At 39.2% G+C, this 72,089-nt stretch overlaps 1 protein-coding gene across 1 annotated transcript; it reads right to left on the reverse strand.

The window, feature by feature from the left end:
• Window positions 1-36,544: 36,544 nt before the first annotated feature.
• On the reverse strand, window positions 36,545-54,938 carry ppfibp2a (PPFIA binding protein 2a). The gene is made up of 21 exons (XM_046032673.1): window positions 54,876-54,938; window positions 50,678-50,791; window positions 48,689-48,820; window positions 46,195-46,287; window positions 44,762-44,873; window positions 44,532-44,561; window positions 43,858-43,919; window positions 43,090-43,168; window positions 42,804-42,928; window positions 42,650-42,726; window positions 42,507-42,567; window positions 42,098-42,233; window positions 41,059-41,200; window positions 40,679-40,807; window positions 40,403-40,553; window positions 40,029-40,140; window positions 39,700-39,788; window positions 38,469-38,591; window positions 37,967-38,092; window positions 37,654-37,842; window positions 36,545-37,556 (listed from the first exon to the last, which is right to left on the reverse strand). The coding sequence occupies exons 1-21, from the start codon at window positions 54,921-54,923 to the stop codon at window positions 37,344-37,346; spliced, it is 2,343 nt and encodes a 780-aa protein (XP_045888629.1). The 5' UTR covers window positions 54,924-54,938; the 3' UTR covers window positions 36,545-37,343.
• Between the last annotated feature and the right edge of the window lie 17,151 nt (window positions 54,939-72,089).

The following is a 72,089-nucleotide window of genomic DNA, read 5'->3' on the forward strand; positions in this document are numbered from 1 at the left end:
AATGACAGATGCAGAACTGACAAATAAGCAAACTCACAGAGAAACTCAGGACAGAATCGTGACAGTGTTTTGTTTGTTTTTGCCTCTTAATGTCCTGAGAGAGACACCTGCTACCTTGACAATATAGTCCAGCTGTTTTTGTTGTTTCTATCATTTGTACGCCTTTACAGAAAGGCAACTCATTGACATCAATTTTGTGTATTATTGTGCTGTGTATGTGGATGCATTTTCTCTTTCCATTACACCTTATTAGATGTAACATCCCAACTCTGTTTAAAATGACTTTAAAGGGTCTTTCTCCTCACCTCTCAGTGATGTGGATGCCCACTGCTGGGTTTATGGCTTTACAAATAAGGCAATTACATGTGTTTCCGGGTATGCCTGCACACTGTGAGCCAGTGTGACACCGGCACAATGGGCCAATAATGGTTCTCTTGCTGGGCAATAAGCCCATAAGGATGATGACTAAATGGGCCAGGCTTTTCCTTATGCCTTGTCTCCACTTGCTTGCTCTCTCTGTCTCCTGTTTAGTGTTTCTATTCATCTGTACATCCAGCCTGGATATGTGTAGCCTACATGTGCATATAAATATGCACACATGTATGTAATTGTATGTAAATATTTTTAGAAAAAAGATTACCCTTGTATTACAGTCCTGTATGTCTGAGCAGCCCAGCTGACCTTTTTACTGGAATCCTGCAGATTCATATAAGTTTCAACTTGGCAATTTCCAGGTCAGCTGGAATGTAGTTCATCTGTCCCGCATTTCCTCCCAATTGGTTGTCCCCTTTGTATCACCACAGGGAGCCTCTTTGTCAATTGCCTGACCAACAGAAACACAACAGCAACCCTGCAGGGAAAAATCAGTTGGGCAGACTGTATCCACAAGCTTTAATTATTTTGGTCACAACATGGCAACACTGTAGCCACTGCACTTAATTGGCGATTCATGTCACAACATGAATGTCACTTGAATAAATAAGGTTATGCTTTAAAATAAGTAGTTTGTATAGATTGTTGTCCACCCTGTTGGATGGAAAAAGTGTTTACAGCTGTTTCAAAAGGCCACACACTGCAAGACAGATTGAAAAGCCGAGCCATCACAGAGAAGGGGGCAAACCCGGTAATCACTGAAATATGTGCAATAATAATAACAGCACACATTTCAGACAGTCTGCTGGAAGATATTCATAGTGATGCACTCTGTTGTTCACAGGAAAAGTGACAGAAGTAGTTGTGTAAATAAAAAAGGTTTAACGATAAAGTGGAAAAACCCTGTCAACTTTCTCAGCTCATTGAGTGTAATTGTTGGATTGTTGCATTTGGAATTTGTTGGAAAAGTGGGGGGTCCGAGTTGTTTTCCGAAGCTGTTCTACCTTCCAACAAGCACTTCAGTTGAAGCATGTTGGGCCCCAAAATGTTTCTAAGATCACAAAGTCCTCTACTCGGGATAGATATTCCCCTTCCCTGGGAGGAGAAAGCCCCTGCCTTCTCATGTCAGCTCTGGTCTTTATCTTAACTGTATCTTAGAGATCTAAAGCCACCCTTATGTCACCAAACTGAGTAGTCTGCAGACCTTAGCTGCCCCATATTATGACAATCAATGTCATAAATGAAAGAGAGGATTAGACTATTTAAAAATTCTGATTCAAGATTGACACCTTGAACGTGCTTGAGGTTGTGCACAAATTACCAGGCTAGAGTGTGCATTATTTATTTGAAATCTATTTCAAATCAGAATTTGACCAGATTAAGAATAAAATGTTTTTTTGCAACAGAGACATCAGGTTCTGTAAATGTTCAGTAGAGAGTAGTTGCATATGACTGATAAAAGATAAACGTGGTATATAGAATTATGTGTCTTCCTTCCAGAGTGTTACAAACTGGCTGTATGATGGAATTCAGTCCTCCGCACATATGCATTTCAAAGCTCTCATTTCAAAGTGTTGACCATCAAAGCTCTGCTTGCTTCTAAAGTGTTTGGTTTTCAAAAAAGCTGTTGTTGTCATAATGTATCATAACCAGTCCCATTCTAGCATTGCTTAAAATCTGATCCACTGTGGCAGCATTTCCCACTTTTGTCTTAAAATCAGCTAATTTAAAACATCCGTAGGCCAGTCATATACAGCAGTGTTATTGGTAGCTGTCCAGAATAGAAAGTGCTGCAGAAGCTTAACCACTACACTGTCCCTCAGGAATGGTTTCTATTTCAGTGTAAGAACACTGTCTGCCAATGTATATGGATGAGGTGATTGGAGGGGAGTTGTAGAGGAGAGAGACAGGAATATTTTATCCCAGGGCAAACCTGCTTGGCAAGTCCTTCTGGCTGTTAAGCTTTGATAGTCTTGTGTATCCTTGATAGGAATGCTTAGAGCTGAACAGAATATATGTATTATTTGGTACAGTACAGTAAGAGAGGTATAAAATATCAAAAAGCCCAAAAAGAAAAGTAGGCCTATAAGTATACTCTTATATGTTACAGTGTGAGGCAACCCCCATAAATTCCTGCTCCACTGTAGCCAGTGATGGAAATTGCCACATTTTATTTGGGGAACCATTCTCAGGTGGGATCCAGGAATGGGGAGGGGGTCACATCAAAATTAAGGTAATCGATAAATAAGTTTTTGGATTCATTATTATTACTTCAAAACAGTCAAATCATCTGGCTTTTCTCTGTGGAAGTTGCAGTCGGACCCCTATGTACTAGAATCTTTGCAAAAAGAAACTAGTTGATGCAAATAGATTTCCGTAGAAGGACTGTAGTGTCCCTCAAACTCTGTACTTGCAGAGGAATTAGTAATAGCTTTCTGGAGCTATTTGCTGTCATTGGTTTGTATTCCAGCATTCTGTATCTTATGTTTATAAAGGGATAAGCATGAGTATGAGCTTTGGTCTATGTGTGTGTGTTGGTGCATCTGTTTGTTTATGTTAGCAGTGTCAGTGAAGTAGAGTAATGAGTGGTAACGTGCTGTAAATGCCATAGTGCCATGTAGGGAGGGCTAGACATGTGTGAGAACCAGAGGATAACAGAAAAGTCAGTGAGGTAAGACAGATGAGGACAGGGAAGGTTCAGCATTGTAAAGACAGACATGGAGGCCTGGACTGCTGGTCTGAGCTGGCCAGAGTTCATTGAATGAAACTGAATTTACAACGCAATTAGTTCGGTGAAAGAGAGAACCTTAAAGGTTCAGTCTAGTGACATCTAGTGGTGAGGGTTGCGCATTGCACCCCTACCCCAGGGTTCTTGCACCATTTTAAAAGTGGAATTTAATACTTTTTAAGACCTTTTAAGACCTCAACACACATAAATTTAAGACCTCAAATCTTGGAACAATTTCTTTGATAAAAAAGAGACGCGCGTTTGATATCAATCTTTTTATATACAGTCTATGGACGCAATGCCATATTTGGTATTTTTATTTTCACCACAGGTGAATGACTTTGCATATTCCGAATCGGGTAACATAGAGGCTGTTTACAACTGGCATTAAAATGTATTTTGGGTGATCTGATTGTGATCGGGTAGCACTTGACCACATGAAAGTACATGTGTAAATGCACCCAATACGCATTGAGGACAGATGTGATCCAATCAGCAAAACGACCTCTGGAGGTGGTCAGGGACACCATGACCACATGGATGCAAATGCATTGTCTATCCACATACAACAGCGATGTACCAGTCGCAGTCTTCTGCAAGTAAAATACAACAGTCTGACAGTGCAGACAGGCGCCTAAACAGTGTGTCAGTGTTGTGTATAAACATGCTCAAACAGTGTCGATTATTGATCATGCTCACGTTTTTGGTGAACTGATCGTGTCTGTGAACGTGAACTAGGGCTGGCCAATAAAACAATAATGATAATTGTCGCGATACAATCTTCCTCAATAACAATATAACAAATGTTCAATAAATATTTGATTTAATTCATTTGCATCCCAAACGAATTAGCACTTTATTTTATATAAAGATATTTATTGTGTTGAGGAGAAGGGACTGAAAAAAGATTGTACTTTATTTTTCTCATGCATATTTGTTGTTTTGAATGTTCTACCTTTGATACCAGGCTGCTTTTTGGCATCAAGTATTTGTCATGTTCTGACCATAGAGAAAAGTTTAAAAGCACAATTAACCATCTGGCTTCTTTAACTTGCACTCAGGAGCAAAAATCACCCTCTAAAGTTATAATAACAACAAGATTAAATAATTATTTTACTATTTTTGAAAAGAAGAACCTTTAAAGAAAGGTAGCAAGAAAACGATGCCAGACCAAACTTAAGTTTCACTTTCACTTTCCGGCAGAGCTATTACACAGGTGCACTCGAGCGGGAAGCTTCCGGCCTACAATATGAAGCAAATGCGGAAGTCCCTTAAACCTGCATTCTATTGAAAATCAAGCAGGGGGCGACTCATCTGGTTGCAAAAAGAAGTCCGGCTCCATTAGAAATAATTGGAAAATGACCCTACTTCTCAGCTGAATAATTACCCCAGTAAACACTTTCCTGATGAGTTTATGGTCTCAGTCGCTAGTTTCAAGTCTTCTTCAATACAAAATGATGTTCATTTAGTAAATTATGGTCCCATTTATTTAAAAATAGACCACAAAGCATGTATGCTTCAGGGCGGGATTATCTATGATTGGCAGGTCGTTACCATAGCGACCTGTCAATCAGGCTAGGGCCGACTCGTACCCTCAGCACTGTGTAAATTTAACCAGCGCCACTGAAAAAGCTTATTAGGAGTTGGCTGTTCACTTTCTCTGGTGAGTACATTTAGTTTTAAGACTGTTGTTTGCTAGACAAAGTTATCAGCCGTGTTAAAATGACAGTTAACGTGAGTTACAGTTGCACCTAGCTAAGCAAGCTAGTTGGCTCTGCACATGGCCGTTAGCTCCGCCGTATCGTCACTTCCGGGACTTCCTGGTTGCAAAAACTCGACATGGCGGCGACCTATTGGCCAAACTCGAGGCTTCAAAATGGCAGTCTACAAACCAACGGGTGACATCACGATGACTACGTCCATTTCTTATATACAGTCTATGGGCGCACTGCTAAATAGAGGTGATCCATGGAGGAAAACAAATCACGGTGAAAGATATACTGTAGGCCTACTTTAGAAAGTTATTTTAACCTGTAGTTATAGATAATTTTTTGGACCTGTGCAAATGAGAAGAGGACGTGATGTAGGCTACAGTTGTTTGAGCTAGACAGAACGATTGGATCTTCCTCCAACCACTAACTTGTGTCTCCCAATCTTGCAGCCACAACTGCCGATAATATGACACGCAGCCAGACGTCAACGTCTGCAGCTAACATAAACGTAACATTGTCAATTACTAAAAAAAAATTATACAAATACACGCTAATTAGGTTTTTTAGACGACTGTGCGTGACAATTTTCTCACCAGCCTTAAACGCACCATCGGCATATTTAATACCTACAGCAAATTTACCGTAAATTTAAGACAATTTAAGACCTTAATTTCCCCGATTTCAATTTACGACCTTTTAAGACCTTTTAAGGAGCCACGGGAACCCTGTACCCAAGCGAGCAGTAGAGCTACGGTGCCTGAGATAGGACAAAGATGTCATCTATGAGATAAAAGATAGATAAGGTTTCTTTAGATAGATTTGTTAAGAAATTATATAAATTATGTAAAACCAAATGTTTTTTTGAATATTATTGTTACTTTTTCATTAAGCCACATGAAGAAATTAAGTGCTACATGATGTCTCATACTCCTGTAATACATTATTTTACATCTTGGGAGGGTAGCCTCATCTGGACTAACATGCCAAAGTAAATGAAGAAATTCTCAAACACTATCACATCTAGTGCATCAAGTATGACCACTGACAAATAACAGGACAATCTGCAAATATTACCAAAATGTCTTTTGAATTTTTTGAAATACAACAGAAACACAAAGTAGTACTGACAGCAATAATTTCAGCTTGTGGTAAAATGGTGCAATGTTTTAATGTGCATTTAGCATGTGAAAGTACACAGTGGGACGCTATATTCAATAACATCTTTAACAAGTTTAGCTGCTGATCTGAGCTTCCCTGCTGTTACCATTTCATTACAAATTATATTCATCAGCTGTTTGTCTCAGGAAGGTAATGGCGCATTTCTGTCCACATAACAAAGCCATAACAGAGCGCTGGAGAAGAACTACATGAAATTACAATCCAACTACATATTTTTTCTACCAGCGCAGTAAAAGTTTAGCTGGCTGATCTGAGCTTCGATGCTTGAAGCTGCTATTTTATTGCCAATTAGCGATCAGCTGATCCTCACAAACATACAAAGCCAAAAACAGAGCACTGGAGAATAAACCAATCCAACTAACAATAAATGTTTTTCTACCAGGACAGTAAAGGTTTAGCTGGCTGATGCTTCCATACTCTAAGCTAACGTTACGGTTTTATTGCCAATTAACGTTACTTATCAGCTGATTGTCTCGCTAAGTAACTGGCAAAGCCAAATCACAGGCTGGAGAATAAGTAGGCGCCATGAAATTAATCCATATTTCACACCAGTGACAGGGGAAACATGTCACAGCTCTCTGTGATTATGGCCAGCTTCTAGCTAAAGCTATCAAACAACAGTTTTCATTTCCATCGCTAAAGTCTGACAAACAAAGTTAATTACCTGTCCAGCAGAAAACAGACAACTTCAGCACCGCTTTGAAAACATCTGTCCCACAATAAGGTTATAGCCTTAAATCCACAAAATCCGTGATTTCTGCTGTCAGCTGTCTGTCCCGACTCCATCTGGCTGTCGGCTCTCGTACTAAATAACACGTGTGGTCCTTCAGTTGTCCATATGTCACTACTCTTCTTACTTCTAATAAACCAGAAGACTACTCGGAGACTGTATATTACTATTATTATTAGTCCCTCTTCTTCTTCTTTGTACGTATTCAATGTAGTGACGGGTGTCTACACTACCAGAATTACATAAGCAGAAGAAGAACGGCGTGATGACTACACGCACTCTGTAGCGCTGTTTGTTCTGTAGTGGACAACAGTGTGGATTTGTGCATTTTATATTAAATAAATTTGGAGCTACTCCAAATTCCTCTTTTCCTCTGCCAGAGAGGAGTAGGAAGGTTGAGATCAACTTTCAACAGACGGCGTAAGAGACCCCAACAAAAGAAAGGGGGTGGAGAGGTCACTTTCTCTATAAGTGCTATTCCTGAGTAGCCTGATCGTAAAACTGGCACCTTTTGATTCCGAAGCCTGATAACGCGGTGCCTGATTGTTAAACTGACAAAAGGGACATTAACCAGCGATTAGCATTTCCCTGAACAGTCCCGTTTAAAGGGGACAGGAAACCCTAAACTGCCCCCCCACACGTGTAACCGTGGCAACTGACCTTGCTCTGTGTTTCATTACCCCATCAAAGGGATACCCCTTCACACGCAGATGTGACAAAATCCAGAGCACCACGGACAGCCTGAACTTTATGTAAACAAAGACTGCAGTCTCCAAAGACTCAAAGCATTAACTGTTTAATTAAATAATCTTTTAGTTACTTGATTACGTTTGCCTCTATTTGAGTAGTTATGTTACCATGTTGTTGCTATCTGTTGTTGATATTATTGCTGAAAAGAATCTAAATAAGTTACTTTTGCAGTGTTTTTATTTTCAGCAAGATTAAGGACAATCCTTCATCTTATGTGTAACCAATGCTTTCTCACACAATTCCTTTAGAAATGATGATAAAGAAATGTCATACTATACTCTATTAATTGCCGGCTTGAATTTAAGGCTAAATAACTAAATTTCCCAGTTCCTAAGGAAAGATTGTTTGGATTAATCTAAGCTTTCCTCATGTAACCTGAGCTCCCTCAAATGGACGAAATAAGTATTACATACCATCGTCGGAAATACCGTTAATGTATAAATGTCACTCATTTATCCTGACCAATAATTTGACAATTGTTTTCCTGTTACCAAATGCTTAACTTAGAACAGCACAACAGACCTCTCTCTTCTCCTTGTTCTCTTGTCTTCCGCTCTGCTATCTGGACGCTTCGGCACGCTGCCGGCGTGCCTCTCCGGGCAACGCCCTAAGAATTCCGACCAGCGCAATGAAGTCTTTGTTTCGCTTGAAGCTACACACGCGAAGTGCCGCGACATAGATTTTTACCTCAGTTCCAGCAACTTTACTTGTTTTATTTTCTTTCTTTCTTTTGTTTTGTTAAAGTTATCAGTCCGTTAAGTTACACTGGTCTAATTCAGGAACGACCAAGTTCCCTTTTTAAGATTTTTCGTCGAGCCAACTTCACAGAGGTCAGACCAAGCCACGTGGTCTCGCCAGCGGCAACGAAGGAAACCTGAAAACAGCCGAATGGCCAGACGGAGGACGGCCAACCCTTGAGGTTTTTCTTCAGACACGGAGAACTCCGGAGAATCCCTAGCAAAAAGCCAGGATCGGGCAGCTAGCGTGGGACCCCTGCAACAGGCCAAAGCAGGCCGTTGACAAGCAGTAAGACCCAACATTCTGTTAATATTGTTAATATTGTCTTTTTAACTCCTAAACTCATAGCTTACTTTCATTAGTTCTCCTCTGCCGTATGAGTCAAATGCTTCCCACAATCGAACCTCCATTCTCATTGTTTAACCATTGCTTATTTTCCTCTGATGTATTTAACCACCTTTTTGTATCACCTTAGTTAGTTAATAAATTCACTGTAACCAAGGAATTGTGTGTGTTGACTATTTCTACATCCCTGCCAAGAGAATTGACCCTTTAGATATGAGACTGACTGATTGATTTAAGATAATTGAGCGATTATTAACTAACTGATCACTAGTGAATAATTGTATAATTATTAAAAGCTACCTAGAGGTCTGGAGACTCTAGGATAATAACAAATCCGGTGGTGCCCCGAAACGAGAGATTTTTATGATTAATATTTTCTGAATATTAAAATTCATAATTGGGTATTAATTCTCATAAATTTATTAAAATTCATAGCTAGTTTTAGACATGCTACAAATTTTTTCTCCTAAAAAGGTAACAAATACGACTGATAACAGATTTATTAAAGTACCAAATCAATAAACAGTATCATTAAGAGTAGTAGCGCTTTTTAAAATCTTAACAATACTCATCCCTAATAAACTGGAGAGGGTTGACTGTAACCAAAAAACCTTTTGAAATAATCAGAAACAGGGATGGTTCTTAATAATCTGCAATACAAAGTGCTACATTTTTTTCAAACAGTGTCTCCTTTCCCCTTTTGTGTAGAATAGTCCATGACTCCACTCCATGAATGCAAGATTTCCTTCATACCATTATAAATTGATCTACCACAGGTCTAAGAAATATCACCAAAATGACTGTCCTTCATACACTTTATCAACTTCATTTCTTATTCATTGTTTATCTTTCAGGGATCTGCTCTTCATTTTGCTGTGGAATAGTATTGTGAAAATGACAGACTGAACAGTGATGTAATCACTAAAATCCCAAGAAGCAAGGAACCACAGACTTTTTTTTTTCTCTCAGCAAATCGCCTTTGTTCAAACATGGAAAAGGTTGTGTGCTGTGTGCATGTGGATTTGTCTTTGGAGATATTGATGTTTTAAATTTACATAGGTGAAAAAGTAAAAAATAAATAAATAAATAATCTGCATCAGTCTAAATATGCAATCCTCTGTTTTAATCTATCCATTGTTTTATGGTTTGTTATATATTGAATATGTCATCAGAACTGCTTGTCACTTATGCACATTTTAGAAGACATGGACGATGATTGTAAATGTAATGGAAGATGGAATTCAGTGTATTTGCTGCACACTTTAAAGTACAAGAAGATTTTTTGGCTTATTACTCTTTAACAGTCAAGAATAAATCGTTAGATTTATTGTTTGATGACTCTCTGCAGTTATTTCTGAAGCTCATAAAATGTGTCAAGACTTTTAACATGCAGTAACTTTTGCCAGTTATTTACTGTGATCTTTTTTTTCACAGTAAGTTACTGGTCAATTGCTGCCAGTTATTTATTGTGATTTGTTTTACAGGAAGTTGCTTGTCAATTGCTGCCAGTTATTTACTGTGATTTGTTTTAGGTAAGTGGCTTGTCAATTTTTGTCAAAGTTTCTTACAGTGTAGTGTTGGGTACACTGTAAGAAACCTACTATAAAATTCACACACATACCGTCTTGTGTCATAAACATTTGTACAGAGGCTCCATTGCTGTACAGTGACAGTACATTTCCCTGCCACTAATGGTCCAAGTTTCCTAGGCTTGAAGAATTCACGGTGGTACCCATAGAGACACTGGCAGTGTAAACAGTGGATTGTACCAGGGAAAATGATGTTAAATCCTAAAACTCCACACTAATTGTAAATATAATGGAAGATGAAGGGACACTGCTGGACTAGGTGGGAGGCCTGATGAGTGTGTGTGGGCTGGGTACGTGGAGGAATCTCTCATGTGTTTTGGCAAGGAGTAGCAGCCTACTGCTCAGGCCTTGTGTGAAAAGTCACACTTTATACGTTAGAGTGATCAGGGCAGGACACGGTGCCGTAGGTCACAGTGGATTGTGGATCTGAGCAAGTAAACATAGAGGAATATCTTGGCAACAGAAATAACGTGATCACAGTCAAAGGACTTCCCATACCTTAATTTTAAGATGATCACTTATACATCTATTGTCTCTGAATGTCCAGTAGAGATGATTATGTATGTAATGTTGAATGTATTCCTAATCACATCTTTTTCTGTTTTGTGCATCGAAGCGTGACCTATACCAGGCCCAACATGCCCATTCTAGTACACCCCCTGCTTTTCATTTAATTTCATCCTGTGCTGCTGCCAGTTTTAGCTCACAGCCTCCACACACACACAAGATTAATGCTGCTTAATTAAGAGTACAAAGTGACTAATTGGGGGCTCATGTCAGAGGTATATGTGTAATTTGCACATCAGTAATGATAAGTTTAGAGAGATCCCTTGTGTCAAAACATATTTAATTGCAGCAGGGATTTATAACATTGGTTGTTAATGGCAGGGTAATCACAGATGTAGAGAGAAATGTGAAAACACACACACACATGCTTGTGCAGTAAGCATTTTTAAATCAGGTCTATGTCAGTGTCTGTGTATCCAACATGGCCTTACTAAAATTTCTTAAATGAGCACAAACTCAGACTAAATCAGACATTTTTGTGTGTTGTGGATCGTGTAAGTATTCTGCCGATATCACAGATTAGACACAGGAGTTTGTCTCATAAAAGCTCACAGTAAATTCTAGTTAAGTCTAGTTTGATGTGTCACATCATGAAACAAGAAGCTGTGTCTATACAATAGTTTAGGGTAAGTTTTAAACATTACTGAATAGAAAACAAAACAAGAAATGAAATTAACACAGTAGTAAACTTCTTTGCATTTGTGTAAAATGATGTTTTGAGGTAAATGCAAATGATGCCCATGATTTCCCCTTTACCTGAGTCCACATTTGAACGTGATGATACAAACCCTGCTTCACAAAAAAATGTTGAGGACAACAGTATTTATCTTTAACAGAAAATGGCTTGTGGTCTTCCAGTTTTAACTGTAATGGCAAACTGTATTTATTCAAACAAAATCTGCATGGATGGAGGAAGAATCAAGTCTTTTTTTTAGTCTTGTGTGTAATTGAGTCATTATGATACTGTCAGAAGCAATCCGCTGCAGTCTGTTGAAACAGAAGCATCATGCAGTCTAAATAAAACCTTGGTTTTATTCGTACACACATACATGCACTCAAGCAGTGTCTTTCTGTCCGGTGAGGTTATGCTGTGCTTGGAATATTGTGTGCTTATAAATGTGTGTTTTTGTTACAGAATGTGTGTGTTTGTGAATTGTGTATCCTGTAAAAATGGTTGCTACATTGGCCATGGCCAGACAGTCTGTGACCACACAGAGAGTAGCAGCAGGAGGTCGACACCTCCCTGGTTTACAGCCTTCTGAGGGAGGGAGCCTCATTTTCTCCCGGTGTTGGCTTCACTCTTTATTTTTCTGCTTATAGTACGAGCACCAATATTAGATCAGCCGGGGCTGCTGCTCGATAGAAAATGCTTTATGCTTGTTAAAATAATTGCTCTCAGTTTTCCAACTCATAAAATTGCCTTTGTAATTCGGTGGGGAATGTATCTTCTGAGACAATCACTCTCATGCCAGAGCGATGGCAACAGTTTTAATTAGTGGCATTGAATTTCCACAGAAATGAATCCTGGGTGCTGCACAGAGCTGTAATTGTTGAGGTAATGGTCTTATTAATTCTGCCACACTAAGGGGGCAAACAGCAGCTCCAAACCCCCTACACATACCTCTTCAGGGGCAGTTTTGGCATTCTGATTTGAAGAAATGAAAGTCACTGAAGATATAGATAATAATTTTTGAACTCTCTTTCTATAGTTCTCTTTATTGGGCCAGTATAGAAACATGCCGCCGGATGCCGGCAGAGACCTACTGTGCTGCTTACAAAGGCCACAGCTCCGTTATTCCTCCTGAAGAATTCCACCTAGAATTCCTTTGTGCCACGGGACTCCTAGCTGTACACTGGTTGCTACAGAGGGCTTTCATAGGCATGGACCCTACTGGTGTAATCCCATAATCCTACTGCACAGGGTTCTCAGAACCAGGGTGGAAAGTGGAGTGGGGTAGCGTGCTTTAATTAAGATCTGAAAAGGGAGCAATAATGTTGATGAACAGAGTACTGAAATTGAAGTAATGGATGAAACTTAAGAAAACGGGTACATGTAAGAGAAAACATGCCAGTGCAAGCACACTTTTACATAAGATCTCATCTACACAGTGTTGTTGTATAAAGATGTCAAAAACATAACTAAATACTTAATGGCTTCTTTTTTTTGTCGAGGACAATAGCAGTCATAAAATAGTGCTGATACAGAATATTTAATGTATTGTTGGGGATTAAAAAAAAACAGTTCCAAAATTTAATGTTGCAGCAACACTCACAATGTCTGTGTGTCTTAATGAAAAGCCTACTCTTCAATACAAATCACCTTATTTACTTCTTCTGTCCTCTCTTGTTGTGTCTGATTTTATTTCTTTCAGTTGGTCTGCATTATTGCCTCCTCTCTTGTGCTATTGATTTTGGTGAATATGGTTATTACAACATAAAAAGCTTTGAGTCTCCATCTATTCATTCTACTGTAGGAAGCAGCCTGAAAAAAGGAGTAGTAACCAATTTACCAACCTCCAATTTACATTCACTTTAGCTGGAAAACATTCATTTCTGTGTAGACAATCAATATCACTTACAGAATAATTGGAATGTTATTAATCTAGCAATATTCCTGTGTGGATGCATATTATCCGACTATGGACGTGTAGTGCTGGCAAACAGGAAATTTTTATATATTTATTTAAAAGTGCTTTCACATTATATTTTAGAGTTATATACGTAAAATTAATAAATTAATTTCTGGTAATTTATGTTTTTTTTCCAGTGTGTTTGCCCTTAAAAGTATATAGGATTTCATTCAAACCCATATCCAACTGAGAGTGTCTAGGGCAATTTTGAACTTGGGTAAACTGTCAAAGGCCTCTGAGGCCAGGCGACAGGAAGCACCTGGGGTTCTCTTGGAGCTGGCAGCAATGCCACAACTCTAATCCAATCACAGAATGACAGCAGGGCGGCTTCATCTCTGTCTGATGGATATTGCTCCTGTCAACACTAGACCACAGATCCATAGTTTTCCTGTTTTGGTTGTTGGCTGTCTCTCTTGTATTTTCCAATGAACAGTACATGTGTCTGTGAATCCATTCACATGTGTATGTGTACAAATGTGGACGCTGTCTTTAAAGGCTTTACTTAAGTCATGTCAAGCCCACAGTGTTGAGCTTGCTGATCATCAGGTCAGCCCTTCAGCTCTGCACACAGGTGACTAGCAAAAAAAGTTATCACCCCAAAGCAATCCTTTTTCAGTAGCAATTATGATGCAGTGAATAGTGATGATTCTCTCTGACCAATCAGTAGTCTGTTGTGTTTTCACGTTACATTTTAGTATTGCCTCAGCTCGCTTGGAACTTCGTACAACTTCTCCACATTGGAAAACTATGCAGTGGAAAAGGGGCTTAAGTTTGAATGAAAGCATATTTTAATCAAATGTAATTAAGTACAGTGATATACTGAAGAAAGATATCTAGCTACTGACAGAACCAAATGACAAATAGTGAAAAGATATTTCCCAATTAGATCATCCCTAGTGGTGCCCAACCATGTTTGTTTGATTTTCTTTTTTTTTTTTTTGAACCAGAGCAGTGGTCACATTGAAAGGAATGAAGGGGATGCAAACCTATTGGCTGTCTGATCATAGCCTATGCTAGCCCAAGCAACTGTGCAGATAGGGTAGCACAATGTTAGCTTACTTGCTGGTATCAACAAGTTGATTAAATTAAAGTTTGGGCAGAAAAAAGTTCCATATAAATGTGACTATACTGTCGCAATCTACAAAGTAAAATGTTAAAGTAAGAGTTTCATGTATCATCAGAAGTGAAGGAAAAAAGTAGGATGAGTAGGCTACAACTACCATATCTTAGTAGTTCTGAGATTATATTAAATTAGCATTATTATCCCCTATTATGCTGTTTGAGACTGCTTGTCTCTTAGACTACTCACAACAGAACCTAATGAAAGTATCATACAAGGCCAAAGGCCACATGTTCATTCATAATGAAATGCCTCTCTTATCAGAGTACAATGTTGTAATCACATGACATGCACAGATGACCTGGACAAGGTTTTTTTTACTGACTGATAAAATCTAATTACATTTCAAAGGTTCTCAAAGCAGCACCAGCAGAAGGAAACACCCCTGTTAGAATCATTATATGACAGTGTATTGCTGTCTTGTCTCCTGTGGGTGGTATGTAGCAGTTTATGCTTCTGTATAAAGGGACCATGGGAAAGGCTACTAAAGGACTGGTTTTTCATTCACTACATATACTGTAATCCTGTATTGATATTTACAATCTCTTTATTTTGAATTATGCCATGTCCAGGTATTTCCCACCCGCACTAGAACATGGGCCCAGCACTTAGGAAAGCATTTTTGTGGATTGAGGGCCAAAATGGACAAAACAATGTCATCTGCATAATGTGAACGTGTCTTCCAACCTGATATATGGAGGCCTTGTTGAAATAGTTTGGCTCAGGTCTTCCTGCCTGACGGGTCTATGTGGTAAAAATTCAGCCAGGAACCCTTGTAATTAGGTGTACTGCTGGATAGACTTATTGTAATACAAGACTACATGACTACTTATTCTAAAGTCTTGCAAACCCACAGCTAAAAGGATAATAGCTCGGCCTTAGAATGAAACATAGCTGAGCCATGGAATAAGAGATATTTAGTCCAATTGCTCTGCTGAATACTGAAACTAAATCAAATAGGTGTACATTAAAAGATTGGTTAATTACACCAACTGTGAGTGAGAACCAGTTAATAAGAGCAAGTTGAAGACTAGATGAATCCCTGGTGAGCAGGCGGGATTACCTCTGTAATCTCTTCTGTCACATATAGTGATGCCCCAAATCTCCCCTTGCTCTGAGGAGCATTCAACCCGTCAATTGAAATGAAAGAGGCCTTAATGAACATCTCTCTCCCACTCATGGAGCACTTGGCTGTGTAGCCCCTGCTGATGGTGTGTACGCTAAAGCTGGGAGATCAGAGTGACGTAGCTGATCAATCCTTGAGGTGCAGGGTGAGCTTGATTCTCATATTCCTTTAAAGAATAGAATAACTTGCTCTCTTTTAGTTATTGTGTGTGTGTGTGTGTGTGTGTGTGTGTCTGCATTTGTGTGTGAGAGAGAGACAGCAAGTGCACTCCCAGTGAATAAGTGAGTTCCTCTTCTTTACAACATCAGTCTCAGATGGCTGCGTATTCTGCCACGTTGTACGGAGGATGCAAAATAATTTAAATAATTTCACACAAAAAATAAGTAAAATTAAATATTACAGATATGTTAACTGCGAATTGAAGAAATGTAATAGTACTAGCAATATGCTAATATTCCAATCCCCAGTTGGAGTTAAGGGACTGAGTGTAGGAGCCCTGTTTCTCTTATGCATTATCATAAATCATAGTAGGTCTATTTAGTCATTCAATACCACACTGTCCCCTAGGACCATAATCTGTTTACAGGAGCTCTGCAGCTTTGCATAGTACTTTCAAATCCATACCAAATGCATTTTTAATTGGTAAATAAATGCAAAATGCATGCTAACCGGCAACTGTAGCAGTGCTCCTGAATGCTTAAATATGGTTCTAAGCATGATGTTCACATTATGGATTTTGCATCACCGTGTGTTTCCAAGGTGATTTATAATCAGCCAAGCATCCAGTCTCTGTAGTAGCATAATGGAAGGTCTTGAACCAAGCTATGACTTCATCACATTTCAACATGAATATTGAAGATTTCACACAGTCTCTGAGACCTCTCATAAATTGTGTGTAAGTAATAAGTATTTATACCCAACTCACAGTATTTCTTTTATTAAACCACTAAACAAGTCCAGACTTGTTCTCTACATTATCAGCACTCACCAGGAGTCAATGTCATCCTTGCTACAGCAGATGGATATATTAACATGTATACTACATAATGCTGTAGGTAGCCAGCTAAAATACGTGAAAGTAATTTTTTCTCTGGTGCAGTATGAGACGATAATATGATGCATGTGCAATCAGATTGATTTGAACTATTGAAAAATATGAGTTTCTGTTTCTGTTTCACAAAATGTTTTCAGATTTTAAATGAAAGGAATTGACTAAATCAGTTAGAACTGAGAAACCCCACACACCTATAGCTTTGTATGTTACCTTATCTGTTACAAAAAACAATATTTAGGGATAGTTCCGCCGTTGAGTCTTTTTTTTCTGCAGTGACTTGGTTAATTATTTTTTAGCAGGACCAAGAGCATGCTGTAAAATGTGACTGCTGTTCCAGAACTACCCAGAGATCAAAGGTCAAGGCACAGCACCATGTGCTCAAGCACATGTTTCTGTTTGCAGGTTAGGGCTGAAAGAGCATAAACATCTGTTTGATTGCACAACAGTTATCACAGATGATGGTTAAATATGTTTACCAAAAGTAAATCAAATTTCATTTACTGACTTATGCAATGTTATCCGTTAAATTTGTGATATTTGTACATCTACAGTACTCTGTTGTCCTGAACTACTCACATTTACTTACATTTAGTAAACAATGTGACAGTTTAACTGCAAATATTTTATTTTCTATTGTATTTGTTAAGAGTGAATGCAAACAATGGTTTAAGCTACAGAGATCTTTTGGCCAGTTTTAAAGTGACAGTTTAATTTATGAATATAATGACTATACAGCAATCCGTTTCTATTATTGCGCCATAATACTATCCTGTCAATAATCCTAGCAGTACTCCAAGAGGATAGTTTCTGTAAATTAGGTCCAAAGTTGCCTTTTTATTACTTTAATTGGGGGAAATGAAAACATTTATAACAATGCAGGAAACAGGCAGCAGTTACTCTAACTTTATAGTTTAATAGCTAGTTTTGTTTTATATTAAGTGATGCTTATCAGGTTTAATAATGTAAAACATGTTGTAAAAGTAAATCACTATGAAACTTTGAGGAATATTTGATATTCAACTTGCATGCATCACTGTGTGGCTTGAAACAATACATATTTGGCAAGAAACATTTGCATTCAACAATTGCAAAGGTTAACACCGAGTAGACACAATAAGCAGATATGCCAGTACATTTTTGACTACAAATATTTTAGATTATAATAGAATCTCCAAAAGGAAATAAAAAATGTAATTTTTTCTTTTAATAGGATTCTATCAGTATGAGTTAGGATTATAGATTTGGTGCAGATACATTTTCAGTTTACTTAGACATTGTGCACGCCATACCGTATACTGAACATATTTCATAGATAATTACATTGTACAGCACAAAAAATAATATTATCATCATATGAATAATGGGTGAGCCTCCTTTGAATCTATCCAAGAAATGGTTTAGGAAAGAAGGAAGGAGGCGGAGGTATGCCATTTGTAAGTAAATCAATACAGCCAAAGATTTAAGATAATGTCCTTATCATGCTTTTATCACAGCCTTATCAAAATATGAGCTCCTACAGCCTTATGGGTGATCAATGAACATTCCTACTGCTACTGAAACAAACACAAGGGCATACTGAGGTATACGAGTTCTTATCTAAACAAGTAATCACATGGTCATCAGCCATTATTTCATCAGTGCTCAAAATCAAGTACTTTCTTTAAATCTGTTTCACCTCAGCCATTGGATAGAAAAGCTTCTCCAAACTAATAATGGGCACTCTTATTTAAACAAGGAGTCATGTGATTAAATACAACTCAAAATATAATAACTAAATAACAGGACCACTTTAGAGCATGTTGCTATAGTATCCATGACTGTTCTATCTGTGTCTTATCTAAAGCTGTGTAAAGCTGGTGTCAAGCATGAGATGATGGTAAATGATCAACCACAGGGACATGGCAGTATGGTTAGTTTACCGGATCAACACCAGGGGTGGGGGTTTATCAGGTTTATCAGGTCCTGGTAAACACCTGCACAGGTATCTGTGGTTCAGCATTAGGTATCTGTGGTACAGCATTTGTTATGGTATATGATACTTGTTATTACAGATATAACTGCGAGAGCTCCAAAGTCACGTTAACCAACAAAGAGCAAGTGTGTGTGTTTTTTGCATAAAGGGTGGTAGACAGCTTACACAGACCCAACAGCATATCACCTCATCTGTCAATCAAGCCACAGGGGAGGTGAAGGGTAAGGAGGAGACAGGCACGCTGGCTAATCATTTTGTAATCAGGCGTCAAAACAAAACAAAAAAATGTTTATCTGATCAGTGCAGGCGGCTGCCAGAGTTGACATGGATGTGTTTTCCTCCTGTGTCATCATGTCAGGGCTAATGGACAGTGGTAAGGAGGGGGGTTAATTACTTTTGACAATGCTCCCCGCTAATTTCCCATTTATATGGAGTCCCTTTTCTCCTCTGCCATCGCCCAGACAGGCAAACTGCTCAGCTGCTGTTTGCATCCGAGCCATCAGAATATATACGCCATGTCTGTGCATATCAAAACATCAAGAATGCTATTGTTTCTTAATCTTAATTGTTTGTTTTTTTTCATCAAAGCTTTCAAAGTGAGGTACGGGAGGCAGCATTTTTCCACAACAGGGGGCAAAAGAAACCATGTCAACAAACACATTCACACACATACCATGGAAAATGTATTCCTTATCATGTGTCTTGTTCTTTCAGCCTCGGTTGTTGGTTGTGTCTTTTTGTAGGTTTTGACCAAGTTTTAGTTGATTTTTGATTATTCATTTATTAGATTTTTTGTGGTCCAGTTTCTCTCAGTCCATCCCCAGTGTGATTTTGTCTCAAATACGGGAGCCAGCATGATGTAAATAAATAGTAGAGGGTACCAAACCAAGATGGTTTCCAAGGAGAGACACAAAAATCAAATATAACTTCCACTCTTTTGCAATTTATGGGCATAGTCATTTTCAATGGTGTTTCCCATTGTAAGCAATCATCACTTTTAAAGCAATGTTCAGTTCCTCTGTCTGCTCTCTATAGTACTTTTAGCAGGAATACTTAAAGTCTGTCTCTCTCTCAACTCTTTCTCACACACACACACCCATTAATTTGAAACACTCTAAAGAACTGCTTCTCAAAAAGCAATAGTTAATAGTTTTTGGCAATGGATTCCTTCCAGGTAACACAGTAACACTCGTCTTCAATTGTGACACCAGCTGTCTCACACCTATGAAAATCTCTGATTGGCAGACAGGTCGCTACTCAGTAGAGAGTGACACTTTGTCATCTGGGACACAGTCACAACCTCTGTCACTTTTCTTTGCTTCAGCTGTACTCATGTTGACGTCACATCTTGAAAGGCCCATGCCGCCAGTTACCTTTCAACCCTCAACTTTTTATACCTCAGCCCACTTTCCCTGTTGTTAATTTAAACTTTTGAATGGTAAACGGTCTGTACTTGTATAGCGCCTTTTTTGTCTTCCCACGACTCAAAGAGCTTTTACACTACGTCTAGGGATGGGTATCGCTACTCGATACCTTTATGGTATTGGCCGAATCAGCCCAGTATTGAGTAGAATCAAAATGTCTCCAGTCAAACCAGTACTTCATTCGATACTTTTAGTAGCCAAATCGTGGCAAAAAAATTACTATGTGTATGGTTTTGCTTGCAGCCAAACACACAAGCAACACACTGAAAGAAAGAGAAGAGCACGCCTTTTTTTTTCCTTATGTGCCTGCACCATAAATTGTATAAAAAAAGGCGTGCACACGCCGAGTCCATGCGTGATTTTAACAGCCGCTCACCTTTGGTCCCAGGCATGTTCGTCACTGTTTTACCACCCCAAGCTTGGCTTTCCGTTGGTTTCATCTTCTGGTATCATTTAACACTTCTCTGTACATTTTTATTTGCTGTTCACATCACTTGTCACTGATCCATCGCTGTGTTCCATCATATCAATTAAACGCTTTTGTTACTCACGGGGCCTCTGCTCTGCGGCTGCTTCAGGTGTAGTTGGTTTGATCGGCTGGACGTGCAGATTCTATTTTCCTCTGTTTTCTTCTTTAGTGTAGTTTAGTGACTTGTTTAAACAGACGTTTTTGGAGGAGGTTTACGACTCACCAATAAAGGAAAAGCCACTTGCAGAGATCTTTCAATCACTAAACTATTAACTACTATAACACTCCTCTTTCATTCAAATATTTAAAAAATCGCAAGCTAGTCTTTTCGCGTATAATACTACCAGTGAGGATGATCTAATTAGGATGAGGAGCAATCTGATACAATTTCCCAATACTTTTATGTAGCATTTATTTGAAACAAGAAAAAAATCTAAATATAACCTTGCCAGTCCATAACAACAATACAAATAATAATTGGCTACTAATCAACTACTATGGCTTCAACAGGTGGCATTTTATGCAAAGTATCAAATGAAGTATTCTATTGGTATCGGTATCACTTTAAGGGTACTGGGTTTCGTACTGGTATCGTAAAATTTTAAACAATACCCAACCCTAACTACATCGCATTCACCCATTCATACACTTTCAAACACTGATGGCAGAGGCTAAGGTGGCAACTGCTCATCAGTAACAGAAAATAACATTCTGGAGCAGCTGACCGAATTACCAATCTTCCGATTAGTGGGCAACCTGCTCTACCTACGGTGTGTGTGTGTGTGAATGGGTTAATGTGAAGCAAATTGTAAAGCTCCTTGGATAAAAGTGCTACACATCGTATACATAATCTGTAAATAAATGAATGAAGGTGCTGCCTTGTATACCTCATATTTCTAAAATTACAGTCATTATACCAACACCAGATAGTGTGATAGGAAATTTTGATATTATGCATGCATTACAAATTTCCCTCAACAAGATCTAAATCTTTGCCCCTGACAGCTGGCTCCGAGTCCCAGAGAACCCCTCCTTAAACCCTTTTACATTATTATATGTTATCCTAATGGTAGCAGTCAGCATACTTAATACTAGTATGGGGGTCTGATAAACGATGGGCCTCCCGGCTGATATATGTTGAGGGGCCAAAAGTGAAGAGGGACATTTTATTCTTGGCCATCAATCTGACTAGGATCTGTGGGCACTAGTGGAGACGGTGGTAATTCATTTTAAAAGGGGCTCAGTGGGCTGCAAGGGGCCCTAAGGGGTGTTGATGGGTCCTCACCCTATGATTGAGATCCCGAAAGTGGAGCTGTTTTATGGGATTCTTAATTTAGAGAGGCAGGCACTGCCATAGATGCCTTGTCAGTGAAGAAAGGGGCAAAGGGTCATTTATGGCTGACCTCTAAGGGGGATATTAATTAACCACAAGTTGAACAATTTCAGCTCTCTATGTATGTGCGGGAGTAAGGAGTAAAAAATGCATTCAGTGTACATTGTAAGACTTCCTATACAAATGGAAATAATCTATTACTAGGTTTAGGAAGTGTGAGCACTGTAAATGTATTCAGGGTCTTAAATTATTGATATGGGTCATATATCTTTGATTGAGTAGGAAGTGGTGACATCCATCTATCTTGTAGGTCACATAAATGATGATACACAGACATGTTCTGAGTGTCTCTTTACAGTCCATATAAGAAATAATAATCAATCTTTCTGCCACAGACTCCCTCTTGAAAAGTTGCTGTTGTTGAAGTTAACATCGCTACCTTGAAGCTCCAAACAGTGGCACTATGAGGGGTTGATTCTTTCAGGAATGGCTCATAGAAATCAAGAGATTGATGAGCATTTAAGCATGACACCAATCAATCAGAAAGACAAATCCTCTGTGTCACTCTTTGCTCTGTGCTATTCTGTGGGAGACAGGCATTCTCCTTGCATGCAAACAATGTCCCCAGTTTGTCAGAGACACAATAACAGCGCTGGCAGACCCCATTTGCATCACTGTGTGAACAACAAATGTGATTGATCACAATATTGATTATTGTATTTTGGAGAAAAGAGATGTCCCCAGACAGCAGCTGAGGTAGTGAGATCATTAAAATTATCTTCTTTGACCTTTCTGAAGATATCCAAAATTTCTTTAAGTAAGAATGAATAAGCGTAATGAACTGTCATCTGAGAAAAGATACATATACAGAAGAAATAGAAATATAGGACAAAGATTCTATTTATAAAAGAATGGAAAGGTATTTCTTTCAAAAATTACAATAACTATACTACCTATTAGGGTTCGACTGATATGTTTTTTTCCGGGCCTATCCCGATCCCGATTATTAGTAACCAATTAGACCGATGACTGATATGAGGAACCGATAAACATTTGCTGTAAAATTTTTAACCTTTGTGTCAAAATTTTGAATAACACAAACTCCAAAACAAAACTTGAAAATAACAAGATTCAAGTTAATTATCATGTTTAATCTTTATAAATCGTAAATTAAATGAATTAGAGATCCATCCCAGAGATGGACTTGTTAACTATGATTGATAAATTATCATAAACTTTATTTTATATTGTTAGGATTTTATTGATACATTTATTGATACTATTTATTGGGTATTTCCTTTATCTATACTCTTATTGGTTTTTCATTACTAATTGCCTTTTGAAAATATGTTACTTAAAAAATAATACATTCAGAACAGTAATCAAATTTAATATTTTATTATAATTAATTGTTTTCATAGCAGCAACAAAAGTTTACAGCAGTAAAGTAACAATATAAAATCAATTTATCACTGGAAACAAATAGAACATGTTGAATAAACTATATTCCTGACATCAAAATACTGAGTGAAGTTTAGAAAGAAGAGCGCAGACATTCAGTATCAGTCCTTCCTCATGTCCTCCCCCCCTCTGCTGCTGCTGGTAGAGAGGAGCTGGTTTCTCACAACAAGCAGCTGAGTTTGCAAGGAGTTGCTAAATTTTAAGGTACGTAGCATCTCAGCTAAACAGGCTACAAACAGAGAGATTTAGCTTCTTTATAACTAGCTATTAGCTGAGCTAGCACATGTGCTTCTTTAAAACCAAAACACAGCTGCGGTGATTTAGACAGAGCAGATTAAAAAATCACTCTGTACACGTTCCTGCTTGTTGTACTGATGCAATATCAGCCTTTTACTAGTACTATTTTTGCTGCACTTTCTTACAGTAACAGGGTGTAGTTATAGTCAACTTGTGTAATCAACACTGATCTGCTGGGTGTGTTTGTGCAAAGGGGGGAAGCCAGAGATCAGACAGTGACGCTGACCAAAGCCTGCATGGAGGGATCCATGTAGGCCCAAATATTACGTCAAACCTTGTGACACCCTGTCGCATATGAGAGATCTAACCATATTGCTTGGATTATAAACTCTCGGGAATCAAAAATAACTATCAGAGCAATCACAGATGCTGCGTTGGTGTTTGGCAGGTGAAATTGTAGGTGGGCTGATTAAACAGTGACGATCTGAGTCAGACAAACACACTGAGACATGAAACTTTTTGTTGGCGCTGCTATGCAGCTACCAGAATTATGGTGTTTCTGCCGTTGTTCAACGTCATTAAACCACGGTTAGATGCTGGTGCCAACAGGAAGTAGCCCTGTAGTAGTATTTTATTGCTCCAAAACTGGCTTCACTGCTCTCCATTCAAATCAGCGGGGTGGCTTCGTCCAGTAATATACTGCCTATGGTTTGTGCGGAGCTCTGCTGAGAGAGGAGGGGAGGGGCTGCAGAGTGGTGGCTCGCTCGTTCTATTGGCTACTTCCACACAATAGTCATTGTTGATAGGCTATTACTCCTGACCAATCAGCTAGTACTGTGGGCGGGGCATTGCTCCAGCACACAGAGTGGTGAGTACAGATGGAGAGAAGCATCAGAGCCAAAGGAGCGCATTTTTTTGTTTTTTTGTTAATTAATTATATCGACTATCTGTTTTTAAAATGACCGATGCAAATTATTGGAAAAATACAGCATATCGGTGTCGAGATTCGGCCAGGCCGATTATTCTTCGACCTACCTATTGTCGTCATACATGTCACATCTTTTATCTTATCTTATTAAGTCCTAAACCAACAAGGTTACCATAAACATTTTCCATTATGTAATATACTGTTATTAAATTCTAACTGTAGTACTGTAATCAAGTAGTACTGTAATCAAGAATGAGACTAAAAGTTAGATAGTGTGATGGAGTCAAGGATAAGAGACAAACTCCGTCCTCCTGGCACCTGCAAATTTATAGTCTGTTGGATTGTGCTTGAAGTCCATTCTTAACTAGGAATTGACCACTTCTTATCTGATTTAAACAATTAATTCAAGAATCTGTGGATGATGTGAGTGAAACGCAGGGATGAAAAGAAAAAGACTAAAAGTAAAAAGTAAAAAAGTAAAATAAAAGTAAAAGTACTTGTGTAAAAAGGTACTAGGTCATTTAAAATTCAGTGTATGTAAGTAGGTAGGTCATACAATTCAGAGTAAACATTACTTTGTTCCATTTTTAAAGGAAGGGGGTAAATAAAAAATGTTAGATGCTGATATATGATACTACTGTTAGTTTAAGGAACACAATTAATCTACAAAATATGTTGCATCATCAACACTAACACGTCACCAATCCCTAATGTCCAAACCCAACAATGAATTCCATTTCTATAGATGCACTTTGGAGCCTATGCATAGAACTGATTATCAGATATAAATATACAATAGCCTTACTAGAATTAACCAGAAAAGATGACAAAACTCAACAATTAAACAAATATTACCGATAATAAATAAAAAATCTGTGGACACCACGGTGTATACAATAAAATAAAACATCACCAAGGCAGACAACACTGAGTACCTATAAACAACATAGACTCCACAGCAGCTGCAACCACAAACACACATATATAAGCAAAGTAAAGACTTTACAGTTTTGACACACCAAGTAGCACACACACCGGGCTTTGTTACAAAAGAGTTACATTCATCACTGAGTTTGTTGTTGTTGTCCTTGCCTGTCTGAATGGCATTCTGTGAGTCTCGTGCACCGCGTAGTCCTCCACAATCTATGGCTTGGTTCAACTTCTTCTTCCTTCTCAGTGCATAATATAACAAGTCAACTTCTCTGTCCCACTGCGCTCCTTAAACTTAAAATATTTTGAGCTGAAGGAGCAATCATAACATGACAGGGATTATTGTCACAAACAGCAGAGAGTCCTCGCACACCTCACTGAATGTAGAAATTCTTCGCTGAACGCAGAAATCCCTGCTGGAGGAAGAGTATTTTAGCATTTAGCATGTTAGCCACGCCCAGCATGCACCTAAAGGTCACACGACATTGTCGGTGTGCTTGTCAGGTGGTGCATGAAATCAGTGATTAATTAAGGTAGATTTTATGGCTGGACAATAAAACACTAACAATAATTATCGCGATATAATTTTTTTCACTAACAATATAAGAAATGTTCATAAATGTTTGATTTTATTCACTTGATACACACATGGATTAGGACTTATTTTTTATTAAGATGTTTATTTTGTTGAGGAAAAAGGACTGAAAAAAACTTTTTATTTTATTTTAAAAATTTTATCATAATTGTTTTGAATGTTCTTCCTCAGATTTGTGAAGTGATCCTCTGTTTGAAATCAAGTGTATGTCATGTTCTGACCATAAAGAAGAGTTTAAACCACAAGCAAAAATCAGCCTCTCGAAAGAAATAACCATTTGATACGTATCGTGATAATTATCGATATCGAAAGATATGAAACTTTTTATTGTGCAGCCTCTTCTCTGCTGCAGCTGCTGATCTGGCAACTCTCTTCTGCTCCATTCTCACACGGTTCATCAGGACTTTTTCATGACTGTTATTCTTACTGTTTTTTAAAAAAAACGCTCAAATAAGTACTCAAAAAACAGTAACGAGAGTAGATGGAATTCGTGACTTCCACCCCAGGTGAATTGCAGTGCTACAATACTGTGTTAGTGGATAGGTTGAACCAGGAGGGGATGGACAGAGGAATGGATGGACGGATGTAAGGACTTTAGAGCTCTGGGGTGGATAAAACTCTGGATGGAGACATTGTCTCTTGAGTAGGCCTTTACTACTCCTTTCCCTCATGACATGCTTAGAAAAGAGGGAGAAAGAAGAAGTTGTCTCATGTATCACGTTAATCCGGGTAGCACGATGTTAACTCAAAATAATATACCTGCTTTACTGAAGTTATAGAGTTGATGACACCTCTTACCCAGGAGGCAGTTCTGCCACCAGTCAGCAGAACAAATGATGCAGTCCCACCACTTGTTTGAGTTAGCCAGCAGACAGCGTAACTCTCTAATTGAAGATGTACATCACACTGCAACAGTTGCATATTATTAACACACAAAACAAGGGCCAATTGATCATTAGTGCATCAATATGTAGTTTGCATAAAATTATTTCCTTTAAATAGTCTGTGTTTGAGGTGACACAGGGTTGGCTCATCAATAATGTAAATGAGCCATTAGGGCATTAAGAGGCTGTCTGTGGGAATGACAGACCACCAGGCGTCAGTGAGTTAATATCCAATACAGCACTCCCTGTCACACAGGCCAATGGCTAGGCTGATAATAGACACAAATTACACCTACCTAAAGCCTGGTTATTTTTAAAAGTTTGAGTTAAAAATATGACATTTTTTTTGTAAGTATTGATTGATATAGATTTACAGAAGACAAAATATAAGTGTGACAATGATTTACAGAGGTTGTTTAGCTCTTTGATATAAATTTACCAATTCTGAATATGTTCAATTCCTGGAGTTAACTAACAGCAAACTGTTGTCTGTGACACAGTTTCAAATAAAAAGCAATTAGAGATTATTACAAATGCGATATACTCCTGAGAAGAATTCCCAATGAAGCAGTCAAAGCTCATCTCAGACCGTGCCCTTTGCCTCAATCCATAAGTGCTCCTGGCTGCCACCTGCAACCTTGAGACTCCCCCACTTCTCCCCTGTCTCCCCCCACTCTTCTCCATGTCTGCCAATAATAAGGAGCCAGATGAAGTGGCAGTGAGAGGAAATGTTTACCAAGAAATTGGTTGTGTCATCTTTAGAATCTGTGATGCAAGCCACAGAGTGGGATATCAATGCAATCCATCACACCATTGATTCTTGCAGGATAAAGGATTCAAACTCACAGCCTAAAGGTTATTCAGACAAGAAAAGTCTGTTAATTTGCAGCAAGTTGTTGTTTTTAGACAATGGTACAGTATACTGTAGCTAGCCACAGTACAATACAGTAACTCCAAGACTAAATATACTTGGGTTTGAACTTTTAAAGCTGTCACAATACAAACATTTTAGAAGTGTTCAATTTCAGTGAATAGATTGTTGTGTTATGATCTCTCTGTGTGCATACTTTTGAATCCACGCTGTTTCATGTCTAGTGAAGGACTGAAGTATGGGAAATGGATAACTGTTGGTGGCAAAGGAATAAAAAGGAGGCTATTTGTTTCCACTAGTAGAGATGCCTGTGGAAGCCTTGCCTACTTGTGTGGGGGTGGAAATTCACTGAATTAGTTTGGAGATTGACCAGTGAAATTGTACTGAAATTTAAGTTTTCATGTATATAGTATTGGAAAACTGTATACCATGTTTTTCCTGTGGACATCCCACGTATCATATACACCTCACATTACATTTATTCATTTAGCTGTCGCTTTTATCCAAAGCAACTTACAATTGCTATGTATGTCAGAGGTCACATGTCTCTGGAGCAACGAGGGGAAGTGTCTTGCTCAGGGACACTTTGGTGGATGGTCACAGGGGGGGATTGAACATGGGTCTCTCACACCAAAGGCATGTGTCTTATCCACTGTAACATCACCACACATCAGTCTGTATCAGTTCATGTCAGAGTGGTTGTGTAAACCTAGCCTATATTTGGAATGTTAGGATGAGGATACACAGTAATAGTGAAAGTAATATGATCATATGTCTCACTATGATTGGGCCATATCTTTACCTGCCATGCCACTCAGTGCCGATGTTCTGCCATCATTTCTGAAAGCTAGCACACGAGGGGGCTCGTTAGCCTACTATTACAGATGTGACAAGCACACCATAATAGCCCAATTATCCCAAAATGCCAAATTTCACTCCAAAGGAAAAGGAGTGTGCAGTGATTAATGGTGAACACTTAAGGGGTAGAGTTAGACAACGCTGTTGGATAGGAGAATATGTATCAGGCTGCCACCATTACAGATGCTTCCTCCCTCCTGACAACTGCAATTCATTTGAGATGCTATTAACATGCATAATTATGTTAATCAAGCAGTAATTAAGTGCCAATTCATCAGAGACCATTTTTTGTCTGTAATTTCATCAAGCATGGCTGTTGGGGTTTGTTTTTTTTCTTGCATATTTCTTTATACAATATTGCCCAAATGAGGCACTCTCATTTCATCTAACAGCCCCTTTGCTGTATGTTTTTGAAGTTTGTAAACAGGATGTGGTAGAGATAGGATGTAATGCTTCCCATCTGTAACACATTCATCCTATTTATACGAGAGGTTCATAAAAACACAACACATGGTGCCTCCATGAATAACTACAATGAATTCAAACACATCTCCATGCACCTGAACAACAAAATAGCCATTTGTCAGTGCTTTCCAAAATAACCAAAAGAACTTTCAAAATACAATTCACATGAGCTGACGAAGGTTAAAGGAAATGTTTGACATTATGAGAAATAAGCTCATTGGCTTCGTTGCTGAGAGTTAAATGAGAAGACTGTTTCCACACTGCACGATAATTATGAAGCTACAGCAAACTTAGCTTAGCACAAAGACTGAAAACAGGGGGAAACAGCTAGCCTAGCCTACCGGGAACTCTAATGTGCACTAATTACCGAGTCATGCTTGACTTTTCACTTTGTGTTTCTGAAGCCTTTAATCACACCTGCTGGCATTCCTAAGCAGGTGGAGTTGCTCAGTTGTCATGGTGATGGTATTAGTTGTTGATTTGTGACTGAAGTATGGATTTTCATGTGATAACCAACTTGTACTGTACATGGAACATTTTGAACAGATTGCCCTGATAATACCCTCATCGTCAGCCCACATGTGATAACAGTATATGTGAGACACTTTCAGTATTAGCTGCTTCATCCAAAACATCAGTAACAACAACCCACACACCAGGTTCACAAATGAATAAGAAAAGGATGGTGAGCTTATATTCTTAGAAACCTGCCAGCACCTTTTGACTCTAACCTTGCAACATAAAAGAGAGATAAAAACACCAGAGCAAAATCAGCCACAGCCTCAAGTGTGGGTCAAAGTCATCACCAAGGACTCAAAAAGATCATAGAGGCTCCAAGACCATCCTTGAAAAGAGACTGGGCTTATAATCTCCCCCCTTATACCTGTTATCATTAGACCAAAATTCAAAATTTAGGTCACATAATAACAAATAAAACGCCATGTCAATGCTACGTGAGGTGATGAAAAGCTTTGGAAACAAGTAAGTGGACCTTTTTGTTGAACTTTTGTTTGTAAGTAGTATTGATATTATGTTTTTCTTTTTCTTTAGTTTCTTCTTTTTTGTGTTTTTGAATATATGTATGGGCAGCACAGTTTTGAGCTGTGTCTTTGTACAAGGGAAACCAATGTACCGTAAATATTTTTCTTCTTCCCACAAGGTATGGACCACGACGCGGCCTCAGTTGAATTGTTCATTCATACAGCAGGTCATTTGAAGAAATGAACAGTGCAGACAGCCATTGTTTCAAATACCACGAGGGATTGCTTTTCAGGAAATGTAAAAGCACACAATAGGGCGTTTTAAGCATTTGAACAAATGAAAAATGCTGTTGTTTTTGCCAAAGACTCTGTGATATATAGCCTACAATGTGCTGTGTAGTGGGACTTTGTAGAGACGTAAATGTTCTACGTTTTGGAGATAATTCTATTCAAACCCCTCATGTCAAGAGAAGATTGGTCATACATATTTGATAGCTGAATAAAAGTTCTAGCTTTTCAGGATAAGCTAGAGACAAGAGAAAACAGAACCAATTGAGGAACTGAAAAAATGAAATCTCTCTCCCTAAACTATTTTTAAAAATCAACCATGCTGCTTGATAACCCTAAGTGGTGGAGTAATCTAAATATTCTGAAGAATGTCTGCAGACATGATAGCATTAAACTCAAAGCAACACTGTATCTACATATCCTCACCAAGCCACTACCATAATTGTTGACTAGTAGTGTTGTTATTTATATGCACTACGTTTTGTGAACTTCGGGGGCTTGAACAACAGCCCCGTTTCCACTTGCACTTGGATACAACCCAAGTGGTTCAGCTTCAGATTAATTTATACATGTATGATGCTATTTTAATGGTGGTGTTATAATGTTATAAAAAGTACATATGTTGTTGTGAATGACTGACAGCTGTATCTCTTCTGCAAGCTGCTTTTGACTGATTTTTGCTTACACTGGGAGCTAATTACTTCTGGTAAGTTTGGTAAACCCGCAGTTGAAGAGGTGCTGCAACTGGTGATTGAAAATGCATGATATGCAATTCAGTATGTGTAAATGCACACAAACACCATATCAGTGGCATGACACTTTTACTTAGAAACACTTCAGGAGTATTTTGCATTAATTGTCTGTCCTCTTTAAGGATTGTCTACATTAACCTCTACTGATTGACTTTCTCTTTGTGCCCCTGTAGTGGGCCCTGTAGAATAAGAATAAACCAACCCTTATAAAGAACTGCAATTTCAGTGTGCATATTCTAAAAGCTGTCTAAAACAAAGTATCTATTGACATTACCCCAGTTTATACACATCTCTTTTTCTCTGAACAGGAGATTTAAACAATTTCTAGGAGACAACAAATATTGTCAAATAAAATAAAGTCATCATAAGGATTTTGCTGTAGTCATGTACTGTGTTTGAACAATTTACCAGCACATTTACATACTACAAAATCCTTCATTCTCCAGAATTATTCTCCGCATCTCTGCCCCTGCTATGGGGTGCACGATGCCACCATGTCCTTCTGAGGCAATGTTACACATATGAAATGTTATTTGCGATGGCATTCCTCTGTCCAGTTTCACCCAGAGAGTCAGACAGGTGTTCTCATTGGACATGAAAGCCTTTGGTGATGCATGTCAGTCTTGATCACCCATGATGATGCCCTGAGGTAAGGAAACTGCCTCCATTCCTCTGACATAGGAACTCTTTTGAGTTTCAGCACTTTTATGATAGTTTTGGCAGCCAAAACAACCACTCAGATGTTGAGGTGGACTTTTTATCAGTCGTTTATGCTTCAACTTTACAGATGCTTTTCCTTGACTGTGATAGAATGTGTCATTTTGCTCTCTGTCCACCTGTGCATCTCAGACCACTTGCAAAATGTTCCCTTCTTTATTCGTATGCCAACAGTGTATAACTTGACCCTAAAGGTTGATCTTTGTGTTTGTCACAGTGTCCTCCCAATGTTCCCATACCTCTGCAGTCCTGTTTGTCATGTTAATAATGGTAAGAAACTGGCTTCATTACATTTGTGCTAGTACATCCAACAAGACATGCTTCTAGTTGCTCAACTGCAAGGTGAATCTTTGCAGTTAAAGTAATATAACAATAATATTCTTATATAATATTATATAATATATAATATTATATAACATATGAAAAGCCCAGTCATCTCCCTTTGTGTATAGAATAACAACACTTATTAATGCAATACATATTGTAGCTGTAACAGTATATTGTAGATCTTCAATCTTTAGTGGGTTGGAGGACTTAAATGTCTCTGAAATTGTCTTATCTCATAGTGACTGATCTTGAGCCTGTCTCTCAATGAACCTGCCACATTTTTTCAGGCAATGAAAGAGCCAGTCCAGAAACTAAGCACGACAGGGCGCGAGTTGCCTTGGCTACCAATAACAAGGCACCTTGGCACCAAGGGGGCTGATCATAACCCAGCTCTCCTACTCCACTTCCCCAAATCACATCCCACCATGATTGCTTTGGAGTGACACTGTCACAATTTCTATGTGGTGACTTCAGATCATCTGCAAATAATTTGAGGAGATTTACAGCCACTCTGTTTGGGAGTAAATATTATAAAACAACATCTAAGCCAGAAAAGGCTGTTACATGGGATGCGCTCAGCGTGGAAAGCAAACAGAGAGCAAACAGCCTGGTTGATGGTAGCTGGCTGTACAGGATGAGATGGGCTCGGAGGTTTGATGGGGCAGAAGAAGGCTCATGCAGATGGCTGGCTGCTCCTTTTGACGGCGTGTCAGGGTTGGCTCGCAAGCTGCTCTGCCGCATCTGGGTGATGCAGTCATCATTGTGGCAGGCCTGTCAGAACAAACTGGTGTGCTGGAGACAGATACAGCTTTAGTGGCCGGATGGGGAGTACGCAACACATGCACCACCCTAACATCGAATATGTTCCCCAAACTGGCAAGCTGGTGGCAAGTTAATGACAGAACGACCAGTGACATCATATAAAAACATGATTACGCTCCACTAAAGACATCTGAGTGAGTCCATAGATCAAACAGACAGGGTGACGACTTAAAGCACACTGGCTACTGGCACTTCTTTAAACAGGGGGCATTGGTAACAGAATAATGGGAAATTTCCCCACAAAAGTGATACAGAATAAATAAACATCTCTCTCTCTTTTACACACACACACACACACACACACACACGGAAAGATGAGGAAAGGAGAAGAGGGCTCAAGCGTTGCCAGGAGGGGTCTTGCGTTGCATCACCAGTGCAGTGTTTTTATTTGTGATCTATTCAAATGAATTGACATTCACAGAGGAAGAATAATGTGTGATCATTACCATAGGATTTGCTAATTACATATGCAGTGTAAACCATGATAATTTACTTCCACTTCTTTTTCTTATACTGCCATTAACAAGTAACTTGGAAACCAATAAATGTCACAGTCGCTTTCACTTAATTAAAACAATAGATATCATATTACAAGGTAAGATGTCAGTCACACCACAGTCTCCTGCACATAGCAATTTACTGCAAAAGCATTATGAGAGGGGGTGACACAAATAATAGCTATTAAACTGTCAGCTAGTGGGGGCTGGATCACATTACTGAAATTAGCTAAGATGCACTATTATAAACAGTGCCATCCTCTCTTAACACGTGCATACATACACACAGATAAACCCACATGAATACTGCACGCACACACACATGCAAACACAACAGAATTGAGAAAGCTCTACAAAATAGAGAGATATCTTGAAACATTTACAGCCATGTTAAAATTGTTTTAAATGTTTTTATGAATGCTTGTCTGTATTTTTGAGATTTATCATTTAAGAGTCTAAAAGTGTTTCTAATGTCATTCTATTTGGTTTCTAATCCTATGGGCTATTACCCATCTGCCCAATACACAAACTCTAGATCTCTCATTTCAAAGCGCATGAGACTTAGCTCAGTATGTGATTAATGATGTGACATCCTCTCATGTCCTTTGTGCTGGCATAATATGGCATGTTCCACTCTATCCAGCAGAAAGTGTGATTACAAATGTAGTGAGGCAGTCCAACGGGCCACATGCTCTTACAGTACACTAAGGGATGAGGCGGTTCCCCCTAACAAACAAATACCTACAGTACAAAAGGGAAAATTAAACAATGATGCAAAATGGCTGAAATACAAACAAAATGCTCAGTGGTGCTCCTCGAAGTCAAGTGTAAAGGTTCAGCACTGGTAGTCTTTATGGCACATGGCATATCCACAGACAACACTGACATCTGCTGGTTTAAAATAAGATCTTTTTAAAATATCAACATTTTTGTATGCCTCTTATCATATATAGCAGTTACTTCCCAATCATTAAGAAAACATCCATATATTACAATTACCTCCTTTGTATTTCAGACTTTTACATCTACAAAACCCACAATGCCAATCCTCATGCCTCCCCCTAATTTCCATTTAACATGGATCAATTGAGTAGTGTTACACACTTATCAGCTAACTAATTTATTTATGAACCTGTCATTTGTAATCATTGATCAGGATGTTCCTGGGATCAAATGATATGCAGAGGTAAAAGATTCCCTAATTATTGTGTTTTGTCTAATTGAGGCTGTGCACTTCTGAAAGAGGGTTCAGGGGGGAGCTGACTGCTGCCCTGTCCCAACACGCCAGCAGAATTCTAGTTGATTCACTAGGACAGAAAATGGATTAAAAGAAAAACACTCCCACACGGTGCCATTTATAAAGACTATGTTTCATTACAGCATGCAGTCTGTGTAAAATGGAATATTCCTACCAATAGCATTTTTGTCTCATTTGTCAACACAGTATCAGTAACTGCAGAACAATTTTAATACAGTGGAATTAGATGAAGTGGACATAGATAAAAGCATGCAAATAGCAAGCCATATGCGCTCGAATCAAGGCAATCATGTCTGCTATGTTTCATTTGGCCTTTGGGCTACAGTACATGTAGTACATATGTTTGGAGATGCCATGTCACCACCACTCTACTGTATCCAGCTTACAATGTCCCTTCCAGGGTCTCTTATCACTCTAGTCCAAAGAAAAAGGGTGCTTCATAATATGGAGGAAAAGGGGTGCTTCATAATACGGAGATCTTTTATTTGGTTTGACATACTCGTGTAGAAAATTATTTATTTTGAAGACCAAAAGTGCAATACATGGCACCTATAGCTAACACTGAAATAGTCAAAATTATTTACTTTCACCTTTCTATTATGAAAAATGTAAAGAGGCAGAGACATGGTATTTACTTTGTCTTATGGTCCATCATTTTTGTTTGTCTTATTCTGAGATAGTCAGATATTGTTATAAATGGTTCTGGATATAGTGTTACAACCATTTGATTATCTAAACAAACCACAGAAAATCTATTTGGGCTAATCAACATTTGTGGGCCATGACTGTCTAGAATGCCTCTATATAAACAGGAAATGCACCTAATCACCAGATTATCCTTTGGTGAATTTGGCAATTGCTTTCTTTACTATACACACATTTGTCAATTGTGGGAAAACAAATTTAAATGAAAGCTGTCTAGATTCACCAACAATAGGATCATTGACTGTTGGATTCATTTATTTTTGATTAACTCATCAACCAAATCAAGCCAGGATCCATTTCAGTCTTGTCAGTTAAATGAGAGCAGCTATTCAGGCTCTTCCACTTTAAATAGCCTGGACTGGAACGGACCAAACCTCCTGTACAATCAACAAGCGTTCTTGCATTTTTATTGTTTCACCAGTAGTGGGCAGTCTTGGATCAACTACCCATTCAAGATCCTAAGATCGAAGATCCTAAGATTATTACTTCCTAAGGAAGTAATAATCAAATAATACTGTTACAATGCTAATAATTTGCAATTAAAAAGTCTCAACATATAGATACAATATGCTATAATTTATCTAAACTTTAAATATGATCAAGCTCTTCAGAAACAGCAGTAAGCATTTAACCACCAGGTAGCAAAAGTATTTGTTTTAATGACTACCTGTGCATTCCAATACCCATACTACCATACTATTTAGTATTCCAGAAAAATATTTAGTATGTCCCAGTACATCGTATGTCAAATGCCTAATACACCTGGTCGCATTTTGCAGTTCACAAGCCAGCCTTCTTTCCTGACTATTCTGCCCCACAATCCTCGGCGCAGCATAAGTATGAGCAAGACGGTCAAATTTCAACGCACAACGTTATGAAAAAGTAGTATGTCCCAATTGTATGTATACTGCATGCAACAGTATGCACTTTGTAAGGGCAGCTGCAGTAGGTACTAAAAGTAAAAGAAAAAGTATGCGATTTAGAACGCAGCATAATTAGTATATAGTGGTCTTTTTTTTCTTCTTCTTCTCAAAGAATTCCAACGAGACTAACTGTTGACCCAATGTTTATTATGTTACTGCATATTCACAATGATCTCATCAAACAAGGCAACATCTGGAGGAGGAGAATCCTAAGGTGTACCAACAAGCCTCATTTACAGGTGCAGAAGAGTAAGTGTACTGTCAAGAATCAAAATGATAAAATTTTTGATTTTCTTGTCAGTCATACAGAAAATGAATGAGAAACATTCATAAAACGATAGGTTAGAATTTTTGAAGTGAGCTGGATGAGGTACTTAACCATAGTCAGGGTAGCGTGAAAACATTCTAAATCTAGAGTACACTTGAAGTGAAATTTATGTTTTTTGGTAGGCCTTCTTTTAGGTGGCTAAAATACATTTTGCAGCTGACAGTGCCAGTAATACACTAACTAACTATGAAGTACCTCATACAGTCACACTTCAGAAAACCCGAAATATGCCTTTAAAGTAACTGGTGACAATTATTATCCTGTACAGTCAGTCTAGATATAAGAAGACAAGGTCATCAGTATCCTAACTAATTCTACAGACATTTAGATACAAAATGGTCAGTAAAATGCATTGTCTTAAACCAAAAGTGTAAGCTTTGGAATCCAACTGTATAAGGAATGCAGAGAGCAGCTTTCATAAAACAATTCAAACAGTGTCACCATTTATTACCATTTTAGATGAATATTGTTTAAGCAACATTTGGTTAAGAATACCCAACAACAATTAAGATCACCTGTGAAATACAGAATCTTTGCAGCCCATCCAGCAAATCACCACATTGATTCATCTTGGGTACATTTCTGCATTAGAATCTTTCACTGAATCACAAGGTCACTTAATGGGTGAGAGGTGAGTGTGGTGGAGAGGGTGAAGCTTCCTACTGTATTTTTTAAATTATTATTTTGGGCCATTAGCCTGAGCTTTTATCCCCACCTGCTCCCGCCTCTCAGTCTGTCTGTCCAAGCTGGGGCTGAGGCCCCTAAGTGCTGTAGAGGGCATGCGAGAAACCCCATTCACTGTCAGTGCTCCGCTGTCAATTGGGCAGATATAGTCCTCATCAGGTTTCCTCTTTCTGAGGTGACTGAATTGGGTGAATCCCAGCTTCTTTGGCTGAAAACACAAAAAAGTCAAACCTATTAATAAACAATTTTTGCAGTTTATGCTGCAAAAATCACAGAACATTTTGGTGCTTAGATTGTGCTGTTACCTTTACTTTAGCAGTGGTGGTGAGGGGCACATGGCCTGTGGCATTGCCATACTCTCGCTTCTCTTGTGTGGCCTGAGTCCCCACCAGGGCAGAGAAGGCAGTGGCGAGGTGGCGACGGAGCAAAGTCTTCTGTGGAGGAATATTTAGCAGCAGGGCCAATGTCTCTGAGCTGAAGCGAGGCTCCAAGATCTACAGAAGAGTATATTGCCAGCAGATGGCAACAACACATTTAGGACTTTAGGTATGTGATGTAAGCATTTAATGCCAATATGACTTGAAAATAAAAAAAAAACTAAAAATTTACAGTACTTACAATCAGCCCACCATGAACGCCGCTGCCACGTAGATTAGGAGCGTACTCAGCTAGATCCACTGCTCTAAGCCACTCCATCACACGGTGGTTAGACCACTGCACCACCTCTGAAGGAGAGGGCTGTCTCTGAAGAAGTTAAAAATATAAATATGAAATGACATTATACCCACTTCTCACTCATTTCAATTCTTCTAAAATTACTAAAAGTGGACAGGAATTTGGAAGCAACCGTATGAAAGAAATGAGTGTTTGAAAGCATTTACTGTCTGTCTGTTGCCATCTTGTGGGCAACTGATGTGCTGTCACCTTTTACCCAAACCCAACACTTTTATCTAACACCATATCTAAGTAAAACACTTCCCATAAATATGCCATTGTGTTTAAATGTCTGTTATGTGTTATATTCTCTCAGCTCTGAGTGTCAAATGTACACACAAAATGTACCATAACATTAAACATTAAACAACTGCTACATACAATACCTGGCATAATCCACAATTACCTCTTCCCCTGGCCTACGTCGAAGACAGTTGGGGTTGAACTTGTTGGCATGAAGGACATGGATGGCACATTTAATACTGAGATGATGAAGCTGACTGGTGACCTTTAGAGTCAAGAGGTCATTCTGGGTGAACAGTAAAAGAACATCCATGAACATCAGGGAAAAGTCTACAAATCCATACCATTGTTTTATTCAGTGCTTAAAGTGGGGCGGTACTCACATGTACACAGTACACATCTCAGTAAATAATAACTATCAAGCATTCAGCCAGGCCAGAGAATAAAATAGTATTTTATATTTGAAAATGTATGAAAGGAAATCAGGGGGAACCAGTTTGAATAGGCCCAATGCAGCTGATAAAATTAATAACAGTATTGTTATCTGTAATTTGCAAGTAGAGGAGATGCATGATCATTAACCAGTACAAGCTGTAATATTAGTTCTATTCACTTATCTTATTTAATAAATATTGTTTGTTTAAACCACATTCTGTTCTGTATTGGTCTACTTATTTTTAGAACAATAGATGAGCTAACTGTTTTAAAGGAGTGAGGATTGTACTGGAAGCACTGGGGTGTCAGGTCTTTGCAGCAAAGTCAAATGGTTTATACGGGTCACGGATCAGGTAGGAGGGCCCCTTAGCAGAATTTTGCTTAGGGCCCCAGGGAAGTCAGGACCAGCTATGGCGGCTAGTCTAAGTAACCTTACATTAACCTTACAATCCTTTTTAATAATTAACCATTTAAATGTACTCTAATACTTGAAAAGATTGTCCCCTTGGTTAAATATGTATGTTGTGAACATCAGCAATATCTTAGTATTCTTTTATTCACAATAGGAATTTAGAATGTAATACTTCAATGATTTGCTGATACTGGCTGATACCAACATTTCCTCATACCTACGACAAAACAGGTTGTTTGTCATTGCCTCCAAAACTGACACAATTACAGGGTTTCCTGTACCAGTCCAGCGACAGGCGTACCAGACCTGAACTTCTTACGGCACGTGACATTTAACCCGTGGTTAACGCTGTGAAACGGCTGCAGTTTGGTTAGGTTTAGGCAACAAAACTACTTGGTTAGGTTTAGGAAAACATTGTGATTTTGGGTTAATGTAATTACACACGCCAACGTGAACGTTTTATTTTTGGGATTTTTTTTGTATGTAAATGTAAATAGATGTATTTGCAGGCCTCCACTTTAACATAACATGTAGGCTTAAGTCTTACCACTGTGAGGTATTGTATCATTCGACCATCTACTCGAGCTTCATGGAATTGGTCTTTATACTGAGGCAAACCAATATCATCCAACCAGCCTAAATGGGTGAAAGTCAGACATTAATTCACTTCACTCACTAGCTGTCAGCAATACAGGTTCACTGCTCAGTTAGGATACAATTCCTGGTTTTGAATGCTGGCTATATTTACTCACACATTACATTTCTTTGTTTGGTTTGTGGCATGAATGTCCCACTCCCCATTTGTAGATCAGATTCAAATGAGAACATGCAGCATGAGAAGTTTAAAACATTCTATGTAGAATGAGTCAGACTTACGAGTGACCCAGATGTAGTCCAGCTCTGACGATTTCTCTATAACTTTAGTGGTGAATGCGCTCAGGGCGAGCTGCAGCTTCTTCCTGTGCAGTGGATTCTTCATGCCCATCTCCTGAGGTCAGACAGGACTGTTTGTCACAATAAAACTAAAGCTTGAGGTAAAATTGGTGGTTTACCCCCTCACCATGCAATTAAATTTAGCCTGATAAACTTTGTTAAATTTCCAATTTATCAATGAATATTTTTTTCTCTGATCTTATACTTAAATATTGTATATCAGTTATTTATAAATGCATAATCACAGAGTTGTACATTCAAGACGTTTTTGTAGTGTAGTGTAAAGTGGCATTAACTGTGCTGTTTAAATTTCTGACCTTCTCAAAGTCCTGAGGTGTGGCAGACAGTAGAGTTTGTCCATTTTCAACCCACTGTCTGGTGAGATTGACATACTGGCCCAGTCCATAGTCCTCTAGCCAGCCACACACCTGCTCCTTGGTCCACTGGCTGAATGGAATATTCATATCACTAAAATTAAAAAAGGACAAATCAGATAATTAATTAATTGGCTTATTGTATATGAAGTATTTAAAATGGTCATCAAACACTTGGAGTACTGTCTTACAAAGTGTGGTAGAGGCACACTGAGTTACCGTGTAGAGTCATAAGATTCAGGGGTCCGAGTCAGTCTGGGTCCTGCTGTCGCACGAAGTCCCCCTCTTCTAAACTGACCGGTATCTGGATCCGCTCCCTGAAGCCCTCCAGACTGGGTTCTTCGAAGTCTGTATGGATGAGAATAAATCATTTGGATAAACATGGTAGAAACTACTTTCATTCTTAAAGTAAAATCATAATACAATTGGCACAATCAGTATACAATATGTTCATTTTTTGTTGATAAATATAAATAATTAATTACATTTACAGTACATAAATAGTTAGGTCTATTTAATGTTTGTTTGTCCTTTTTTGGCAGTCATCATCATCTTGGTTGGTGTATTGTTGATGTATCAGTGTATTTTCACACACTCACTTTCCCCAGAGTCTCTTGAAGCTCCTGTTATTCTTCATGTACTCTGGTGAGCCCACAACTCGCTGGCCAGGCTGTGTGTTAGCTCCAGAATGAACAGGGGAATTATCGCTTGATGTGCTGTCACCAACTTTCTCCAACTTTCCTTTAAGAGGACACAAAAAACCACAGTCAGTGTAAAACTACTAAGCACAAATATGGTTCAAAGGCATTTATTGTAGGGGGCTACTTAAATGCAACATTTTATCGACACATTTGATTAGTTGAAAATAGTGGTTTACTTAGCTATCTAGCTATCTATCTATCTAGCTAGTGCTAATTAGAGCAGACATAGCCTAACTGTAATCTTGCCAAAATAAAAAGCATTTCAATGGGGCTATTTGAAAAGCTTAGACTGTCTAAAAATATAGTTTCCTGTAGTTGAGCCATTCTTAACATCTTGATGATGATGATTGAGTAGAAAGCGGTAGAAAAGAAAAACTGTTTTTTTTTTTTTTACCTCATTGCATACCAAACAGAACATTAAGAGGTAAGTAGCGCACATGTGGTGGTCTGCCTTTTCACAGTGCTCCAGCAGCACAGGTTACAGTCCACTGAGTTCAGCAATTAATGTCCCATGAAAAAGAAGGGGTTTAAGCAAAACTTAATAATATGCAGCAGTCAGTCACCACGCTACAGCACGACACAGCTGAGAGAAATCAGGGTGGGGCTCAAGTTAAAACTGGTCAGTGAAGCTGAGGAAGGGTGGAGCTGGGATGAATGTGGTCAATCAGAAGCAAGAGAGAGGGTGTGTTTGGTAAAAAAGTATATCCCATGATCCATCTGCTCTGTCAGGAACCTCTGCAATTAGCTGTGATCAAAGGTACAGTGGCTGTCTGTTCAAAAGAGAGTCGTTTGCTCCAAATATGAATACCGCCATTGCTTATGGGAATAACTGGCCGCACGACAATTCCACAGAACAAGAAAAAGTCTAATCCAATATCAGGGATTATTACTGCACACTATCCATCATATCATAAATAACATCCTCTGTAGGATTTACTTTGATTGGAGTCTCCTTCTTCGTTCCCTTCTGGAGACCTTTGACTCTGGATTTCACTACCACTGTCTCCGATCCCATTCTGCTCTGACAGAGAGGAATTCACAGGCAGCGTCTGACTTCTGTCACCCGGACCACTCTAGATAAACCACACGCAGGTACAAATAGAAAAGACAGCAAAAACGTGCTCAAATCAGCTAAAAAATTCAAACAACTTTAAATATATACTCTACTGTTATACATAAAAAACACTGTAATGTTCATACAAATGAGAAAATTGAGTTCTCTTCTGCATCAATCATGTAAGAAACAGTACAGTAGCTTGTACTGAAGAAAATGTTTATTGTATATATGTATAGAAAGATAAATGACTTGAATTGTTAGCATATTAGATGTGTATATTTAAAAATACCTTTTGTAAAGGTCCATTTGTTAGGTCATTCATGCTACTTGATAACACCTGCTGTTCTGTTCTGAGAACATAAAAGCACAATCATCTCAGTAAAATCCAACTAGGAAATATTGGCGTCCTCCACTGAAAAGCTTCTTCACTACCTGGAATCACTGTCCTTCTGGACTGATGAAATGGATGTTTGTTGGGAGGAAGAGCTGTTTGTGGAAACCTGTGATACCTGTGGTAGGTAAGAATATATATTTAGAGAAAAAACTTTAGCTAGTTATGAGACCAGCTGAAATCTTTTGTACCCACTTCAGACTTGACGTCCTCAGATTTTGCACTGGCAGAGTCAGTGCTCTTAATCAGTCCATGCTCTTCTTCCTCACTGCTGCTTGACGGAGTCCTGCCATTTGACAGCGAGCGAACAGCAGGTGGAGCTACAGTAACAAAGAGGAGAATTATTTTCTCTCAGCTTAATCGGTGGCATGCATTATTTTTAAGGCAGGAAGTGTGTTGGCTTTCCTTATGCTCAAACGCTGCTGCTAACATAATTACAAATGCCACAAGGAAAGTATAAAGGAGTAAATAAGCTGATTACCTTGCCTTGTGGTGTGAGTGACTTCTCTGAATTGCCTGCACTGATTCAGGAGTAGAGTGAGCTCTTCAATACGTCGGTCCTGAGGAAAACAGAGAAGGGGGTTCAAGGCTAACATAACTCAATTAAGATGTTTATCTAAGGTTAGGAAACACACATATGGACTGTGCTTCACTCTGTCATTGACCGATATGCCACTCAAACGTCTCTTTTTCACCATATGGCCTTTACATCAAAGTAGGGGATAGGGAGGGGATTGACACAGGCCTGGCCGGAAATCTTAGTTGTGGTAACCAGCTGTGTGGAGTATGTGTTTTTTGAAGTGGTGCCCATGCCTGGTTTTGCCATGGTGCTCTTAATGCAGCTCACTCCAAAATTAGGCTTGGCAGGTCGAGGCCTACTTAAGTGTGGCTTTGCCTGAAATGGCTCGCCTTGGTGTGTGTGTATGTGTGTGTCTTCAGTAGTGTGCGACATGTAGGCCTGCGTCTGAAAGTCTTTAAAGTCAACGATTCTTTGGGATGGAGAGTACAAAAGCCCGTCTGTACTATTAATGGTTAGAGGGCGGCGCCTCTGAGAAATTATAACATCTAAAAACAGTTACCTTCTAACCTTTTAAACAGCAGCGATGATAGCACTATATACAGGCCAATAGGACACTTTATATTGTGGTAAACTGATGACAACACACATGCTGCTATGTACTGCATAATCACATACAGCTGTGTTGACCAGAAAGGGAAAGCATAGGTTTCCAGATCACTGGCAACTTACCTTTTCATCATTGGCAGCTACCAGTGATTTCATTCCACTCCTAAGCTTCTGCAGTTCCTGATCTATGAAGAGAAACCCCACACTGATTATTAATATGTATGGGCAGCTGTTCATGTCATATAAATTAGCATTCTGTATAGACATGTAGCGGCATTTGGTTATTTAGAAGGAAAGGAAAGGCAAAGATACATGATAGTTTAATATATCCCTCACAAGAGTGCCATATAAATCATGTATTTTTAGTTTCATCAAACCCTTTTTTAAATCCACCAATCATAGCTTTAGCCATGTCAGCTTTTACGTATTTGGGCCCACAGTTCATAGACACTTGCTTTGTAACAACTGTGGGCATACAGGCAGAATTGCTGCTCAGTGACAGTGAGTACTAAGCAAGTACCCCAGAGAAGTGTTTATCTATGACAGACAAAATTAAGAACAAACAAGACATTATGCTTTCAGGGATCCATAAATACGACGGAGAAGCCGAAGGGAAGAGAGATAATGCATCAAGTAATTTTGGAAACCAGTTGGTGATTGTCAGAGTTGCCCCTCAGAGTAGAAGGAAACAAAAGATAATAAAATAAAGAGACATGTCTGGAGAAAGGAAATAAATGAAAGATCAAAAGCAGACATGGCCCATGGGTTTAAAGTTATTTTCATTAAGTACTGCTTACATTTGGTGTTTAGCCTCTTCCTGTACATCTCTGAGAGAGAGAGACAGAGACCCATGATGAGACAGTTTATAAAGGGCCAATACAGGCTTTTCCCACAGCTGTTACTGCAAGTTAATGAATGCAAAAAGGAGTCATTAACTGTGTCTACTATCAGGCTGGGTAACTTTGTCAGAGTGAAAGACTGTTGCTGGCAGATTTGTCGAGGGTTTGAAGCTAGGTGCTTTGCTTACCTCTCTCTGAGCTCTCGGGGGATAGAGAAGGTCTGGCCAGCAGCTGAGTGTGCAAGCTCTCGATCTCAGCGTTCTTACTGAGCAGAAGCTGCTGAAGGCTGCTGATCTCTGCCTGTGGGTGCCACACAGAGAGTAATCTTAGCAAAAATAACCTGTATGTGCCAACACGTCTGTTTAAACACGCACTGCTAAAAGCTCAAAACAAGACATGTACATGCATCTTAATTCAAAGTGCCTGCACACATCCTCACTTGAAACCCATGTTTTGTAAGATATTGATTTTCCCCCCACGATTACCTATATATAAAACCACAACAAAGTGCTTTTCCTGAATTTTAGAGAAACAGAGTTTATAGTTTGTTTTGAACTAAGTTGCAGAGTATAAGAAAAAAACAGATGGCAGTAAAGTTAAGTTCAGGCAGATACCCCCCCCCCCTTGTGGAAAATACACTTTTTGCCTCATATACCACATCACATCCCTGTTTTACTTTATCCAAACATTATTCCCCACTGGTTTGTATCTGCCTTATGAACATATGTTACCAGTTATTCTAGTGTGCATTAAGATTTTCCTAGTTTGATTAAAACAATATTTATATAGCAATCTGCTACCAGTAACCAAAGCTCCAAACTGAGAATAACAGAGAAGATATTTCTGTGAAACATACTATTTGTTCATTTTGCAATTCTGGGTAAACATCTAGTTAATGGAGAAATGCCAATACAATGTTTGATGAACTTCTAAAAAGTAAAAATAAAGATCCGCGGATGGTAATATGACTTGGAATTATACAGGCCTATTATGCAATCCTTTAAGAACTATTCAAGTGATTGAGGTATGTGGATAATTGCATCATTTTACACTTCCTCCTATGTGACCCTAATGCCAATCTTGTTGTGACTGTAGATTGACCATGCAACACTTCCGTGTTGTAAGTGTGTTGTGTTGTAAGCACATGGAATCAAAAGTGAAGTAGCAGATGTGTTATTTACAGTGAAACTACTGTTGGAGAGGGCAAGTGGAAGAAAAACAGCACTATGAAATATGTCTTCTGCACAGATACAGACAGCCATTGTACCAAGTGGGAAAGACAGCTAGAAAGACAGAGAAATAATAATGAAATAATGTGAGAGATAATCTACTCCCTAAGAAGTTAATGCCATGGGATCATGCCAAAGTATACAAGTAGGACATTTAAAAAGGACTAAGCCACCATCTATTTCTACACTGCTTTAAAATAGAAGGTAAAATAGTTCTCAGACTTCTTAAGAAAACATAGGTGTGTGAGCAAAAGAGGATGACTCACTTAACTGGCTGGAACCTCGGATTGGACAGCATTTAGGAAAGTTGAGTAGACAGTTAGCAGTGGAATTTGGGCACCGATGGTGTATATCAAAGTCTAGACAGCATGAAATTCAGAACTTTCTTTTACCTTTGTTACTTTGAGTTTCTTCTCATACTGTAGCTTCTGATCCTCCAGGTGCTCCACTTTGTCCTTGAGGATCCTGAGCTCCTTAAGTAAGCCCTAAAACAGAACACATGAGAACATTTAGCTAGTTTAAATATTTAGGTGATGTTAGTAAATCTGCACATTGCTCTTTCATAGCACACAATATTAAATGACATGAAATGAAGCTATTAGTCGTGTCACATACTGATGCATAACAGGTAAATAATTTAGCTTTAGCAAGTTTCACAGTGAGATCAAGCGCTGCTGGGGATATTTTGGTGAGTTTCTTTTGCATCTGAACCTAAGGATCACACACACTAAGTGAGACAGCCCATGCTGTACACAACATTAGAATTCATGCAGGCAAGCTGTGCCTACACGTTCTCCTCCACAGTGGTACTGCTGCTCTGCATCTGAGCTACCCTCTTCCAGGCTGTGTGTGTTCCCATCAGGCCCATGTGTAGCCTCTTCTAGTTTGTGCATCACCCCTGAGGTTCTGTCACAGGACGGCCCAAGGTCTGAGCCCTGGCCCTCAGTGGACTCAGAGAGACACGCCACTGGAGAGCTGCCGTCAGCCGGGATCTCCAAGGCTTTTTTCTCCTGGATCTTGCTATTGATTTCCTTCTGAAACCTACACATCTGCTCCTGCAGCTCACTAATGAAGTTCACTACAGTCTGACAGACGCAGTGGGAGAGAAAGAAGTGAGAAATGTTTAGAAAGAGACGAGGAAATTCTGTCCAGTAGATGTACAGTATATCTCTGTGTTTGTGTGTGAAAGCACTGTTATAAAAGTCACCGTTCAAATCAGTTTTTTCCTCTACCTCATGTGTACATAATCTGACATTATAAATCCTAAGAAAATGTAGAGTCGGTCTTGCGCTTGAATATAATGAAGATAATAGTGAGTCTGTATTAGAAACACAAATCTTTGGCTGGTCCCCATACTCAGACACACTGGGCCAGTTAGCCACATCAGGTCTGTGTGAACACACATTGTTTTGTATTTGTTCGTGAACCTGAACTTCCTGCTTGCTTTAACTATAACTGTATTAACATTATGCCATGCCACATTCCTGAATTCATGCTTATCCAGTCTATCAAATGGGTAGTTTGCACTGATAAATTACAAGAGGGGTGAGTGGGTTTGCCATCTTCATGAGGTGATCCGTGCCCATGTTCCTTCAGAAAGAGTGTAAATAGCAGCCGAGTTATGCTCGGACTGTGGACAGAGGAAGTCTCACTTGGGGTCCGGTACAGCGGATATGACAGATGATATTGAGTGCCTCCATGGCTAAATTTAACTATGAGTTTACTGGCTCCGCAGCAAGAAGGCTTTCACATGTTGTGTGTGTGGACATGTTTGTGTAGTAGAGGCAGCACGCAGGAGGCCATTAAAGTGTTCAAAGCTGATTTTTTCCCCCTATTCTCCTTAAGTCCAAACAGCTGTTGTAGGGAGACTTTGTTTGTGCATGAAAGCAGGATTAAGAAGTGCTGAAACACTCCTGTCTACTAATAGACACCTAAAGTATGCTATTTATTTCTGCTTAGACATACAAATTAAATCCCTATAAACATATTTAAATATAATTTTATTTTTATATATATTTTTTATGTATATATTTTCATTTACTTTATCAATGTCAAATGTTTTTGGGATCATGCCTCCATTTAGGACGAGGTTCCTTTTTTCAGAATGGCCCAGTCAATCTTTACCCACCACCGAGAACAAAATTCTCTGGGCTGAAGCCTACACACACTCATATTTGGCCCGCCATCCATCATGCCAGCTCTGCTATGCCTGAACTCTTTTAACCTGAGGACACAAAGGCTCTTTGACCAGCAGTGTTTTGACAGTAACTACATACATTACAGTATCCTGTCTGGTAGAAGTGCTGCTTTCCCTTTCTCCAATTCATATGGTCACTAAATGCCCAGGATGTCTGCTGGTAATCTAACACATTGGTCTTAAGCAAATACATGATTCAGTTCTAACTGACAAAAAAAAAACCTTGGAGACTTTTTTTCCTGTAGACTTTGCCCAGGAACAACAGAGCCAGGGTTTGGGTGAATGTTCCCCTCCATCCTTCCAGAAAGTGTTTATGGTCTTCCATAAAATCAGCAGCTGACTTCAAGGTTAGATCCATCAGAACACAAGGCAGATTTTTGTGTGTACCCTCGTCATTCCTGGCAGAGTATTTCCAAGCGTTGAAGTAAAACAGAAGTTCCTGAGGATTTTAGCTAAACTAATTCCTCCTTGCTAACAGTCCTCAGTCAAACAAACCTTTAAGGTCAAACTTAGGAAATTGTGCTGCTTATTAAATAAAAGCAAGTAAATCAAGTCCAACTCGTACTACTCAACAAAGCAACCTTGTTTTGATAGCTAGAAATAGGTTCTGACAAAGAACATAACCATACCTACATACTGTACTTCTGACCACAAGGAGTAGGCATATTTAACTACTTGAGAAGCCCTACCTCTGCTTTGTGCTGCCTTTCAGCCCCATGGCTGTGTTTTCCCTCCATGTCTGTGAGCTTTAATTTCAGGTAGGACACCTCCCCCATAAGACTCAGCTTCTGGCTCTCCAGTGACGTCCTATGCAGGAGCTCCTGTCATCAACAACATACAGCAAGAGCATGAAGCAACACAAATAGGCGTGCAGGAAAATATAAACATACATAAATCCATTATCCCTTCAATGACACACAACGCTCAATACTTACTGAACAAAGGCAACATTAAGTACGAGGCACAGCAAGCTTCCAGTTCTGTAATGACAGTCCCCTCAGACAAACCCTTGGTTTCAGACGCAGTTTGAGCGGCTAAATATACACAACCCATGACCACTATTTATAATGCCTATTTCACAGCTCACTCAAAGTGCACAGCAGACAGGGGGGAGTGAGAGAGAGAGAGAGAGGTACCAAAAGCATGCAAAACATTCATAGAAAGAACATTAAAATAACTTTGACAGGTGCATTTTCCTGTCATTGTGAAATGTAGCCAATCAAACCTGGTGCTGAGGGAGACTATGGGTCTGCTATACACCTCTGTGAGGATCTGTCCTGAATGGCTGTCAGCCTTGGGAGTTAAGCCAGGCTATGCAGGCAGATGTATTACTAATTTGGTTGATGTCAAGCAGGTGCTAAATCACTTAAAATCCAGAAATGAGCGTCCAAGGCAGGCAAACAGTACATATGGATGCATCCATTTAAAACTCTGGCTTCGGAAAATATCTGGGCTTCTTGTAGAGTGCGCATGGAAAATATTAGAGCTTTGTCACCAGGAAGAGATTTACGGCTCAGGTCCAAAGCCTCATAATGACCATGTCTCCAAGAAACCAGCCCCGGCTGCCCTTTGATACACTGCACACATACAGTACTGCACATAGAGATAGACACTGAGCATTAAATGTAAATGCTCCGTATTTGTATAGCGCCTTTCTAGTCTTTTCGGCTTTTACACTACATCCACACACTGAGCCTAAGTGCTCAAACAGAAACTAACATTCACATTCATTCATATAAATCGGGGTTCAGTATCTTGCCCAAGGACACTTCAACACGCAACCAGGGGGAGCCAGGGATCGAACCGCCGACCTTACGATTAACAGCCAACCCGCTCTATCTCCTGAGCCACAGCCACAGTTAAGTTCGCAACTCATCAGATAGCAGTAAGACACATTCCTGGCACTTATGAAATTAGTCAGCAAAGGTTGAAACAGTGCACTCGAGCAGCATTATAAGAATGAGGTACATTTATTCTGTGCAATACCTGGTTCAACTTACTCCAACGTCTGCCTGCAGTAAAGCAGGAGTAAGAGTATTTCCCTCATGGATGCAATGGTTTCAAGTGTCTTGTAGTTTCTGTAGATTAAAGTTTCATACATCCATTCCATTGAGTGTCTTTTGTAGTGTTGAGCAGAATCTCTGTTGTAGATTTGAAGTCAAAAGCAAAAAAAGTTGGAGACATGCGCTACTAACCCTTAGTAGAGCACCACCCCTATTCTTTCTCCCTCCCATCTCTCCACCTATTTTAGCTGTTTCTCCCTTAGTCATTTGTCCCTCTCTCCTTTCCTCTGTTGTCCTCTCTCTGTTTATGTGTGTGTGAGCATGCAGTGACTCAGTCCATGGCTTATGGTGGTGTAATCACCTGCCCAGACAGACCAATCTGCCCTTGCATAAACCAGAAATATGCTTAAGGAGTGTCCTAAATATTTTGCTTATGAAGGTAATCTGCAGACAGATACACTGAAATCTAAGCAAGGAATTTCTTCCCAAGAAGCAGAACTCATCCTGGTTTAAATTCTGCAGCTTATGAGAAAAGATTGGATCTGCAGAAGAGTCATATTTAAAAGGTAGATGGACAGTCAGAGTTTCCTGATTTTGGTCCAGTAATACATTAAGCATTTGGTATTGAGGAAGTCCAATGTAAGCTGTCGATTTGAGGTCTGTAAAGCTGTGTACCTGCTGTAGCATCTCCTCCGTGGAGTCGAGTTTGTGCTGATGCTCAACCAGAGAACTCTCTAGATCGTTGATCTTGGCCCCCTGAGCCTCCACCTGGTCTGTCAGCACACTGACCTGTGTTTTTTGTATGTGGACAGAAAGTTGGTACAGATAAGAATCTTATTTCTTCACCAAAACTTGCCAATAAAACTGTTTTCACTATCATTTAGTTTCACATTTTATCACATAATTGCAGCCCAGCCAAAATTACTACAGAGTTTCAGAAATGTCTATGTCTGTGCCAGATCAAACAGTGCAAATGTTTCCTTTGAGAAGAAATTAATGATCCTTTGAGCCTCTGTAGGTGCTTGCAACACTTCAGTGACTCCAGCAATGTCAGCAGAATGCAGGTTAAATGTAAATCTGCAGAGAAAAACTATTAAGGCCACATAATAGCTAATCACATGCTAAAAGGCTGGTCCGGGCAGCCAACTGGAGCAGTTTTTCCTGTTTTATGTGAGGTCTGAAGAAATAAACAGGACACCTGCTGTTACACACACACCTACGTGTTACAGCATATTGTTGTGCTAGCCTCAACCTGTCTGAGACCAACACTTGTTCAGCAGTCCTGATAACTACCCACACCTACACACATAGACAAACATGTCACACAAAACAAGACATTCTAGTGTTGTAACCAAACCCAGCTTTATAACTGTTGCTTCATCCGTGCAGTGGAACAGAAATATAACAGTTACGCAAACATTTACAACACAATGCTCTGATCTACCTTTGCCCCTTTCTCGTTCCTTTCCTCATCTATCTCCTCTTACACTGTGATTTGATATGGGCACTGTTTAGAATCAGTTCCCACTAACAGTGTGTGGTGTCATATGTCCTCTTTTATTTGAGCAGGCTCATATCCAATGGAATTGATTAAACCTTTATGAATGGAAGTCCAGTCATGTTTAAGTTAAATGTGTTGCAGATGGAACAACCTTTTTATAGCTCACATACATCTTGTGCAAAAAGAGACAGAGATAATTAATAATAATTGTTTTGTGTTTTGTATATTAGCAGTGACTAATCTCACCTGCAGAATTAGTGACTCTTTGTCTCCCTCCAGACGTGATAACCGCTCCAGGTAGGACTCACTGTTGCCGGATGAATGGAGCTTTACCTTCAGAATAAAGGTCAGCTATTAAGTTTAGTGAGGGCGCTGTTAATACAGAACAGTTGCCCAGTGGGTCACATTTGGTTTTCTTCAGTGAGGTTGCAGCTTCAGACACATACACACAGATGCACGTACACACACAACTCAGTTTCAAACTTCCTGTTGTGTCAGTGGGACGTTTGTCGAGAAGTCTGTAAGAGGTTTACAAGTCCTAATCCAGCATTAAAAGTTGTGTACAAAATTTTATACCGGCTAATTAGTGAGAAAAAAATTTGGGTGAAGGCTGAGCGCAGGGCTGCCTCTGCAGTCAGGGATATTTCAGAGCCATCAGTTTGCAAGGGAAGTAAAGTACGACCAAATGAGCTCAAATTTCTCAGAATTCCAGGCTTTCAACCACAGTCATGGAAACATTATGTAGTCCAGTGTCCATCATCCTGAGCCAGCCAGCTCAAGTGGTTTGCAATAATATTAAGCCTTTAATAAATTATTGTGTGTGTGTGTGTGTGTCAGTAACATATTTGAATGTACAGTATGCATACTTTAAGTGTTATTGCATATATTCTATTTACGTTTTGTGATTAATAATATTTGTTTCCCGCACAGTTCCTCCTCTCGTGCCTTTGATATTTTTCTTAGTTCACTATTTGGCAATAATAGACACCTGGCTTTTACAATAGCTCCTTTAGTTCTTACTGTGTGCTTAATTATTTACAAACATTTTTTCACTCAATTTTAAAACCTAAAAAAAAATAGATCCAGCTGCTCCCCCTAACAAATACTTCACAATAATGTGAACAATCTCTTGCAAGGTTTAAATCTGGTTGAACTGAGGTGAAGAAGAGGAAATTGCAGGGCTATTGTAGTGCAATGCAATGTGCCAGCTCCGATAACCTGGTGGTGCTCGGAGTGCTCCTGATTGTGTGGGAATGGTGAGGTGGGGGGGTGGCAGTGGGGCTGCCGGAGGGGACCCGGCGAGGGCAGGGGATTGTTGGACTTTGGGTTGGGGCTGCGCTGACCTGCCTCAGGGGTGTGTGGAGCCTCTGGATTTGGGGCTGGTCTGCGCACTGGGGGGGCTGGGCCCCCCTGGTTGTTGCTGACTCTGGGGTGCTGCCGGTGCTAGAGGGGCTCTTGCTATAAGCCCTGGGCTGGAGGGACCTGGCGTCCTCCTGCTTAGGGGGGTGGGGGATGGGACTGAATGATGGGGCCAGTCAGGAATCTGGTCCCAGTGAGGACGCGTGGGTGGGTTTGTGGTGGCATACAGCTGAGCTGGTTGATTTTGGCTGGTGTTGCACAGTGGCCTGGGGGCGTGCTGTGCATGGGGGATGTCCGGGCGCTGCTCTTCTGCGGGTTACGCTTCTTGTGTTCCGTCGGCATTGCGTTGTCAACTGGCATTTGGATGGTCGTTTTTATTTTTATTTTTATTTTTATTATTATTATTATTATTTATTTTTATTTTTTTCTTCTCCCAACCCTACTGGCTACTGGGGTTCTTGCCTGCCTGTAGCTGGGGTAGGTGTGGCACAGTCGTAGCATCCCACTCTCACTAACAACTACATTCTTTAACAGGCTTATGCGCACACACGTACTCACACACATTCATCCACACGCACACGCACACGCACACAGACACATACAGTCTCACACATAGACACAAACAAATTTAAGTTGTGCCTGGTAGAATTATACCTGATGCTTTTCTTTCAGTTACTTATTTAAATTAATTGTTATTATTCCAGCTCTCGTGGCTGTGCTGTGTTGCTTATTTAGTGTGCATGACTGTTTCTTGTTTTCATTTTTCTCTTAGTTATCTTTGCTGTTTATTGCTGCTGTTCAGCTGGTTGTCTTTTACTATTATTATTTTTATTGTTTGTTTGTTTGTTGTTGTTTTTCTCCTCCCCAAGCCCCCCTCTCTGTTCTATTGCAGGTTTCGTTGCTTTCTGCAATTGGTGTTTCCCTCTGCTATTCCCTGTTGTCCACACCTTCCATCCCCCTTCTCTTACAGGTCTTGTCCTTTCTCTGTGCTGTCTGTTTGTGCCCCCCCATCCCCATGTCTGCCCCCTTGTCCGGCCGGTGACAAATCAATACATAATTAAATAAATAATAAAACAGACAAAGGAGTATATTAATACTCTCTTGTTAAAGTAAAATCTGTCTGGCACAATATGGTATCCAGCTCATCATTCTCTATACCAGGCTGCAGGGCAAGACAGGTTTATAAAAAAATAAAAATAAAATTAGCATGTCCTCGATGCTCAAAATTGTACATAATAATGACTGACAAGTATATGCATGCAAAGACTTCCTCCATGGATTTAACATTCAGTAAGAATTTTAACATAATGGAGGCAGTGAAGACTAATGCTTTCTTAATGGTAGCAAGATGGTATGTGCTGTCCAAAGACTCCCTATAGGTTCAAATGGCAGGAAATGATCTCAGCTGGCACGCATATCCATTTATCTTTTACTTCAAGCACTTTAACCCTATGACCCATTTGGCAGACCTGTCGTGCATTTATAAATTCACCCACGTGTCACCTCAGTGGAGATCCATTTAAACATGTTTTAGCAATTATGTAAAAAAAAAAAAAAGAAGGTATTTCGGCTTTAATAAAAACATCTTCAGTAGTTTGGAGTTACATCTGCAAGGTTATTTTTTTCAGTCAAACTGGGAAATGCTGTCTTTAAGACTATGATAGAACCTGAATTCTTAAAATCTACACTAAACCAAGTCGTGCTGAATTTCTGTAATCAAATAATAGCTTATATCGGTAATGCTTAAAAGTTAGTTGCTCTTATTATTACATTAACCTTTCCAGTCCACAAGGAGCTTGTATAGCAGATTGCATGTGTTGCATATTCTGCAGCACACCTCTTCAACTCACCAACAAAACATGTCTTCCTCCCAAATTAGCAACCATGGTAACCATAATTATGTTGTAAAAGCAACAACACTGCAAGAGCTAAATAAACAACCAAGATCCTTTGTGCAATTTTGGTGCAGTATGAAAGTATGAAGAGCAGATGTGCAAGTGGGGGATGTCTTACCTTCCTAAGCCAGGCAAAATGTTTGTTGAAGTCAATGTCATACTCCATTCTGCAGGCCCATTGTACTGTAGGTCTGGCTCTTAATTTTAGATACTAACAAAATAAAGCCAGAGCTGTTAAGCATCAAGGAGGACGAATGGATACCATAATTCACAGCAAGACAAAACAACGGCTCCTATCGGTGCTGCACTCTCGATCTTCCTGAACCCAACTCTCCTCTTTTTACAGACCCTACATAGTGCAGTTGTAGAGAAAGCAGAGAGAACCTTGGTCCGTGTGGTTTGAAGTCTGGGCAGCCTGAGACTTTTAGAGCTGGGCTGAATAATGCCAGTTGGCTGTACTCCCTTTCTTTCTTCTCTTCACTTTTTTCTACCCCTTCCAAACATGTTTCTCCCTCCTGTTTTTTATCTCAAGCACTCTCAAAATGCCTCAGTGTTCTCCACAGATCTGCATTTCTGCGGCACCTCATGATCTCTCATGTTCATCTGTCCTCCCTTTCTTTCTCCTGTACCTCTCTCTGTCTGTCTCTAGCCCGTTCTCTCACTCTGTCTGAAGTACCTCTCGGTCGAACTACTTTTGCGGGGCTTCCTAAAGGGGCACAGGGGAGAGGAAACCTTCTGCAGCACATGCTTGTCAGATGTGGTGCAGAGCAAGAAGTCAGTAAAGACGACGCAGAAGGGGAGGAGGAGGCAGGGGGGACTCAATGCCAGGGAACGTGAGTGTAGAGTTGACAATAACAAATTTAAGTAGAGAGAAAAGGGAGGACAGGAGTAATGCAGAGGTATAAGAATGAAGAGAGATAAGAATGGCATCAGAATGCAGAAGTATAAGAATGAAAATAATAAGGGAGATGAGACAGTGAAAAGGGTATGCAACTGCTTGTGCTTTAAACAGGAGCTCTGGATCTCATTACCAGTGCAGTTTGCAATAGATCCAGTTTCCAGCTCACTACCTCTTAGCAGACAGGAAAAAGCCCTCCAGATGTTGATGACCACGATCAAGAACCCATGGACTCTATTGTAGTAGAATGTAGTAGATGGTAGTGTGCCTTAGCATAGTTCTCCAACAAAACCCTTTCTCATATATTGGATATTTCAGTTTGGTTTTGGATTTGCAAACCGGGTGTTATATAATGCTGTTATGGTGTGTCATCCATCCCTGTCTGAGTGTCGAGGGTCTTCAGATGTGAATGTGACACGGTGGGCTCAAACAGTCTTGGTGTTGTATTGGATATATTGCATTTAAATTTGATAAACAGATATCCGCCACTGTTATAGCCTGCTTTTTCCAGTTGAGAACTATAGCCAAGGTAAAGGCCTATTTCCCTCTTAAAGATTTGGAGGGTGATTAATGCCTTTATAACTTCCCACCTTGACTATTGCAACTCCTTATATGTGGACAAGTCATCTATTCAGCGCCTGCAGTTAGTCCAAAATGCTGCTGCCCGCCTCCTGACAGGAAAGAAGAAGAGGGACCACATCACACCCGTGTTGCGCTCCTTCCACTGGCTTCCTGTTCATTACAGGATTGATTTTATCATCTTACTTTTAACTTTTAAATGCTTTAATGGATTGCCTCCATTGTACTTAACGGAGCTTCTTCTCGTTCATACTGCAGCTAGAGTGCTGAGGTCCACCAATCCCCTCCTCCTGGATGTACCCAGAAACAGACTTAAAACCAGAGGCGATCGAGCGTTTAGTGTAGCTGCCCCTAACCTGTGGAACAACCTGCCAGTCCATATCAGAACCGCCCCAACTCTCGAACGTTTTAAATCACTGTTAAAAACACATCTCTTTTCTAAGTCTGTTATTATTCCTGGCAATTTTAATATCACTATATATTGTATACTTTATATTATAATGTTTTATTGCTTATGTTGTTTTAAGTGTGCTATATAAATAAAATTAATATTGATATTGATATTGATATTGGGCTACTCACCTCATCTCTCTCCAGCCATTTTAGTATAACACGTGCTGTATCAGTGGAGACTTGTTTCCTGAGCGAGTCCTGCTCTTCCTCACCCCCCTGGCCCTCCAGCACCACCCTGAGGCCCTCAGTCAGCTGAAGAGCCTTGAGGGCAGGGTCCACATGTGGGAGAAGGGTCAACTGTGAAGCACACTCTGAGGACTGGCAGTCCTGGCCACCTAACTGCACAAGCGCTCTGAACAGCCCTTCACCCATTTTGCCTAGAGGAAAGAACGACAGGACAATCAACAGAAAAGTAATGCGATTACTCCAGCATCCCAGTTTGCTTGGCATCAGCACAGAGCATACAACTGATTTAGTTGACTGGCAGGCTGTGCAATAAGAATAGTTCCTGAAATTACCTCTTGAGGGCACTATTGTGCTCCAATGTGGCTTACTGGATTTAAATAGCATCAAATGGCTGTGAACTGTACAATGTGGGCTCTGAAATCCACAAATTAGAGGTTCAACTTAGGTTACTGTAATCATCATGTCTAAGTTACAGAAAGTACTCTTCATCCTGTATATGCCATTTGAGGTAGGTACATTAATGTAGTCAGGACACAATGTGGACACATTCACAATTTTGTAATGCAAGTTATGTGGATTTTCAATGACAGTGTGTGAGAAGTTAGTTTATTTAGATTAGTTGCTATCTGTGGTATAGTTTGTCATTACGGTGTGCTTATGGTTAGAATGTCACCTCTATTAATAGAACGTTGTCTTTAATAGACTGCTGAGGTTGTGACAAATAGCACTGACTAAAATCTATCAGCCCTGCTAGAAAATGCAGAAGGCATTGGAGAGTTACTTAGAGCTTATGCAATTAGTGCTCTGCGAGAGATATAAGGTCAAGAAGAAGCACTAAAAGTACAAAAGCGTATAACTGAGTGAGTGCCTGATTGAGTGAAGGAGAATAAGAGAGATTACAGGAACCTTAAAGCTACTAATTAAATCATAAACCTGCTTAGATCTATTTTAGTCAAACAACTAAAACAAAATAATCTCTTATCCCCAACAAATGATTTACTAACTCTGTTCTTTTCTAGCTCTTGTTCTTATCCATCACCATTTAAAAAGCCTTAGAATATTTTTTTCTGTGCACTATATATACAGTATGTATGTGAAAATCATGTGGGTTGAGCCGGTTTTATGGAGGCCTGCAATTACAAACTGGGCAGTCTATTGATAATGAAAACAGAAACTCTTACCAGCAATAATGTCATCCATTTGCTCCAAGGCAGCCTCCAACATGTGGCTGGCATTTGATGCCATGGCAACAAACAGTCTTATAAAGCAGGACTAGAAGATCCTCATTCACTGGTATGAAGAAGATTCAGTGTTAGCTGGTGGAATGAGAAAGAGTGCGAGATCTTCAACAGAAAGACGGAGTTTTGAAGACTACTCCCCTTCCTTGTCGCACTTAGATTCTTGTACAGCAAAGCTACAACAGCTGCTCTGACATCTGTGTGACTTCCAAGTAACAAACCTCCTGAATGTGGCTTTTGGGTTTAAACTCTCCTCTCATTTTGCGGCCTGAACCATACCCATTGTCAGCGCTGTTATCCACATGAGGCCAAAGCTCATATTTAGAATAGTTTGTTTCTTTGTTTTGTTAACTTTTCATTGTTTGTTTGTATATAATTTCATTCCACACCAACTACATTTGTGAATGAATTTTGACCAGTTAGTTGCAAAAAACAAAGTGGAAGAAACGACGATAATAATATATTTATCTCAAAACCAATGGTTTTGGTGGAGCCACAGAGGTCACATCAGCACATTGGACCACAGTAACCAGATTTTCATTGACGATGATGACAGAGAACACACTTTGTAATAATAAGCAACGCAGCAGCAGCGGACTGAGCAGTCGCACCCATATGAGCTTGGAGGTTGGTAATATTTAATTTGTTAATTTGATCATTTGATATTAAAGTCAGTCTTTGGACTTGCAAAACATAAATACAATCCAACACACAGCAGTCACTGTAGTGACTTTCAGTATAGTACCATGTTTTATTGCTGTTGTGTTGTAACAAAACAGCATCAGCAGGACAAGGATAATGATATAAGGATAAGATAAGTTCATTTGCATTTCAGTTAGCACTTGTCCATATTGGTTCAAATGGCATTGCTGCTAAGCTGGGGAAAATCCACAATGAGTTCAGCAAACTATAAATGAATGCTTATGCTTGCGTGTGATCTGATAAGAAATTAGAATATGATTTGCATATAGATTTATTGCTTCTTTTTTGTAATATCTTACTGATGTAGAGAAACTTTGTTTTACCTCTAAAAGTACTAATGCGTTATGTTTTTTCTATATATTTTACTGTGAAACCCTAAAAAATGAAACGGAAGCAGGAAAACGTAAAATGAAATAAGAAAAATTAGTGTATATGGTCAAAGTCAACATCAGTCACAATGGAAGAGATACAGCTTATTTATTTGTTTGTGTTATTTTATTTATTTTAAAACTTGAATCAATCAGTTATTACTTAGCATTTTTCATCCATTGTCTTTTGGGGGGTAACTGCACAACTACAAGTAAGATTATACCTGATCTACTGTAGTTTCTTAGTCTGAGTAACTTACTTGACTGATTGTTAAGCACCTTGATTACCTTCTATCAATTACCTTAACTTGTTTTAGCTCAAACTGTGCCATGTAATATACGGTATGACCAACAGAGTGCATCAATAGTCAAGAAAAACATATCCTTATACATACATCTCTGTCATACAGTAAGCGTACTTCTAAAAATAAAACGTACCTATACTGAACGCTTAAAAATATATGGACTAAATCTATATGGAAAATGTGGTTTGAGAAGTGTACTGTAGGTTTCTAGCATGTATCTAAATGTTAGATAGTTTGACATCTGTTAGTGCTATTAGGCACATATTTCAACAAAAATGAGTTGCAACTGCTATAGCAAACTTACAACTGCTGTTCATTTTCTCCTTTCTCAGAATAATAAGTACAAATTGTATCTGAATGTCAGGTTTTTCTTGAGAATGTACATGTTTAAATAAGGAGTGCTTGCTGTTAACAATATAGTGTGGTATATTTTTCAAACATCACATGAGTGTTTAGCATTTGTTGTATAGATGTTATTATCTATTCATCTCCCCACCTAAAATATTTGTCCGTCCAGCCATGTTCTGACTTAGCACCATGTGAAAGTACATTTAGTACAGTAGACTGTTGTTTTGTTATTCACACTGCTGCGTTACTTAGTCCTTGAATTCCCAGAGCACATATGGGGGTTAGATGCTAGGTGCTCAGAGTCCTGCCTTGTGGTTTGTAAAGCTGAACAAACCCCGGTCAATCCCTTGGTCCAATGCAAGTACCACCATTCAAATCCAGAGAGAGGACAGCAATAAAGAGAGAGAGAAAAAAATTTAAATATAGGTCATTATTTGAAATCCTGCCATTGGCATTATGAGGCAGATATTCCTCATAAACCTGTTCTAAGCACAAAGACTTAAAAATAAATCATTTTGAAGTTTTAAAAAAGCTTCATGACCCTGCCAAATAGTGAAACGCTTTTCTATTGATAAAAGTATCACTTGACGAGTTTTGAAGTACGTCTAATCCTGCTATAACACAAGACAAAATAAGTGAAAATTGTCAGTTTGCAACTTATGCAAACTGGTTATCACATGTTATATATGTAATATTGTTTAAGTTATTATGTATTTGAATAGTGTATTATATGTATATGTAGTTTATATTTGTTATGTTTTTAAGTGCTACAATACAGGTAATTTTGTTATTTACGACAGGCAATATCGTGGAAATGTGTAGTTATAGTAGTTTCATGTAAGTAAGACTAGAACATCTAGTTGGTAATGTTAACCTTGGATAAGAGTCACCTGCTGTGATGTTGTAATCTAGCTTCAAATAAACCCCCTTCAAGGTTTTCCCTTCTTCCTGGATTTGAGTGCACTGGGGTTTTCACAAGAATATTGGACAACATGTTAAGATATTGTATGTCTTTAGCTATCCCTACAGTATGTGCATAAGGTATAAAGATATGTAATATAAAGCATGCATTTGCCACAGTTTCTAATATAAAGAATTTTATACAAGTAACTTTTATTGTTGATAAAAATGAGCTTTCCTTTGTCAGTTAGTTCTTCCATGTGCTTTGGCTCAATATATTTATGTCATGCCAATGAAGCAGAAAAACTGCATTTGTGTGCTACTGTGTGCCAATGAATGCCAGAAAGAGAGACAGTGAGAGACATAGCTACCTGAGGCATTGTGGTCAGGTGTATTTATTCCAGTTTTTGGAAAAGCGACCAATATTGGATGCGTTCTGAATTTTGCAGTTCTCAACCGAACTGTGACTCGATTTCAGGCTCTATGTCTGAATTTCCACATGATGTGTCACAGTGATTTATGGAATAAAGTGTAATTCAAAACAAGATGATGAGAAATTCTAATTATTTACCCATTTATAAGCTAGGTGTAATAACTGAAAATTACAGTAATATGTACTGTGAATTGTGGGCTTGATACACCAGCATGTTCAGGCTAATGTAGTTTCCCCAGAGTGGAGAATCAATCGTCTTGAAGATACCAAGACATGGTCAGTTTAAGAATTGCTTTGAGCAGACCCTGCCCTGATGGGGGGCAATTATTGCGCCATGGGTGAGGGGAAATGCACAGTATGAGAGGTTACAAAAGTAGCTTGTATGTATCCATCACACTCACACAAAACCAACATCCCTGTAAGACACTAGAAAATAGAAAAGATTGCTCCTCCTGAGGATGAGATCAAGACATCATCCCTCAGTCTCCCCAATCTCCCCAATCTCCCCTTTCTGTTCTCTTTGATGTCTCTCCAAGTAAAAGAATTAGGGTCAGAAAATCTGATAAAACAGTGATGCTTTTCTAATTGTAGTTCCACGTATTGATGACCTGGGTACAGAAAAATATTTAATGCAAGGTTCTGTCCACTGTATATAGTCTTAACATTACATGCACACATACAAACAAAATATATAGAAACACCCATAATAGTCCCTATAAGTAATTAAATAATCTCCTATCATTCAATGAGACTGTTCAATGGTTTATAGTAGACCATACAGAGAGAGAAATTAATAAAATAATTTTCAAAGCGTGCGCTTGCCTTTTCCCTAATCTTCTGATAATAATCTGTTCTGACAGATGGTGCATAATCTCGTCCCCACTGTCAAGTTTATGTTTAAATTAAGTGGATCCAATAATTTATGACCCTTTTTTTTGGTTTGGTATATTGTACCTTCCTATGGTTTCCTAATAATAAAGGATAGAAATGCACTGATTGCAATAATCTTTTTTGAAAGCCTGACCTGCTGATTCCGATTTTGGCTGATTCAGATTTTCTTTCTTTCTAAGAACTATAATTGACAGCATTCACAACCATTTTTATTATGATCCTCATTAGCACCATCACAAGCACTGGCTATTCTACCTGTGCTCCTACTGTATTGTTGTGAACTCAACCAGACGCACTTCAAAGAAGGTCAGATGGTGTCAAAAGAGGGAGGGAAGTTTCCCTCCCCGAGAGTTGACCTTTTCACATGTAAAACCAGAGACATCGCCTGGTGTTTGGTAAGGACCGAAAGAGACTCAATCAGACAATGAATCGCTTAAGGATTGTGTATTCAAAGAGCCTTAGTGAACCTTCCTAATTGTAAAGGTGTCACTAAAGACAGTCCACAGGACAGGAAAAGGGGCTATATGACCCCTTTCTCCCTCCCGCAGGTCACCTCCGGCCTCAATCTGACTCTTTTCTCTCCACAGAACGGCTGAGCCATAAACCACCATTTCATTCTCTGATAGCCGATGCCATAAGCCAGGAATGCAGAGAAGAGAGACCATAACAACCCCTGTTTCTCGTACCAAGCAAGGTTCCATTATAACTGTGTTTATTCTGTTTAAATAATAACCTTGCCAAGTGAGCAGCGGTGTTTGCCTCTGAGTTTAGTAAGTAATGACCCTGTTGTTATCCTTTTAGTGATGTTTGAAAACTAGCAGACCCATAAGAAAGTAATCTTGAAGAAGTTCCCTAACCTCTTTCTGTTTTGTCTTAATTCATCCCTGTTACTCCCTAGTAATCAGTCTGTTCAGCATTAACTAATGCTTTAGTTAAATGTTTCATATACAATTTCCTACTAAAATATCCATGGATACGCCTGTGTGTATCACCAGCCTCTCAGTTAAACTGGAATGTCTACTGTTTTCTCGTGTGACCCGAGCGACACCAAGGGGACAGGAAAAGTACAACACGCAAGTGTTTAAAACTCGGCATACACTGACAATGATCGCTAAGTAGGCCTACCTATCACCATGTAATTGCATAAACGAAATTTTGCAGCCACGCTTACATCTAAATTGTCTCTTGAGTTAAAACCAGTAACCAGCAAGTATACTGAGGACATGTAATTAAGCGTTGTTACGTTTTATACAACCATTATAATCTTTTTCCATAGTGTTTAGCCTCGTTTTAATTGTCTTTATCCGAATGTTAAGAACTGAATATTTTTCCAAATGTCGATATTGTGGAGAGAGAGATTAAAGGGAAATACGCGCAACGTATATTTCTTTATCCCAAAAAGTTAACACCTTTGAGGGACTTCCCTCGAGACCCCCTCCCAAATGAACGTCACCCCTACCTAATGAAGTCAAATAAAAGGCCTTGCTGTCTTTTGTCTTTCTCTTCTCTTCTAAAAAAAAAGCTGCTTCTTCTAAAAAAAAAAAAACTCTCTTGAAACTAAACGTATACGCTCTCTTAACTTCCTTTACTTTTGAAATTCCGATCTTTTTTCCGTTTCTTACTTAAATTTCCTTCAGACGAGCTGAGAAAGCTACGACCCTGAATCCCAATTTTCTTAGCAGGAGATTTGATTTTTGATTTTTGTTTGGAGCTGCCTGGGTGAAACTTTCCCCAGACCTGTTTAATCTCAGCAACATTAAATAGTCTATATTCCAGAGGCCTTGCGAACCTACGGCGAATGTGTGAGTTTATTTGATTTTGTTGTTGCAACCTCATCCGATCGTTTTGAGCAACTTTGGACCAGAAGCTCAGAAGCCTTCATTTATGGCCTTGAATGAATGAAACCACGGCTCTGACGTCAGAACCCTGTGTGGGCTCCGCTATAGCGACACCAAACGAACTGAGATCAGAGTAAAAGCCTTGGCTGACGGCCCGTTGCTGCAAGCGCTTCCCACAAAGGACTCCGGAACAACACTGGGGTCGGGCCAGAACCAACTCCACAAGCCAACCGGCAGTCGAGCCTTGATACGGGACCTGCGGCAACGGTAGGGCAAAACAAACCACACTCTGTGACTCGTTGGTGTTCTCTAGGGGCTCCATCTACAGTTAATAAACTCCTAGATTAGTCCATCTAAATCTGCAACATAATTTCGTCATTCGTTCCCTCATACTCGTAGAATTCGCTCCCTCTACAATATAAACTGAAATTCAATCGAACCTTACATAGGCTAACCTGTTTTAGTACCTCCTGGTTGTCATATTGACTGTTGTCCCTGTAATATTACCACATTTACCCACTATTGTACTCTCTTTTGTTAGTTAATATTCACCTTGAGCACAATGTTGTGTGTGTGTTATTAAGAATCTAGAGTCCCTATACATAGAACTCATCCTAAGATTCGAGATTGAATGATTGACTAGAGTTTACGATTTCAGAATAACTGAACCAGTAACAACTAATGAATTACCAGAAGTTCCTGTAATTTTCAGGTTGTACTCAAGGACCTAAAGCCTTGGGCGGACAAGCAAATCTTTAGGTGGTGCTCCTAATTTCGAGGCATAAATTAATATTCCTGGAAATATTAATTTTCATAACTGTATTAAAATTTTACGTAGCCTAGATCAGCTACAGTATACACACACACACACACACACACACTTGACCCGTCCCGCCTCGGAGTGAGGCACTGCCAAGATAGCGACGGCATGAGCGACTATAGATGACAACACAGATACACCCGCAAATCCGTTTTCACAAAAGTAGGTGAACAACGTCTGGAGGAGACTTGTTTTTGATGACTAGTCCAAATATAATTTAGTGGCTGTTAATATACCTGGGCGGTCTGCCCAAGTAAAGTCTGTGTGTGGGAAACATAGATTATTGTGGCCTTACAGGTATTGCAAATACCATAAATAATAAAAATGTGGGCTTTGTGTCTTCTTTACTCCGTTTTAGCGTGTCTGTGTAACTGTGACTATCGCCAGTTACTGTGCTACTGTGTGCATACCGTGAACCATCGTGCTCCACAGCATTTTTGTAAATTTGACCAGCACAGAATCGGATTTGTGAGACTGACGGTCATGGCTGATCAAGCTGAAAACCAGCTGATTCCGGACAGTGTCCGATTGATTGGTGCATTGCTAATCTAGCATGAATTGAGTGTGTCACAACCAGTATGGCATTTCAGATGAGGATTTCACATTTGAATAGAAGTGAATTGAGCCTGCGATCCTTAGTATTAGTTCAGGAACAGTCAACCACAAATGGCTTATAGACCACATGTACATGGAAAGCAAACCGGACACTACACAGATTTAGCAATCCTATATAGTACCATATATTGTTCGATATGGTGCTACAATGAAATTTCCTTCTATTGTGAAATGGCACTTTAGAAGGAAATATATGTATATATATGTGACGCCCTGTGGGGTCACGAGTGTGGCCTTTCTCTCTCTCTCGGAGGAGGAGGAGGGGCTGATTGCAGTGGCTCTGGGCACCTGGGCTAATTGCCCTGTAGAGTATTTGGGATTGTTTTCTCATTCGGCAAAAGGGGCTGCTGTCAAGACCAGATCAGACCTCCCTGCGGCCGGCTCCCTGGTTTTCCACTTAGTTTGGTTTTCTTTGGTTGGACTGTTGCGTTGTGGTATTTGTCTTGTTTGCATGCTACAACACCTTCATACATACACCCATGCAACCATCATCCTGCACAGACACAACTGAAACCACAGACTACATACCTCATACATTAATTATGTTAATTTGAAATAACTATTGATTTGGCTTATTTTCGTTAAATAAACATATGTTAACCGTTTACCATGGTGTGTCTCCCTTTTGTTGTGGCCTTTTGAGCCAGGTCATAACAATATATATATTGGTATATTGGTATATTGGTTATTGTCTCCACACATATGGAGACAATAACCCATCTACTTTATAACTTTTACACCCAAGAGAAGCTGTCATTTACACATCTTTAGGTAATTTAGACTACTTTTAAGTCTGAAGCCAGCTGCATAAGGAAATAATATATTATATAAGATATGGACGTAAAGTGTCGCTACTGTTTATGTATAATAAATCAGCCAATTTAAATATAGTGTATAGTGTAATTAGACACCAGCATAATTAGACCAGCATACCACAACACAGCACGGAAATGCTAAACTCTAAGTGTGGATAACAAAACACTCAACACCTCATCAAAATGAAAAAGAGTAAGCTGAAGTGGCCACACAAGCATGCAGCCCAAATTGCGATATACTTTGGCCTCTATTACAGATTTGTAGTTAATGGTTAATCACATAATTGAAGACAGTTGACCATGAACCTTTGCTCTCCCAATCTCATTTTGATTTCTTATGTATGTGCAAAATACTTGCTCCATCTATTTCACAGGTTTTGAAAAAGGTTGATAGTTGAAACATTAGCTTTCCTCTTGGAATTCATACTTTAATCAGGAAAGCAATTAAATTATGTAGTCTTTGTTTTTCTTCATAAGACTGTTCTAATCATGTGTTACCACTCTAGTTGCAATCTGCAATACACAGGATTAACAAAAGCAGTTTCAGATAACAGTGTGAGTCCAATCTCTACAATAGCCGAATTATTACAGACACAGGGCAGTTGCAGCTCAGAAATGTTCATGTTGTATGCCATAAGACTAGAATCTTTTGCCCTGGAGCAGCTTGCAGAGGAGTGTGACATAGCTTGGATAGGAATCTGCACCACAAAGTCTCTGTTGTTCTCGGCTAAATGAAGGTAGATTTCTAAATTCAGTTGAGGGTGGAAAATCTGCTTCAATGGGAGATTTTGGAATTTTAAGGTCTTAGTTACAAGTGAGGGTAAAAAGGATTAAGGTTAAGACTGACTACCAGATAGGGACATCTGCAGCAGTAGTAGTCTGCTAGCTAGTATGCTCTGGGTCCTGGACCTAGACCCTGAACAAAATATATTGATTACGTCTCCTAATGTAGATGAGGAAATGTTTTACATCGATGTACTTATTATTGATTATATATTATTCTTGTAGATGCTGTTCTAGATTAAAATGCATGTACACATCTCAATGCCCTAAAAAAATTTGATTACCAGTTGAAATGCATCTAATTATATAAGGAAAGAAACATCTGTCTGCGATTAATAGTGCCCATGTATCAGTTACATAATTCATCTGCTGATGGAGGTTCTTTAATTGTTGTCAATTTGCACATTTTTTCTACTCTTATTTTTTAAGAAAATAAATAGAACATAAATAAATCTTTATTTGGCTCAGGAGAGCCAAGAGTGCTTGTCTTGTTCCACTGAGGAGAGATGAATTTGTTTCCCATGTCTCAGCAGATCATAATCATATTTATCATTGTAGCCATATCCCATATGGAGATCAAGTAAAATTGATTCTTTGAAATCAGTCATATAGATATTAATGTCCTATCCTACTTTGTTTCCTTGCCAACAGGTTCAGATCATGTTATCTCTCCATACAATGCTCATCTTGTAAATAATCGCTGCTCCCATGTCACACAGCTGCCATCCTATTTGTCTCTGCCTGTTTCACTTTTTATTTTTCGATCAACAGCCATATTGCAGAAAGGTCTCAGTAGGATTTAAAAGAAAGAAAACCTAATCACATGCACTCATTCACCATAAATCCCTGATCAAAATCTCTCACCTTAAAACGGCTAACACTGAATCATCAGAGAGGAGTGTAATATGACTATGGTAATATCCTCTGTGACCGTCAATAGTTCAATTTAGAGGTGCACCCCTGTAGCTTAGTGGTACATGAACTGCAATGTCTCCAGTTTGAGTCTGGACTTTGTTATGTCCCTCTCCCTCATTCCCTGTTATCTCTGCTGTCTATAATACAGGCTTAAAATGCCCCAAAAGATATATTTTTAAGAATAGTTACATTTACAGGCATCTAACCTTCATAATTTTGGGAAATACGCTTATTTGTTGTCTTGCAGAGAGTTAGATGAGATGGTGGATCTCTCTGTCAAGTCTGTACAGTAAATAGGAAGCTACAGCCAGCACCAGTTAACTTAGCTTATCACACTGAAAGACTGAAAACAGAGGGGAACAGCTAGCCTAGCCATATCTAAAGGTAACAACAGTTTGTTCCGTACAACAAATGAGGTATAAAAAGACACATTACGGTTTTACGTGGGTTATGCGCCTGGCTACTTCTTCTAAACTGGTTATCTGGCAACCTAACAGTGTTGTCAAGACTGCAGGAGGTCACTACACCTTGCCAAGACTTACTCTGGTACATCACCAGACCACATTTTGTAGTTTTAAAACTGGCATCAACTGAATTGGTAATGATGAGTGTTCAAGAGAGTGGTTGACTGCTGAGCATCGCAAATATGAAAACGCGTGGTGGTGCCTTGCTGTTGCCTCACAGCATAAAGGTTCTGGGTTTGAACCTGCCGGTCACCTGGGGCTTTTAAGTTTTTAGTTTACATGCTCTCCCTGTACCTGGATGGGGTTTCTCTGGAAGCTCCAGTTTCCATTAATCCAAGGACATTCAGGTTAGGTTAACTGGCCACTCTAAACTGCCTTAAGGTGTTAATATGAGCTCTTTATGTCAGCCCTGTGATTGACAGGCGACCTGTTCAGGATGTACCCTGTCTCTCACTCCACTGCGACCCTCTAAAGGATAAGCGTGGGTGAGGATATAAGGATATAGCTGATGGATGGATGGATCACCAGTATGCCTGTGTTCTGCCCCTTCCTTTCTTCCAGTCCACTAGTGTCTCCAGATTTAGTGGATGAGGAGTGGCATTCATCCTAATTTGATGATTACATACTTGTGGCTAGGCCAGTTAATTCAATTCAATAAAATTTTTTTAATATAGGTAGGTAGGTAGGTAGGTAGGTAGGTGGTCATAATTAGACAAGTTTCCGTAAAAAAGGAGAAAAAAAAACAGATTAAAAGCAAAAATATAGCAAAAATTAAGGGAGCTACTGGTTGCTTCGTCTGCATGCGCTGCTGGTGTAGACGCGTGTATATACCTGGATATAGCACCAATTTATAACAGAAGTTATTTCATTGCACATTTCATATAGAGCAGGTCTAGCTCGTTCTCTTTGTAATGTTATTTACAGATTCCCAACATTTCCCACCACGAGCAAGCACTTGGCAACATTGGCAAGGAAAACATCTCTTTACCGGCAATGCAAGTTCCACATAGATGGGGAAGATGTCAAGTTAGTATGGGAGTAGAACGCATACAGATGGAGAGAAAGAGGAGGAGCGAGGAGGTCAGTGCATCATTGGAAGTCTACCGTCAAACTAGGCCTATAGCAGCGTTACTAAGTGGTGGTTCAGGGCTCACCTGAGCAGCTATACGCTTTATCAAATCAAATAGGAAAGTCTTAAGCCTACTCTTAAGTGTGTCTGCCTCCTGAACCTGAACTGGGACCTGATTCCACCGGAGAGGAGCTTGATAGCTGAAGGCTCTGGCTCTTGTTCTACTCTCTAGTCTCTAGAAACCAAAAGTAACCCTGCATTTTTGGAGTGCATTGTGCTAGTAAAAAAATAAGGTACTATGAGCTCTTTAAGATAAGATACTGCCGGACGATTAAGGGCTTTGTAGGTGAGAAGAAGGATTTTAACAGGAAGCCAGTGCAGAGAAGCTAATATGGGAGAAATGTGATCTCTTTCTCTAGTTCTTGCCAGTACACGTGCCGCAGCATTCTGGATCAACTGGAAAGTTAACCCCTCTTATATGTCTTCATAGAACTAGAGTTTAAAAATAAAAAAAAACTAGAGTGGCGTCCACCACAACAACCACACAAATCAGATTTAAAATAGACAATTGCTAATAGCTGTTTCACATAAGAAGCCGCAGTAACTTCTGAAATGTCATACTCTTTGCCTATGTAGAGTAAATATCAGACAGATAATTATATCACCAACTAAGATGATTTGTGAAAAGACCACTTTTACTGTTTCTTGGTGCCATCCACCTGGCTGGATCACTATAGAGGACTGATCCCGACAAATTCAGAAATAAATACAGAAATAAATAAATGCTCAGTAAATAAATAAGCATCCGATTAAATGCACAAAAAAATAAAGTAAATAAATAAATGTAGGCAGTAATTAAATTATACAAGGAGACATAAATGTATATATCTATTTTAATTAGCTTCTTTACTTATTCACCTTTTATTGAGCATTTATTTATTTATTTATTTATTTCTGATTTTGTCAGGATCAGTCCTCCATAGGTCACAGTTGTACCAGAAATGTATCATACACAGTGCCCACTAACAAGACCTTAACAAGCAACCCACACACCTCTGTCACTGCAATGAAACCCACACCCACCCTCTTTTTTTCTGTCTTTTCGATGAGTAAGTGGACAAGGTCATGGTTATTAACCAGAAGGCAGCAGCTAAAGGCTAGATGGCATGAAGGCACTATGGGAGAGTCTTGACACATTCTTAGGACACAGGCCCCACCACATCAAACCATCCATAGAGCTTTCATGGAAACCTCTGTGAGATAACATATATGTGAGAGTGACAGAAGAGAAGAGGCTCATTTTCGATTTCAATGCGCACAGATCAAAATGCCTTTGGACAAAACTGGATAGACCTAAAACCAATCAGAGCAGCGAAACATGTGACTTTTTAAATCTGGGCTGGTGATGCTCCTCTATCAGGCATCGTATCAAACTCACCCCATGTTAAATGGAATTGACTGGTCTGCCCAAATCCAGGACAGGTGGAAATATGTCTGAATGCGAAGTGGGCCAGACAATGAAACAGCAAATGAAACGTGAGCTTGGCAGATTCGTCTGGTTCCCAGGCTACTTACTTTTATGATGTACATGATACACAATATGGTACTGTACATTCTGTTCATGCATAGTCACAGTAGATTAAAATGGCTAGCACATTAATTTAATAAAGTATAATTACATTATCAGATTCAGCTGTTTATTAGCATTAGCTCTTTTTATCCTGCCAAGAATACATATTATTTGATATTAAGTCTTGGTTGTCAAAGAATTTTCCTAAGTTAATAGAAAGCAAGACAGACATTGTTCCTTCTGGTCCTCTTGTTCATTGATATGGGATATATGTCTATAAATGTGAAACTATAGTATATATTTTCTTGGTTTTGAATATATAAAAATCATTTTTTATCTGCTTTTAACTTTTAAAGGCAGAGCAGTCTCTTTTTAACAAAATTGTCTTTGTGTGCCTTTACTTGGTTTGGCTCCTTACACTTCATAAATACTAAAATATTATAAATACTGTTCTGCAAGCTGTACTTTTCTGTTAATGTAGCAATACAAATGCAATAACAACTTAGTAATAACACCGATTCTGGCAAGAATTGCTTTAACCTACATTTGACACATTACACCAAATTGTCTACCACATTATGAAAGCAAAGAATACATTTGTTTACATGGCTGTAATATTTTGATGAAAGGGCAATGTAAATGGAAAATGGCTTTCAGTATTTTAAGGTCTCTTCCTTCTGGAGGGTTTGAAAATACAATTGCTCTGAGGATTGTGCTTACTGCAGTTTTGAATTCTCAATTAAAGCAGCAAGCAGAATACTGTATGTAGCCTGAAGCATATAATCTGTCCATTTAATAGGAAATGAAAGACATTTTATTGCAGTTACAAAATTTTATTGTAACTTTAACTCATTGCCAGAACTGGCCTCTCTCCAACACACAATTCAAATAGAAATGCAGAAGTCTAAACGTAATATCACTTTAGGCCCAGTAGAGAGAAGTGCTCGTTCAAAGGCTAATAAAACGAGAAAGGAGTATGAGGGGAACTCTTTATTGGAGTAAAATGGGCGTGGGGGTGGCATGGATAATTAAGTTACTGGTGTCTGCTACTATTTTTCAGACAAACCTCCTGGATGCAAGAAAAGGATAATCAACCTTACAATCACTTCCTGTTTACTTGCCTTACAGAGTCATAGCACACG

This window comes from Micropterus dolomieu, linkage group LG20 (genome assembly GCF_021292245.1).
Source record: "Micropterus dolomieu isolate WLL.071019.BEF.003 ecotype Adirondacks linkage group LG20, ASM2129224v1, whole genome shotgun sequence".
Classification (NCBI taxonomy): domain Eukaryota; kingdom Metazoa; phylum Chordata; class Actinopteri; order Centrarchiformes; family Centrarchidae; genus Micropterus; species Micropterus dolomieu.

Excerpts from the sequence above, each read along its gene's own strand:
- ppfibp2a (XM_046032673.1), bottom strand. The coding sequence starts at position 54,923 with ATGGAGTATGACATTGACTTCAACAAACATTTTGCCTGGCTTAGGAAG. Across the intron at positions 44,562-44,761 it reads CCCCGAGAGCTCAGAGAGAG|AGATGTACAGGAAGAGGCTA; the intron begins GTAAGCAAAGCA and ends TCTCTCTCTCAG. Across the intron at positions 37,557-37,653 it reads CCACCACTGCTAAAGTAAAG|CCAAAGAAGCTGGGATTCAC; the intron begins GTAACAGCACAA and ends TTGTGTTTTCAG.